A 52,358-nucleotide genomic window follows, 5' to 3' on the forward strand; every position below is an offset into this window, starting at 1 on the left:
AGTATCCCAGTCAAAAAATCAGTATTCTGGGGCGCCTGGGTGGCTCAGTTGGTTAAGCGACTGCCTTCGGCTCAGGTCATGATCCTGGAGTCCCTGGATCGAGTCCCGCATCGGGCTCCCTGCTAGGCAGGGAGTCTGCTTCTCCCTCTGACCCTCCCCCCTCTCATGTGCTCTCTCTCATTCTCTCTCTCTCAAATAAATAAATAAAATCTTTAAAAAAAAAATCCGTATTCTGAATCTAATCACAAAGAAACAATCAGAAAAATGCAAACTGAGAAATATCCTACTCATCCACCAGCCCATACTCTTTTAAAAAAAGGTCAGTGTCATGAATGATAAAGAAAAGGCTGAAAACCTGTTGTGGATTTAAGGAATTAAGGAGACATGTCACTAAATGCAACATGTAATCCTGGATTGGGAGAAAAGTGCTATAAAGGAATGTTTTCAGGACAATTGTTGAAATTTGAATATGGATTGTATATTAGATGAATATTTTATTTTTATTTACATGTTAAGCCTCTTGAATTTCATAATTGTGGTTATGAAAAAGCACAGCCGTATTAAGAGATACACACTGAAGTATTTAAGGATGAAAGTTTTTGATATATGTAATTTACTCTCAAATGGCTTAGAAAAGATAGATAATGTGGCAAAATGTTTAACTGCTAAAACTAGATAAAGGGTATATGGTAGATATTTCATTGTTCTTGCAACCTGTTTTAATTTTTTTAACGAAAATTAATGTGTATATGTATACGTTTTATTAATTTAATACTTTTTGTGTAAGATCAGCTTGTTCTTGGGCCCTCCACCTGCTCACTGTGCTTCTGTCCTGCCCTTTCCCCAAGCAATACCTTATTCTGCTGTGAATTATGTTGTCTGCAAAAGTGAGGAGGGTGAGACCAGTGAGATTTCTGGATTGATGAGAGTAGTATGAGGGTTTTTCTAACTAGCCGGAAGCCCACATATATACCCTAACTCAAAAAGAGTTCCCATATACATTTTGCCAGTTAGGTTAATGTGTTTTAAGTGCTCTGGGGGTGGAAATTTGGGAATTTGATGAAAGGCTGCTTACTCAAGAACCAGAAAATGCAAATAGAGACCCAACTGAAGCCAACAACTCCTCTTTAGAGTACATCTTTTGAACAGAAATTAAGACTCTTTTCTATCTGATTTTTTAATCAGATAACCAGGCCAACTACCTCCTTGCACAGTCTGGGATTAAGACTTCATTTGGGGCTGGAAAGAGGAGAAAGTGATGGTAGGGAGTACCAACAGGTTTTTGGTAAACAGAGATCAGTGTGAGGATGCTGAGTGTCTGGAGGTCAGAGAAAGAGAAGCCGAGATAGGGGAGAAGTAGGAGGAGTTGTGCCAAAAACAAATCTTGCCCCCTTGGAAATGCAGCAGGTGCACCACTGAAAATTACCAGGAGCTGTAAATAGAAGCTGGAGAAATGTATGCGGACTAAATATTGCAAGCTTGGACACTCTGATGCAGCTCGATTCCCTCAGTCCAAGAGATCAACTTTTCCCTCTGCAATTTTAACCCTGTGTATCTCTTATGTGCTTTTGTTCCAATTAAATGATAACCATATACATTATAGCAATTATTATCCAACTCTCATTTTCCTCCCCTCCTTCTCTCTCCCACTTTCCCCTCTTCTTGCCTCTTTTTTTTCCCTAGACACATAAACACACATACCATAACCACCACCACACATCAGGAAAAATAATATAAAAGGGAGAAAGAGAAGATCAGAGAAGCTTCATACAATTCTCATCTTCTTCATCTCTAGTTTTAGTATCAATGAGGTCGAGTACTCTGGATACCAGATTTCCTATTTGCTTGACTTTAAAATGCAATATGCCCAGCTAATGCTGTGAGTCCACTGTATTTGCCATTGAGGTGATTAAAAAGTGTTAAGATAACATGTCAAAAGCCAAAAGAGTGTATGTATATAAAGAATTAAAAGAGATGGTGAGAAGCTGAGATAAGAATTAATTCTATGACATACTGAACTTAGAATAAAAATGTGGAATGAGGAGAGGAGTTAGCAAAGAGTTAATTAAAGAGTGATTTGAAATGAGAAGGGAGAAAACCTTCATGGATCACAGTGCTATACATATTTTGCTGAAGCTGATAGCCCATGAACCTGAAAAACAAGATATGTACCATGTTTCCTTGACTGTGAACAACATCTGCATTTTTACTGTTTTATCCTTTTAGGACTGAATAAAAGTCAACATACCAGTAGGCTCAGACTGAATTTAGATTTAGTTCAAAACTGAAAACTGGTGGAATCTTTATTGGATGACTTAGCTTAGAAAAAAGAGGTTACAAAGCTACAATGAATACTTTGCTTTTTATATTACACAAGACAGAAAGTACATGAGAAAATCCAAATCACTGACCTATGCCAATTACAAGAGCTTCTCATGGGTATAAAACACAGGTATTCCTGAAATATGCATCAATCTGTCAGGTTAATGAACACGTGGGTACCACTATGTTTAAGAAACTACTATGGAAATAAAGCTAGAGGATTGATTATTTAAGCAAAACTTTCTTTGGCTCTTTTAAAGGATGTGTAGCCAGGTCTTAGGTTTCAATTTTTCAAGTTCAGTTTTAGCTACAATGGATCTCCTCTATGTGAAGAACATGTGATTCTCTCTAAACTTTGAAATTAATTTCAAAGATTTTTGTATCTCCTCCCAGATGACAGATTTGCTTAGGATCCTGATTTGAAAGGGATCTCAGAGAGTATCATAGGAGTCCATCTTCCCATCTGATACAGAAATCTCTAGACACTTGACAGATGGCATCAAGCCGTGGTTTCCTGCTTCATGCTTCATGCTTCATTACACGTCTCACATGTAATCTATGTGAAACAGTTCATTTCAGTAGAAAATACACCCCATATTGGCTTCAAAGCTGCTTCTTTCTGACTTCTGTCCCGTTTCAGTTCTTTTCTCTGCTGTAAGACATTACAGACACACAACTATTATCATGTTTTTTTTCTATTGTCCAGGCAAAACATTCCCAAATTCACTATCTAGGTAATTATGTTTCTAGCTCTCTACCTTTTCTTCTTGTGCCTCTCTGGACTCTGGCTTGTCAAAACTCTTCAAATATTTTTCCCCAAACTGAACCACAGTAGCCCAGGTGTAGTCTAAGCAGTGTGGAATACTGGCCCATCTCTCCTTTGATCCAGACACTCTACTCATACTAATTCAGCCAAAGATTGTGCTAGTTTTCTTTTTAGAAGCTACAGCCCAGATTAAGATTAAGATTAAGGCCAACTAAAACCTCTGGGTCTTTTATTTTATTTTATTTTATTTTTTTTTAAAGATTTTATTTATTTATTTGAGAGAGAGAGAATGAGAGAGAGCACATGAGAGGGGGGAGGGTCAGAGGGAGAAGCAGACCCCCCGCCGAGCAGGGAGCCCGATGCGGGACTCGATCCCGGGACTCCAGGATCATGACCTGAGCCGAAGGCAGTCACTTAACCAACTGAGCCACCCAGGCATCCCTCTGGGTCTTTTAAAATAACAATTATTCTTAACATTTTCCTGGGCTATTGGTTTTTTAAAAATACAAATGGAAATTCTGATAGTTAAAATGTCATCTTATTGATTTTGCCCATTGTTTCAGATAATAGAATCATTTTGATGCTTCACTCTGCCATCTACCATATTACCTAATCTTTGTTCGAGGAGCCATTGGCCAGTTCTACCAGCATGCCTTTTATATCTTTATTGTGGTAATTAGTCTTTGTATCACCATTCCTAGTACAAATGTGTGGATCACAGTGGGTTCATGACTGGTATGGTAAACTGGTAAACAGGGCAAAACCTGGGCCAGAGTTTTAGGGCTTGTCACTTGACATCTTCCAGTTTGACTTCCAACAATTTATTGGTCAACATCCATTGGATTTGGTTTTTCATACAACCATGAATTCCAGGAAGATTCTTTTTTCTTTTTTTTTTTAAGATTTATATTTATTTTAGAGACCGAAAGAAAGAGAGAGTGCGAGCAGAGTTGGGGCGGGGAGGGGGGAGAGAATCTCAAGCAGACTGCCCGCTGAGTGCGGAACCTGATGCGAGGCTGGGTCCCACGACCCTGAGATCATGACCTGAGCCCAAATCAATAGTCGGACACTCAACTGCCTGAGCCATCCAGATGCCCCCAGGAAAATTCTATGTCTGTGCTGCTGGGATAAGATTCTAAAGAGGGTCCTCAACATTCTAATACCAATGTTTCAAAGTATAAGCTACTCGATTCTCAGTTACTTTCCATTTATTCCATTATTTTCTATTATTGGAGTATTTTACTATTCTTCTCTAACCCCACTAGGGTGTGAACTTCTTTGAAGGTAAGGAATTCCACAAATGCAGTTTACTTTGACATTTATTGCATTCATGTGCTAGGCACCATAGTAGACACTGGGGATGCAAACATGAATAAGGCACAGTCCCTGCCCTTGGGAATTTTATGCTTTAGAGTGGGAGCTCTAAAATCTGAGTGCTTGAGTATGAATTGTGGCTCTACTACTTACTAGCCGTTGACCTTGGGAAAGTTGCTTAACCTTTCTCTGCCTCAGTGTGTCATCTGTTAAATAGTGCTAAAAGCAGGGCTACTTCAGAAGATTATTGTGAGGAGAGTAGACCCATAAACACCATTAACGTGGTGAAAACCAAGAGAAGAGGTTTGCACGGAGAGCTCAAAGGAGAGGCGTTTAGCTCAGTTTCAGTTTTGCTGGAAAGGCTTCCAAGAGATGAAACTTGAGCAGAGTTGTAAAGGTTAGTAAGACTTGGCCAGGTGGGAAAAGTTTAGATGAGCATCTGAAGAAGAAATATCATGAGCAATGGTCCTGAAGGTATGAAGAGGCATGATGTGCTCAGATAACTGCCATCAATTGTGAACTTTGAGCCTTAGTGATGAGAGTGTCCATGGACAAAATGGAAAGACAGGAGACCAGGTCATGAAGGGCTCTCTCTTCTTCTTCCACGTTAATGACCTAGTTTTATCAGATCTCTTTGGATTGTTTAAGTGTTTGTTGAACTTAAGTTTCTTATGTTTCTTATGTTAACCACAAAAATTTTTAAATTTGCATATATTTTAAGTTTCCAAGACTGAGGAATAAATTTATTTGCTTAGATCACTAGTCTAAAGATGAAATACAAAAACAAGCCAAAAAAAAAAAATCTATCCCTTCCCCCAAGCCCATGCCTTCCAAATAAAAGAATGAAGGAAAAGACAGAATCTTATTTGTTCAGCACTCACAGGAGGGGGAAAAAAAAGAGAAGCATCCCCTCCCTGACAAGGAGAGGCCAGAGAAATAAAATGAGAATGGATAGAAAGTGGAAAAATACCTTTAGAATCTAGAGAAAAAAGAGCTTAAAGGAGAAGAATTTCAAAAAGGAGGTGATACTTTTTTTTTTTTTAAGATTTTATTTATTTGACAGAAAGAGCACAAGCAGAGGGAGAGAGAGGGAGAAGCAGACTCCCTGCTGAGCAAGGAGCCCAATGTGGGACTCGATCCCAGGACCCTGGGATCATGACCTGGGCCGAAGGCAGCCGCTTAATCGACTGAGCCACCCAGGCGTCCTGAGGTGATACTTTCAATCACTAAAAAGATGTCAAGCAAGATAAAGATGGAAAGAATTAATCGAATTGAGTCATGAAGAAATAACTGATGATTTTTGCACAGGATTTCAGTACTGAGGGCAGAAGCCAAGCTTGAGTGGGAAGTGGTGAAGAAAAGTGAATAGACCATTTCTTTTAAAAAAAACTTGTATGTGAAGGAATGAAAGTAGATGAGGACATAAAATCAAGAGAAGTTGCTTTTTGTTTTTGTTCTTTAATTGGTAGAGACTTGAGAATTTTTGGAAAGAGTCAGAAGAGAGAGAGATTGAAGTAAAGGTGATGAGAGATCATCGATAAAGGGCAAAGAAATCCAGAACACAAGGGACTCTTCAGTGAGGAGGTAGGAGGCCTCTTTTACTCAGGTGTGGGTGGGGAAGGAAGCAAGGGCCCTTTGTCTGCAGGTAAGTGGGTAGTTTGCAGTGCAGGAACTTTGCCCTTGGCATCCGTTTCCTCTGTGAAGTAGGAAGCAGATCATCCACAGAGTGTGAGAGTAGAGGAATGAAAGCTTGAGATGAGTTGTGGAGGTGTGAAAAACCTGCTAAGAATGAGGGAGGAAGTTGGTTAGGACACATAGCAAACTTGCTGGACAATAGGAAGCTCCAAGAAGGTCCAAAGTGAGGTGGGAAAACCATGAATTGGTAGGAATACCAATCCACATGGTTATGGGACTTTTCCGACAATGTTTGGTAGCCTGGATGTCAGATTGATACAGGGCTGGAGATTGCTGGATGTCAAAGGGGCAAGGGAGTTGAGGATTAGGCAAGAAAATTACTGATTACAAGTACCATGCAGTCTGGAGAGAATACAGGAGGATAAGAAGGGGTGGGAGACTGGTGGGAAAGTGAAGGGCTCAAGAGTTTGTTTGTTTGTTTGCTTGTATTTTAAAGATTTTTTTAAATTTATTTGCCAGAGAGAGAGCGAGAGAGAGCCAGCGAGCGCACAAGCAGGGGGAGCTGCAGGCAGAGGGAGAAGCAGGCTCCCTGCTGAGCAAGTAGACCAAGTAGCCCCATGTAGGACTCAATCCCAGGACCCTGGGATCATGACCTGAGCTGAAGGCAGACACTTAACCAATTGAGTCACCCAGGTGTTCCTGGAGGGCTCAAGAGTTTGTGGAGCATAAATGAGAGTGAAGGCATGAAAGATCTTGAGGAGTCATGTCTCTGCTAGTATATTTGAGTTAGATATTATTTTAGGTGATGATAAGATCCAGGGAAGATCCTCAAGAATGAGAGATTAAAGCGAAGAGGAATGGTCTGCCTCTTTCCCCACTGTATTCCCAGTTACTTACCACAATACCTGGAACATAATAAGGCTCTGATATTTATTTGCTCAAAAAAAAAAATGAACACAAATGCTTTCTTTCCTGCTTCCCAGTATGTTATACCAATTTCCCTCTTCCCCACCGATTTCACTGGTTAATTGCAATTACAGTAAATGCTCCAAAAGAAAAGTACTGCCTGCTATGGGATTGCATACCATGAGGTCCTGGTCTACTCTGGGAGTGTAGGGGTCAAGAAGTTTCCCTAAGGAAGTGGCATTTAAGGTAAGATCTGAAAAATCAGTAGGAGTTAGCCAGGGGATGAGATGTAGGGAGAGCTTTACCAATGAAAGTGAAAAGATTTGTATCTTGAGGTGGGAAGAAGCTGAAAGTGTCACAACTGAAGAGTTACAAAGGAAATTAGAGAGATAGGCTGACTGTGTATGTTAGGACTGTATTACATGAAATCCTATGTATCCTAAATCATGAAGTAGATTTTGACCCATTAGACTTGAAATGATACAAATGGACTTACAACAATTGTTAGCTTATAAGCATTAATCGGAATTATTATATGGCTGTGTGATTCTACACAGTGAAGTTTGAAAGCTAAAAAAAAAAAAAATAAATCACATTTGCCTATAATGTCTCCTCCAGCAGCCTGCTACTTCCCTTCTGTAAAGCCTTATTCCTTTGGATTAAACAAAGCAAATGCAAAAGCATTCTGAAAACCACTATTAAAATGCACTTTGCTCACCTGAAGAGAAAGTCTCTAGGCCTTCCTCTCTGCTATTTGAAATTTTTTCCATTAACTTCATGATTGGGTTAATTAGGTATTTGCATAGGGAAGCAACAATTAATGGATGTGAAGAAGGCAAGGAATAGCACAGAGACCTTTGTCTGATCATGGGGATGAGAAGTTCAGGTAAGTAAGCATTGTAACAGGGATTTTGAATCTTGGGCGGTCCTAGTGCAGCTAACGTCCCAAAGGATACTTGTTTCATAATTTGTCTAGTACAAACCTATGTAAAGCTCCAAATTAGTCAAGATAGAAATTACTATGGGATGGATGCTGACCCCAAGATCAATCTTGGAGGAACTGTAGAGGAAAATCATCATGAAACTAGGAAATGATGGGGGAAAAAAACCAGAAAAAGTCCCCAGGCACAGGGAAGCATGGTGTGTGTGTGTGTGTGTGTATGCACTTGCATGTGTGTGCACTAGTATGTGTGTATCTGTATGTACAGCTGAAGCCTGGGGCAGGACCCTTCTAACGGAGGATAGTCTGAAGAAAGGCAGGCAGGGGCAAGGGGTCTCTGTCCTAAGAGGAAACTACCCTTAAAAGGATAAAGACCCCAGCCTGTTATTCTAATCCATCCTGAAAGGAGCCCTCCACCCTTTCCCACGTGAACAACTACCTGATAGGTAGATTAGTGTGTAGACAAAAACCTGATTGGGTGACAGGCGCATGGAGGGATAATCAAATTAAAATAGCTCTCCAACAATCTCATAAAATGCCCTAGACTTAGAAACTCCAATGGCAACCCTCGGGTCCCCTCCCTCTTCGGGTGCTTTGTACTATTGCCCAGTAAACTTTGCTATTGCTGCCCAATAAACTTTGCCTGGTCTACCTCTTCATTCTTGGAAGCAGCGTGACCAAGAGCCTCGGGCACTAAAGGAAAAGAAATCCTGAAACACTTCTGTGGAATTAGCAACAGAGGCTCAGACTGCTGGTGTAAGTGGCCTCGGAACCAGAAGTCAGAGTGTGGAAAAGTGGTGGGGGTTGACTGTCCTTGAGCATTTACTGAACAATCTACCACAACTCCCTCTAGCCCCTAGGGCTGGTGAATTATAATCTAAGAGTACCTCCTCTTTTTTTTTTTAAAGATTTTATTCATTTATTTGACAGAGAGAGAGAGAACAAGTAGGCAGAGAGGCAGGCAGAGGGAGAGGGAGAAGCGGGCTCTCTGCTGAGAAAGGAGCCCGATGTAGGGCTCAATCCCAGGACCCTGGGATCATGACCTGAGCCGAAGGCAGCGGCTTAACCGACTGAGCCACCCAGGCGCTCCTAAGAGTACCTCCTCTTAAGACTGCTTCTCCTTGAGGGGTGAGGGTGGAGTGGGCCTGAAGGTAGGACCCTGACCTCAAGAGTTGCCTGATGGCTAGTCAGAGCAATTAATTATGGTACTCTGGTGTTTGGAGCTCTCCACCTTAGGGCCATCTCTTCTCCCCTCCTTAATCTCACTGGATGTTGACACAGACTGGGATTTGCCCTTTGGTCTTTTCCCACACCAAATGCTCAGGCAGAATAGCTGATACCATCAGAGAAATATATGCTCACAGGCCAAAGTAATGACACATTAGGAGCACAACTTCAAAAGAAAACAACAGCCTGCATTAAAGATGCCACTAGAAGCAAATACATCAAATCCAATGTTTAACAAATATAAAATAAACATAATAAATAATTGGTAAGAAAATCATTGAAGTCAAGAGGAAATACCAGGCATGAAAAATATGTAATAGCAGAAATTACAGTTGAGATAGAATAGACATGGCTGAAAAACAAATTAGTGAGCTGGAGGATCAGATTAAGGAGCTCTTCTAGGAGGAAGCAGGGAAGAAGAAAAAGAATATATAAAACAAAAGTCAAGAGATAAAGAAGACTGAATTGCAATGCAAACTTCAACTTACAGATAAGAGGAGTGTTGTAGGATGCAGGGGTACAAGAGTACCCGGCTCTAGGGGTCCCAAACAGACCAGGTTTGGTCATTCTCCACTGACAAAAATCCAAAGGTGGTGAAATAAGAAAGGAATTTATTTCAGTGAGGCCAACACCAGGAAGACAGTGGACTGACGTCTCAAAGACGGTTTCTGAAGTGCTGAAAATACTTCTAGGTTTACCTAAGGAAAACGTGGGACAAAAGTTGGTGGGTTTATACAGGTGGGCAGCAAAAGTCAAGTGGATCATTGTCTTGGGGTCAGCCATGGGCAGGGTCCTGCTGGCTCGGGGCAGTCCTTGTTGCTTGAGGGAGCAGTTCCAGTTTCCATCAGGGGGTGCTCTGCCTGCAGGGTCTTTTGCCTAAGTCAAGAGATAAGCTGGAAAGAAGAACTTACTGAATTAGAAAGTTTGAGGTCCAAATGGTGGTAGCTGAAGTCCTCTTTCAAGGAGAGAAAAATAAAAGTGGAGAAGAAATATTTGAAGAAATGAAAACAAATTTCCCAGAATTAAAGTTGCAGGACCTCATATTTATGCAGTACCAAACAAGAGTGATAAGGAGAAACTAACCTTAGGAATATTATAATAAAATAAAAGTTTTTACAGGCAAAGATAAAATTCTAAAAGTTTCTAGAGAGAGAGAGAGCAGATCAACTATAAAGGAATAAGAATCATCAGGATCTCAGACTTTACAAGAGCGACAAGAAGACAATGGTAATATTTTTATTTTTTATTTTTTTTAAAGATTTTATTTATTTGGGGTGGGGGAGGGCGGAGGGAGAAGCAGACTCCCTGCTGAGCAGGCAGCCTGATAGCCAAGACAGAAATTACTGTGGGATGGATGCTGACCCCAAGATCAATCTTGGAGGAACTGTAGAGGAAAATTATGAAACTAGGAAATGATGGGGAAAAAAAACCTGACATGGGGCTTGATCCCAGGACCCCACGATTGACTGAGCCACCCAGGTGCCCCAACAATGGCAATATTTTTTAAGTACTGAAAAAAAATAAAAGAGCTTTGAGGCTAAATTTATATCCAGTCAAATTGTCATTTAAATGTTTTGGCATAATAAAAATATTTTCAGGCATATAAAGCCGCAAAAGTTTTGTTACACAAAGACCCGTATTTTGGGGCGCCTGGGTGGCTCAGTTGGTTAAGCGACTGCCTTCGGCTCAGGTCATGATCCTGGAGTCCCTGGATTGAGTCCCTGGATCGAGTCCCGCATCGGGCTCCCTGCTCGGCAGGGAGCCTGCTTCTGCCTCTGACCCTCCCCCCTCTCATGTGCTCTCTCTCTCTCATTCTCTCTGTCTCAAATAAATAAATAAAATCTTAAAAAAAGACCCATATTGAAAACATTATGGGTAAAAGTGCTCAAGTAAGAAAGCAAATTTAAGAGATGCAGCTAGAGGTGTATGAAGATAATCAAATACCTGAATACAATTTGGTGCTGTCTTTCAAAACTTAGCAAAGACAGAAAAGAGAGCAAGAAAGTTTGTTTATAATAACCTAGACTTAAATTCTACACAATATCAAGAGGTGGTGTCTTTAAGCTAAACACTTTAAAGATAAAATAAGTAAAACAATAAATTTAAAGGAAGTAGATAGGAGATGAGAGAAAAATAGCCAGAATTAATGAAATAGAAAACAAAAATACAATACAGAAGATCAATAGAACCAAAAGTTGGTTTTTTGAAAAAACTAGTAAAATAAGACAAGCCCGTGGCAAGAGTGATCAAAGAAAAAAAGTAATTCAAAAACTAGTATTCCTTTGCCATCTTTTAATCACAACTTTAAAACTTTAAGAGTCTGAAGCATAAATGAAATTGAGGGCAAAGTTGTCCATTTTGTTGTTCATAATATCTCCACACTACATAAACACATTTGAAATAGATGGACAGATTTCTAGAAAACTGTAATTTACCAATTGAATTAAGAAGAAATAGAAGTCCTTAAGAGTGCTACAACTATTAAAGACATTAAGGCAATTTAAAAATCATCTCACAAATAAAACATTGAGACCAGTGGGTTTTTTGGTAAGATTTTATTTATTTATTTGACAGAGAGAGAGAGGGAGAGAGAGAGAGAGAGAGAGAGCTCACAAGCAGGGGGAGCGGCAGGCAGAGAGAGAAGCAGGCTCCCAAAGTGGGACTTGATCCCAGGACCCTGAGATCATGACCTGAGCCAAAGGCAGCTGCTTATCCGACTGAGCCACCCGGGCTCCCAAGACCATTGGTTTTGTAGGCAAATTCTACTAAACTTTCACAAAACATACTAAAAATTATTACAAAGTGTAACAGAGAATAGAAAAAGAGGGATATTCCCTAACTCATTTATGAGGCCGTGTAATCTTTTTTTTTTTTTAAATTCTATTAGCTAACATATAGTACATCATTAGTTTCAGATATAGAGTTCAGTAATTCATCAGTTGCATATGATACCCAGTGCTCATTACATCACGTGAGACCATGTAATCTCGATCCCCAAACAAGACAAGGAGAGTATAAGAAAGGAAAATTACAGATTATTTGCTTGGGACCTCAATGTAGAAATCCTAAATAAATATTTGCAAACTAAGTCCCAACAAAGTATACAAAGTAAGATATGTCATGTACAGTTTTCTGAAGTATGCAAATAGATAAGTATATGTACATGTAATTCATAACATTAAGAGCTTCAAGGACAAAAATAACACAATCATTTAAAAAGATACAGAGAGGGGCACCTGAGTGGCTCAGTCAGTTAAGCATCTGCCTTCGGCTCAGGTCATGATTCCAGGGTCCTGGGATCAAGTCCTGCATCGGGCTCCCTGCTCAGTGGGGAGTCTGCTTCTCCCTCTCTCTGCCCCTCTCCCTGCTCATGATCTTCCTCTTTCTCTCAAATGAATAAATAAATCTTAAAAAAAAAATAAAAGATATGGAGAAATTTTCATAGAAATTGAGTATAAATTCATGATAAAAATTCTTAGCAAGTCAAGAATTTGCTTAACCTGATGAAAGATAATTACATTATGGCAAACATTATACTTAATGGTGAACAATAGCAGCATTCAATTTAAAATCAGGAATGAGACAAGGGTGCCCTGTATCATCACTTCTGTTTGACCCCGTATCAACAGTTTTAGCTGGTGTAGTAAGGCAAGAAAAAGAAGGTAGAGGCATAAGAATTGGAAAGGAGGAAATAGAATAGTCATTATTTGCTGATGGCACGATTGCTTCAGAGAAAATCTAGGACTCCTGGGGCAAGTAGAAATAAGGAGAATTTAGCAGTCAGTTAATTCCTGTATGCCAAAATAACCATAAAATGTAACAAAAGACACCATTTATGACATATTTTAAAAGGTCAGATAAAAGTTTTTAAAAACATGTGTAGGACTTCCATGAAGAAAATGTAAAACTATTGAGATTCCCTAAAGAAAGAAGTTCTAAATAAATGAAGCGAAATCCTAGGATATTTCTTAAACTTATCTTCTTAAACTTTAAGATTGTAAATATTTCAATTCTCATATTGGTTTATAGGCTTACTACAATCCCAACAAAAATTTCAATAGGATTTTAATGGAACTTGGTTGCTTATTCTAAAATTTATGTGGAAGAGTCAAGGGCCAAGAAGTCCAGACATTTCTAAAGAACAAGAGTAGGGAGGAAAGATTTGCTTTACTAGATAACAGGATTTAATTTGAAGCTACAGTATAAACATAGTATGGTATTTTTTCAAAAGTAGAAAAATAAACCTTTGGGCAGATGAAAAGCTCAGAAACAGAGCCATACATTTATGGAACTTTATTATATGATAGATGTAGCATGCAAATCAATAGGGAATAGAGGGACTACCCAATAAATGGATTTGTATAAAAATGATCATCTATATAAAACGGATATTGATCCCTACCTCATATCATATGTGAAAAATGAAGTCCAGATAAATTAAGGACTTGAATATTAAAAGTAAAATTTTACAAATTTATTAGAAAATACAGGTAAATATCTTCTTAGCTTTGGAGTAGAGAAGCATTTATTAAAGACACGCAAAAAAGCCTTTAACTGAACATGATGTAATGAGCCCTGGGTATTATTTAAGACTGATGAATCACTGACCTCTACCTCAGAAACCAATAATATATTATAGGTTAATTGACTTTAAATTTAAAAAAAGAAAAAAGCCTTTAACTGTAGAAGATCAATAAATCTGACTATATTAAAATTAAGATCTGAACATCAAAAGACTCTTACAAAAAGAGAAGGTACCAATTGGAAGAAACTTTTTGCAACCTAATTGGCCAACAAAAGATCAATAGGAAGAATTTTTTAAGGTTTCTTCAATAAGGAAACGACAAGCCTACAGAAAATGGGCAAGAAATATAAACAGGAATTTCAGAGGCGACAACACATATGGTCAATAAAATCATTATGAGATGGTCAACTTTATTGATTGGGGAAGGCAAATTAAAACCACAATGAGATACCAATTTAGACTCACTCATTCAGTACGAGGCAAATTAGGGAGTATGACAATGCCAATTATTACAGCAAATGTGAACTGACAGGGTGTCTTATATAAACTCACAAGAGTGTAAATGGCTATGACCACTTTAGGAAGTTTGTCATTATCTAAACATTGAACATTTCCATATGCTGTAACTTAGCAATTCTACTTCTAAGTATACACCCAAGAAAAACTCTATGTATCATAAGTGATGTTAAAAACATCCCCAGCAGCACTGGGAACATTTAGTAAGACAAATACTTGAAACAACCCAAATATTTATTGATAGGAAATGGATAAATAAATGGCATATTATATATCCAAATAAATTGCTATAAACAAAAATATGAATAATCTGAGCAATGCAATTTTTTTAAAAAAAGGAAGTTCCCAAAGATTTTATAGAATTTAACACCCTTTTAATCATGTTAAAAAACAAAAGAAAATGGAAAAATCTTTAGAAATACAAATGTGTGATAGAGCTGTAATTTCAAAAGTAAGTTATAATAATAATTGCAAGATTCAAGGGGCAGTAGAAGAATAGATTGGGGAGAAGCCCAGAGGTGGGTGTGAAGGATTGTTAATGTTCTAATTCTTATATTGGGTGGCTGGTTCACAAGTACTTATATTAATAATAAACACACAAATAAGTACATAGCACATATAAACAAAAGAGGGCCATGCTTAGGCCAATAATCAGTGTATCATGAATCAAAGATAATCCAAATCCATGCAGTTGAGTGGAAAGGCAAGGATAATACCAACTCCTCCACCCCCATGTTTTGGTTTATTATGTTATAATTAATCCCACAACAATCCTAGTTTTGATTTCTATTATAATCTTCTTTTTACAAATGAACCAAATCTTAGCTAGTTAACATCATTTGCTCCAGGCCACCAGGTGAGCATAGAGTGGAATCCAGATTTTGAAGACTCCTCTCTGTGACTCCAGTGCCTAGCCCTGAGTCACTGACGGGATAAGGCTCCCTGTCACTGAAACCAGTTTACTCGCTACGGAATCAACCAAGAGCAGTTGTTCTGCTGAGGATAACAATCTCTAGATATGTGAGGGTAAAAGGTCACCTAACTCTGAAGTATTTTGCCACACCAAGGGTGCCACGGCAAGCTGAGGAATGTGCACATCTGTGTCATAATGGAAAAACTGCGTTAAAATGAAGTCACCTATCATATCATCGAGTAATACGAATTTGCATGCAGAAGAGCTCAAGTAAGAAAGGTCATGCACTGTTGGGTTCATTCCTCTGGTATGCACATTGTCATATGCCCACGCAAGAACGCGAAGATAAGGAATGTTCACAAAACGTTTTTGGTGGCTGTGAATTTGCTCTATCCTAATTTACTCTTCTTTGTGACCTCATTCTTCTTTCTGGTTTCTTATTTCTTTAAGGGACACCAAATGTGAAGCTCATGCCCCCTCTACTGGTCAGTCATATTTTGTTGTAAATACCTTCCTAAGTAGACATCCATCCAAGACTAAATTTGATAGTTATCAAAAGATTTGATAATTTTTCTAGTGCCCTGGGATTTTTTTTTTTTTTTTTGCTTTTGAGGGCAGAGTTGACAGTGAGAAAGAGAGAGTATATTGTGTGCGTGTGTGTGTGTGTGTGTGTGTGAAGGAGACAGAATGTCACCAAAAACCTCTTTGTGAGCAGCTGTCACATAACCTGTAAAGATACTTTGGGGGAAGAATATCAGAGGTGTGGGGGTCAGCTTGAGAGGCAGCCTCTGCGGCCTTTGCTTTATGGCTAAAAGAATCTATTAGCTTTCTTCAACTCATCATCAAATTTATTAGTTCCTCTCTTAGTGGTCTGTCTTGTTGGGTGTATCTCTACCCCATTTCCCCCTGAAGTTGGTGTTCTCCCCTCTTTCCTGTGTTTACATGGCAAATCTATTCGTCAGAGTAAAATGAAGACCTCTGAGGGCAGAAATCACATTTAATTTTCTGTCAGGCTCAGCCTCCAACTCCCAAATAGTGCATACCACGCGGTAAATAACAATTATGCTACTTAGCTACCTGTCTTAAATTGCCACGTAACAACAGAAAATATCCCATCCAGTAGCCCAAGGAAATCCAAATCAAAAGGATGAAAGAAGAGGCTGCCTACACCCCAGGAGACTAAATACAGTGATTTTACTATTGTCCCCATAATCTCTGTTTGATCAGAAACATTTTAGGTATGTTGTTTCCAAGATGCTGAAGTTCAGCAGTCAAGTTCAGAAAACATCTATTAAAAAGACTTCCTTTCTCTCCACCCCTGAACCTCCAAATCCTTAGACACTTAAGAGGGCAAAACACATGGTTCTTTTATTCTTTTCAACTCATGTAGTATCTTATCACAAAATCCTGCCATAAATATAGAAGCGACTCTGAGAGTCAAGAAGCTGGTCATGAGGCAGCAAGGTTCTGTGGGTAGAGAGCCAGGAGTCCCGGGTTCTGGTATCGCCCCACCAAACTGTAGCTAGGTAATCATTGGAGAGTTACTTCAATGTAGTTTGTGCCTCAGTTTCCTCATTTGTAAAGTAGTAATAATCCTAACTGTTCTACATGCTAACTTCACTGAATAGGTAGGTAACGTATGGGAAAGCACTTTGTAAATAAACTTTTTGTGTGTAGGTCCTCTTCTCACTATGCGTTCTCTCCGGAGCAGAGTAGAGGGGGACATGTCCATGCACTCTTTCTACTCCATGATGCATCCATACACTGGGCATTTCTGACTGACCGCACATTCACAAGCTACGAAGGAGCATTCTGCATTGACATAGCGTGGCCAGAAGCCTACATATCCACTTGGCTAACAACTACTGTTTAGGCAGACATTTGCATGATGGAAGTGCTTAGTTAAGAGGAAAGGCAAGTTAATCAAGTCTTTAAATCTCCTTGAACAAGAATGAAGAGACTTTTCCACATCCAATTATTGTTCTCCGAGAGTGCTGAGCATAGTTTTACTTCTTTCGTGCTCACAAATTTAGGGTGGTTTCACAACTGTTGCACTTGGGGGCTGAGCAATGTTTTGCAATGTTAAATAATTCATATCCCTCTTAAATTGTGTGTATGAAGGTCTAACTATGACATTTATGAAACATGATACCAATTCACTAATTCTTTGCATTGGCAACCACAAGGACAATACACTTTGAATGAGGAATTGTCTTATTTTTATGAGCCATTTAACAACATTAACTTTTCAAAAATTAAATTGAAAAAGTTTAAAGTGTTGACATTGTATTATCTGCTATCTATATTAGCTTTCCTTTTAATTTCAATAGATGCTTTGTGAACATTTTAGAAGAGACGTAAGTTGTCTGACAATATATGAAAAAACATTTTTAAGTTTTACATTTACTTTAGTTTGCATTTTTGATGAAAATATAGTAACATTTTATACAGTTTGAATACACCTAGGTCTTTATTGCTGATAAAATAAAAATTATATGAATATCTTCATATCACAGCTTCATGATTTTGTTAAAATAAAAGCAAATACAGCAGTCTATAAATATTGGTTGAGTAGATAAAATGCAAATTTAAAAAATATTAAACTACCTTTAAAAGTAGGAATTCTACTCCAGAGCAGAAAAATCTATTGTATAAGCAGTTTCTCAACTAGAGCTTCTTAAACGGGGATAGAAGATGTGCCATGATTGGGGTGGGGGGAGGGGAAGGTGGGGGTGGGGGAGGTAGACTTCTCAAAGTCTTTGTTAAACACACTGTATCTTCTGGAATACAAGTTTTCTCTTTTAAGCTTTTGTTTACATATGAAAAACAGAGTAGGTATGAGATTTAAACAAATATTTAAGATAAAAAGACTTCAGAGGAGTGTTTATTTCCTAAAGAGTGTGTTGGGTCACTTTCCCAGGGCTGTGCATTTACACACGAGTGCCTCTGTGTGTGTGTGTGTGTGTAGCTGGCCCTCTTCTCTCCCAGGACTTCACTGGAAGAGTTTAAGAACCACCAAGAGGAATAAGAAACATCTGACTTGGACTGGCTTTGTAGGTGTAGGGAGGGATTGATAGAACCCTTTAAAAGTCCTTCATTTGAAGAGGAGTGAAGCATTATCCAGTGTGGCCAGCTTGGTTATTTTTGTATGTGGTACTAAGGAGACTCAACCATTAATTCTCTTCCTGAGCAGGTTGGCTAATTGAACGCCTTCGTTTTGCTGAGATGGCCCAACCTTGGCCAACCTAGTGTGTCACTGCTTGGCCACTGGCCAAAGTGAAGGAGAGAACATGGGAGGCACAGCACAACCATTGTGCTTTGGAAAAACCATGAAACAAAGGTTTTAGGAGGGTAAGCAGTGCTTTCCTCATGCAGATCTGCACCCCGAGTTCACAGTTCCACTGAGGCACTGCGAACTCCCAAGTGAGTGCCATCCTTCTTTCTGTTCCCCCCTGCTCTATTTTCTCAGTTTTGCAACATGAGAGTGGTGATGGTAGGGAGGCGGGTCAGAAAACAAACAATGTTGGGGGTAGGCGGCTTGGTCCTCGTTCTGCCCAGGGCACTAAGTAGTTATGAAATTTGGATCAAGTTCAATCAACTTTGCTAGGCCCCTTGTTCATTTGCAAATGAGTGTTTTGGTCACCAGATAATCTCTAAAGTTCCTTCTCATTCTAATGTTCTGGATTATTTTTGAACACCTACCTGCAAAGTTCTCCTTCATTTTTGTAACCCCCCGACCCAAAGTGTAAACTTAATGAGATTCAAAAAAGGCCTAATCAGATAGCTTTCACGAACTCTGTTAGGATCAATGGGTTTCCAAGCTTCTCAAAATGTAAGGGTTATACCATAGTTTGGGATTTTGAACTGGAAGTATCATATAAATGTAGATTTAAAAAGTATTTCCTAGCTCTGTCCCCTGAAAAGGCCTAGAAAAGAGACCAAACGAGGAGCAGTGAGCACTCCTAACACCCAGACTAAGGTCTCTAAGTATTAGTTTTCTTTAAAAGTAATCAAGGCACAGAGTGGATACTGTGTATGCCACCCAGATCCTCCTTTCAGGAGAATGTCCTCATTCCACCCCCCCACGCTGAGGACACCAGCAGCTGTTGGCTCTCAGCTGAGTCATTATCTGGGCATTGCCCTAAAACACAATTTCTCAATCTCAGTACTACTGATATTTTGGACTGGATAATTATTTGTTGTAAATAACAACCCCTGCAATAGGATAATCATTTGAGGAGCAAACTGTAATCTTGGCAGGTTCTCACTTTGTTTCTAAAGGCTTCTTGCTGTGTTCTTTGGAGAACTCAATTGTCCTGAAGTAGGAGCTCCCTTGCAAAATAGTTAAAGTAAACATTCTTAATGGTTTTGTGTCTGAGATCTCCTTTCACAATTGGTCACTGTTGAAGCTGGGTGAAAGGTACTTCAGGTCCTTTTTTCACTCATCTAAATTTTGTACATACTCTTAAATTTCTGTAAGAAAAAATTAGGTTATATTGGGGCTACATGCAGTGTCAAAAATACTATTGGTGCTTTCATGTAACAATACAGGGTTTGATCTTGTTTTAACTAGTGTCCATACTTGAAGGCTACTTTGAGGCTGTGTTCAGTTTTAAAGCATTGGCTATTGGAGATGATAAACCACCACAAGGATGGTACTGGAGTTGGCTACATAGAATCAAGGAAAAGTTATCTTCTGTGGTTGTGAAGCTGTGGGTTTTCTGGCCTCACTAGTGATGTTAGGTTCCTTAATTTCAGATAATGAAGGAAGCCAGAATTTCCATATTACTTGCTATATTCAGTGTGCATGTAAAAAATATATATGGTCTTTGACTTATGATGATGGCTCAACTTGTAATTTTTCGACTTTACAATGATGCAAAAGTGAGGTGTACTTTCAATTTTGAATTTGTGATCTTTTCCCAGGCCCCCTATGTTGTACAATCCTCTTTCGTGTTGCTGTGTAGCTCCCAATCAGCCACACAATCATGAGGGTAAATAATCGATGTACTGACAACCACTCTGCATCCATACAACCATTCTCTTTGTCAGTTTCGGTATTCAATTACATGAGACAGTCAACATTTTATTATAAAACTGGCTTTGTGTTAGATGACTCTGCTCAACTGTAGGCGGATGTATATGTTCTGAGCACATCTAAGGTAGGCTAGGCTAAGCTAGGACGTTCGGTAGATTAGGTGTATTAAATGCATTTTCCACTCACAATATTTTCCATTTATGATAAACTTATCGGGATGTAATCCCATCGTAAGTCAAGGAAGATCTGTTGATCCAAAAGCTATGGCAACTGAAAACTATTTGTTTTAATCAGTGTTTGGGAAACAAAAGCTGGTATTTGGCTTCAGGATTGGCTTCTTCAACACTGATATTGGCAGATCCAATTCACAATAAAGTCCTACAACACTTGTGTTGTTTTTAAAAATCCCATATGGACTTACTTTGTAAAACCTCTTGGCACATTAGCACGTTTTAGTTTCCTGGAGGTTCCTTTGGATTTGTTTGGCTTTGGTATCATGATTATTTATTATATTTTCCCTTGAAATACAGAAAGAAAGAATACACTTGCTACATTTTGTCATTAATGTATTACACGAGTATTTATTGATCTGTGTCCAAGCCGTTGTTCTTGGCACTTTGGAAAGATGTAAAAATGATTCTGATAAATATTGTGATCTCAAGGTACTTTCAGCCCAATAATGAAGACAAATGATGGGCCAGGCATTGAACAAGGTGCTGATAAATACAGAGGTTAGAGAAGGCTTTGTGGAGAGAATAATCTGCAAACTGTAGTTATAAAGGACAAATTTGAGCTAGCCAGAAAAAGTAGAGTGGGATAGAAGGTGTGGAACAATGAATACACGAAGAAGTGTTGGGATGACTTGATGTAATAAGCACTGGGTGTTATATGCAACTGATGAATCACTAAATTCTACCCTTAAATTAATAAAAAGAAAAGTGTTGGGATAGAAAAAAACTGGTGTCGTTTATTTGCAGATCTAGAAACCTGATCCTTCAGGTGTCAGAGTGGACTGGAATCAGTCTGGAGATAGAGCCACAGGAATCAAATCATGGTGGTCTTACACATAAACCAGACTAGTATCTTGATAATCTTAAGGAAATAAATATCATGCAGACCAGAATGCCCATGACCTAAATATTTCTCTTCCCATCAACAGATCTGTGTGAGAAGCTTATTTATGCTTATTAAGATTGCTTTGTAATCCTGGCATCAGAACTGGAGGTTATGTTACATGATTCTGTGGTTCTAGTCTATGATTGCGTATGCATGCATCACTGCAGAATGGATGGAACTACCATTAGGAATAGATTGACAATTTTTTTTTTTTTTTTGAGAGAGAGAGAGCGAGCTTGAGTGTATGTTGGGGGTTGGTAGGGGGAGAAGGGGAGAGGGAGAGAGAGAATCTTAAGCAGGGTCCATGCCTAGCATGGAGCCTGATGCAGGGCTTGACCTCACAACCCTGAGATCATGACCTCAGCCAAAATCAAGAGTCAGACGTTTAACCAACTGAGCTACCCAGGCACCCCTAGATTGATGAAACTTGAGGGCCCTATCTCTTTAAGTAGTGCTAGATGTTACACACTGGCCATTTTCACTTCTAATAAAACACAAGTAAATCTTTAATTTTATCTAATGTCCAATCCATGTTAAAATTTTTCCAATTGTCTCAAGGTGTCTTTTCTGGTTGTTTTGTTCATATCAGCAATGGAACAAGGTCCCCACATCTGTGATTTCTTTTAAATTCTACTCCAACCCGAGAGTGGGGTCTACCCTGGAGGCAAGCTGTGGCGAGGACCTGGCTATCGGGCATTTGGGGACCACTCTTGCAGGTAATAGTCCCTCCTATGTTCTCTTTATCATCCACATGAAAAAGGCAGCTCCAGATCCCCCAAACTGCCAGTAGCTTTCCAGCCTACCCAATGTGGTGGAGTCTTCTGAGTCTAGGGAAGAGGGGGTTTGAGCGGAGTGATCTGCCCAACAGGATCATGTGCAGGGCTGCCTATGCCAACTCTTTATTTAAGACTCTTGTTCCTTGTCTTGTCGTGTAGGGCCGGGCGTGAAATGGTGAGAATGCCGTGGCGTAGGTTTAGGTGAAGTTCCTCAGCCTTCATCCTACCTACTGATCTCAGGCTCATAAAATCAGCTTTTAGAGCTTGTAGGAAGAAGACAAATTACCACCAAGCTTCTTTGGCCCCTTTTCTTTTGTGGCTTCTTTAGGGTCAAAGGGAAATGGCTGAAATTCATGAACTGAGAGGAAGAAGGAAGGTACAGGTTATGAAATCCAACTTTCCAACCAGCCGGAGGCTGCCTCTGATAATAAGAACTAACACCTTTACAAGCAAGTGATCAAGTGACTCAAAACCACATCTGGGGCCTCGCAATCCTGCGCCCTCTAGGGGGTCATGTGGCCTCTGGGTGAGCCTCTTGAGGGGATGAAGACCTTATGATTCTCACGGTCAGCAGGTGTCCTCCTGTGTCTCAGTGAAATCCCTCTTCCTCTGTTGGGAGGTTTACTCTGGTACTCTACAGTATATCACAATTTGGGGGATGGGAGATATAAATCTATGATAGCTGGAAAATGCACTTTAATTTTCAGTAGAAACAATCTTGTTGCCCCAGTACAATTAGATGAAAAGTGTGCTGGGCTACCAAGCACGAACGGTGTGCATAGGGGACATAATACGCAAGACCACTCTTTCAAGTTTTGAAGAAGTAACCAGTTTGCCTAATCCATAGAAACAAACAAAGTCAAGCAAGATGGGGAGACAGAGGAATATGCTCCAGAAGAAAGAACAAGAAAAATGTCAGAGAAAGAAGTGAAACAGAGATAAGTAATATACCTGATAAAAAATTTCAAGTAATGATCCTAAAGAGATTCACTGGGCTGGAGAAAAGAGAGGAGAACCCAATGAAAGCTTCAATAAAGAAATAGAAAATATTAAAAAGAATCAGAGTTGAAGAACACAGTAACTTAACTAAAAACTAGCAGAGGGAATCAACACTAGACTAGCAGATGCAGAAGAATGTATCAGTGATCTGGAAAAGAGGGTAATGGTAATGGAAAGCACATGGCTGAACAGCAAGGTTTTTAAAAATGAGGAGAGATTAAGAGATCTCTTGGACAACACCAAGCAAGCAAACATTTGCATCATAGGGGTCTGAGAAGAAGAAAGGTGTAGAAACTCATTTGAAGAAATAAGTAACTGAAAACTTCCCTAACCTAGGGAGGGAAATAGACATCCAAGTCCAAGAAGCACAGAGAGTTCCCAACAAGATAAGCCAAGGAGGTCCACACCCATGGCATAGAATAAAAATGTCAAAGATTAAAGATAAAGAGAGTCTTAAAAGCAGCAAGAGAGAAACAAAAAGTTACCTACAAGGGAAAACCTATAAGGCTATCAGCTGACTTTTGGCAGGGGGGGGGGGGCTGGGGAGGCGGGAGAGGCATGATATAGTCAAAATGCTGAAAGGAAAAAACCTACAACCAAGAACACTCTACTTGGTAAGGTTATCAGATTTTTTTTTTAATAAAGATTTTATTTATTTATTTTTGAAGATTTACTTATTTGAGGAGAGCAAACAGGGAAAGGGGGAGAGGGAGAGAGAGTTTCAAGCAGGCTCTGTGCTCAATGGGGCTCAACCTCATGATCCTGAGATCATGACCTAAGCCGAAACCAAGAGTCGGACACTTAACTGACTGAGCCATCCAGGTGCCCCTATTTATTTTTTCTGAGAGAGAGAGAGAGAGAAAGAGAGAGAAAGGAAGAGTGGGGAGGCGGGGGGAGAATCTCAAGCAGGCTCCACACCTGGCATGGAGCCTGATACGGGGTTCGATCTCACAACCCTAAGATCATGACCTGAGCCAAAATCAAGAGTCAACGCTTAACTGACTGAGCCACCAAGACATCTCTATCATTGAAATTTGAGAGATGAGTTTCCCAGACATACAAAATGATAAAGGAGTTTATCACCACTAAACCAGCTGTATAAGAAATTTTAAAGGGACTTCTTTAAGTGGAAAAGAAAAGGTCATCATTAGATATAAGAAAACTATGACTAAAAGGATATAAAATATGACATCATACACATAAAATGTAGAGAAGGGAATAAAAAGGGAAGAAAAGGGAAAAAAGAAAGGATTTTTTTCTATTTATTTAGGTTGTGCTTTAACTTAAATGACCAAATTAATATGGACTGCTATTTACTTAGGATGTTCTATATGAACCTCATGGTAACCACAAACCCAAACCTTATGATACACAAAAAATAAAGAGAAAGGAAGCTAAATAAACACTATACTCATCAAACAGAAAGAAAGAGAACAAGAAAGGAAGAACTACAAAAACAACCAGAAAACAAATTTTTAAAATGACAATAAGTACCTAATTATCAATAATTACTTTAAATGTAAATGGCCTAGATGCTCCAATCAAAAGACAGAGTGGCAGAATGGATTTAAAAAAAAGCCAGACCCATCTATATGCCCCTACCCAAGACTCACCTCAGACCTAAGAGCATACAGACTGACAGTGATGGGATGGAAAAACATTCACCACACAGATGGAAGCAAACAACAACAACAAAAAGAGCTGATGTAGCAATACTTTTACCAGACAAATTAGACTTTAAAACAAAAACTGTAACAGGAGACATAGAAGGACATTACATGATGATAAAGGGATAAATCCAACAACAGGATATAACAATTACAAATATCTACACAGCTAACACTAGAGCACCTAAACACATAAAGCAAACAGAAACAGACATAAAAGGAGAAATTGATGGTAATACAATAATAGCAGGGGCCTTTCACACTCCACTTACATCAGTGGATAGATCATCCAGACAGACAATCAATAACGAAACAATGCCTTTGAATGACACATTGAACCAAATGGACTTAACATATATATAGAACATTCCATCCAAAAACAACAGAATATGTATTCTTTGTGAGTGCAAATGGAACATTCTCCAGAATAGATCACATATTAGACCATAAAACAAGCCTCAATAAATTTAAGATTGAAATCATACCATACATCTTTTCCAACCACAAGAGTATGAAACTAGAAATCAATCACAGGGAAAAAAAAAACTGGGAAAAACACAAACATGTGGAGACTAAACAACCAACCAATGTGTCAATGAAGTAATAAAAAAATATATGGGGACAGATGACAATGAAAACACAAAGGTCCACAATCTCTGGGACACAGAGAAAGCAGTTCTAAGAGTGAAGTATACAGCAATCAGGCCTACCTCAAGAAACAATAAAAAAAAAAAAAATCTAATCTTATACCTAAAGGAACTCGAAAAAGAAGAACAAACAAAGCCCAAGGTGAGTAGAGGAAAGGAAATAAAGATCAGAGCAGAAATAAGTGAAATAAAGATGAAAAAAGTAATGGGGGGGAAATCAATGAAACCAAGAGCTGGTTCTTTGAAAAGACAAAATTGACACCCTTAACCAGACTCAAGAAAAAAAAAGAGAAAGGACCTAAATAAAATAAAAAATGAAAGGGAAGTAACAACCACTAAAAATAATAAATGAATTCAACCTTGAGATGTTCACAGATGGGAGTTTTATGGATCAAGGACAAGGAAGAGCTAGATGCAATGGTGACCCCTCAGCTATTAGCTGCTGCTGGTTGACTGCCCAAGAGAACAGCTGGGCCGATCAAGCCACCATGTTCGCAGCCCATACAAAGATTCCAAAACCCGCTAACTAAATATCAACCCCAATATTCCTGAAAGGATGGGAGGACCTCAGAAGAGCTAAGGAATGGGGATTTAAACACTGTGCTGCCCCTAAAGCCAACCAGAAATATAATGAATCTTTATCCCAGAATAATTTATGGAAGAAATGATTCCCGTGTTCATCAATGCACCCATTACAGGTGAGATGCTGCTGTTTGGTGGTCCCACAAGAATCCACAGGTTCCCTATACTCTGTTAGCAAGGGGAACGTTGAAAAGAACGCTGCTTGGACCACAAGCTTCTGATGGACCTGAAACTACTACTTAGGGGAGAGCTTGTCTGATGAAATTGGTAAGTACAACAAGCTACTTGGTTACAACCAACTTCCCCTAAAGGCCCTAGATAAAATACAACACAAGAACTCACAAATCGTGATACTGCAGAATGTTGGGTTTCAACCTGGAACTAAGGAATATTTCTGAACGGGTGCAGACATGTTCCATTCCTCCAGCCCTGATCTTCACTGAGAAGTAACTAGAGCAGTTATGAAGTTGAATTTGGGGAAGCATTTCTGAAATATCAGAAGGTTTTATTTTTTTATTTTTTAAAGATTTTATTTATTTATTTGAGACAGAGAGAATGAGAGACAGAGAGCATGAGAGGGAGGAGGGTCAGAGGGAGAAGCAGACTCCCTGCTGAGCAGGGAGCCCGACGCGGGACTCGATCCCAGGACTCCAGGATCATGACCTGAGCCGAAGGCAGTCGCTTAACCAACTGAGCCACCCAGGTGCCCTGAAATATCAGAAGGTTTTAAAGCACAGGCCTAAATAAGATTATAGATTGTTGCAAGACCTAGTTATGTTTTTAGCCAAGGTGGCAATAAGATTCTAAAGGCAAAGGCAGAGGGTTATATAGTTAACAAGACTTAGCTCTTTTAATATTGAGAAGATTCAACTTTAATAGAAAGTTTTTCTAGGCAGATGAAAGATAAAGAAAAACCTTTGTTTACAACTTAGACAAATAATCTAAGAAAACTCATTTCAACAGGGAGAAAAACCAAACTCCAGTCTTATATCTGTGTACTTCTGATATTAAAACTCATGCATTCCAACAAGATGAATTTAAAAAAGCTTATGCAGTCTCTCTTTCCCTTCCTGTTATCTCCCATGTTGATATATGATGTTCTGATCAGAATCTCCATCAGGAATGAAGGGCTCTCAGCTGTAGGAATGCTGCCAACAGTCCTCAACTCTTAGAGGCCATCAGGAATTGCCTTGACTGAAGACAGCTGCCTTGCCAAGGTCATGCCTTCTTTCCAGCTGGTAACATCCAATGACTGTTATAAAAGTCCCGGGCCTCTTGCCCTCATTTAGGATGGTTCTGAAGGGTAATCCTACTGTGGGACTCCTCAGAGAATCACTTAAGGCTTCGGTTGATATTTTATCACTGCCCGAACATCTGCCTGATCTGCTCTCTTATTTACCCTTCTCTTCCCCAAGCGTTGATCACTCCCAAATAAATTTTTTTTTTTTAAGTACATACTAGTCTCCGTAATCTTCATCAGTCCTGACCATGCACAGAATTCCTTTCCAAAGATTCCCTTTTACAGCCTTCTACAACTTTCCTCTTTACATCCGAGTTTGTCCTAAGTGTTCCCTCTTTGAACAACCAGTCTCCCTTTCCTTGCAAAGAGTTGTTTCCCTATTATTTCCAGTAGTCTTAATTACATTTATTAACATTATTTACATTTGTTCATTTGTTCTTAGATTACCCATAAATCTTCATTAGGCAAAGTACTAAGGGTTTTCTCTGAAACAAAAACAAATGGACAAACAAATTAGAAACAAACTCAAATACAAAGAACTGGAAAATACCATATGCTTTTTCTTTTCTGACAAATTTTGCAATAGAGAGAACATGAACCTGCCTGACTTCCAGTAAACACAGGTAGAAAAGAAACTCTACATCTAATGCTGACAACTCTAAAGACAGGTCCATTTTAATAAAACCAACAACCTGAAATTAGCTTTAATATCAAACATTTTCCCAGATCACATAAACTTGAAAAATGTTTGGGTTAGTTACCATTTTTCTGAGTTTTAGAATGCCCAATTATTACAGGTGTTCACCTTTAAGCAAACTAAATGAAATTTAGCAATACCATCCAGAGATAGAGAAAACAGCTCACATTTACAACATACATGGACACACATACAAATACACAAACAAGATGCAAACAAAATCTTAAAGGCCCAATTTCCAAATATCATCTTTTTACAAAACAAATCCATTGCAAGATGAGATTATAATTTATAGATCCATTAATTGGTCATTTTTCTTAGGAGTCTAACAAATATTGTGGCCAAGCAGTGTTGCAAAAAAAAAAAAAAAATTACCCAATTTTAGAGAATACAACCCAAAGGGCTGTATATGGGGATCACATGGTCATTTCCCATATCCCAATTAGAACACGGCTAGTTTTGTTCAAAGATACCAAAAGTTGCAACAACAAACAAACCAAATGAAGTCCCGGGTATCTCTGTGAGCATCGGTTCCTTCCCAAAAGCCAGAGCTTCACCGAATGAACCAAACAGAAGAAATAAGGTCAAGTGCCATTGCACATGAAGGACCCACCAAGAGACGTCCGTCCAAACCAAGCCCCCAAACTAGTTCTTTGGGGCAGGAGTTATATTTGGTGCCGAAGGTTGGCGGTACCCAGGTGGGGTGGGGCCCCTGTGATCGTCCCTGGGACCAAGAGCCTAGGCAGCCGCTTGGACGGTCACCAGACTTCCCTTACTGGCTGGGGGCTGAATGAACCATGAGCAAGGAGCTCCTAGCTGGTTCACCAACTTTGTACCCAAACCCAAGTTTGTGTGTCTGATGCACAGCTAAGATAATCACTGAGACATCGAGTAAGCAGTGAGGAAAGGGCTTATCTGAGAGGCGACCAGATGCAGAGGCCAACGGACAAGCCTCAACTCTACCTTCCCCCAGACGAGAGTCAGAGTCAGGGAAAATTAAAGGCAAATAAAAGGGGCCTGGGTAAAAAGTTGCAGCTGTGCTTATTAGTCCCATTAACCCTTTGGTTACCAGCTTCCGCAACATAAAGTAAGTTGTTGACGCAATTCACCAGCTTCTGTTTGTTACAAGCTTCCTTCTTCCTAGGCCAAAAGAATGCCTTTTAAACTAAAATAACCCACTGACCTCCCCGACTCAGGCAGGGTGTGAATGACGGGTGCTACAAACTTTTAGGCTGATATATATATACTACTCTACATCGATCTGAAGAATGAATTGTTCATGCATTCAACAAATATTGTCTGGTCTGTGCCAGGTGCGGTCTTGGGTGTAGGAGGTCCGATGCTGACAGGGCAGATAGGATCCCCACCCTGTTGGAGGTGCAGCCTCATAGGGGCCCAAGGAGGGCGGCACAGGGGGATTAAAGGAGATGATAGAGCCAGGACATCTGAAGCAAAATGGGAACTTCGATGTTGTGGAGCAACGACCCAATCCTTCAGACCATGGGGTCACTCTTTTTGCTTTAAATGTTGTAAGTCGGGGCACCTGGGTGGCTCAGTTGGTTAAGCGTCAGCCTTCAGCTCAGGTCATGATCTCAGGGTTCTGGGACCCAGCCCCACTCAGCGGGGAGCTGCTTCTCCCTCTCCCTCTGCTGCTCCCCCTGCTTGTACTCTCTGTCTCTGTCAAATAAATAAATAAAATCTTTAAAAAAAAAATGTTGTAAGTCCACAAAATACACTTCCTGGAAGCAGGCGTAAGTGACGAGTTTGTCATCCACCCTGTTCTCTGCCCCAGTGGGGTGGGTAATTGGGCGGTGATTACAATCCACTGCCCGTGGTACTGCTCTGACCCAGACCAGTTAACGCTGTCTAGTTCGGGGCTCCACACGGGAGGCAAAATGACAAACTATGAAGAAATAAGATATATGAGGAAAGCTTAAAATAACAAGACGGAAGGGCTTTGCTGGTGATATTAAATAAGAGCCCTCAGACCTTCAACGTGTAAACAACAGGTGTTAGGCCAAGAAACTTTTCTGTGGATGCGAGTCCAAAAGTATTTGAAATAGTTCCCTACAACAAAAAGGAAGAATCATTACCATTATCAGCAATATTGTGTTGATGCTTCAGTAGAACGAACACTGAAGCAGAATAAAGAGCACTGTCAGGGCTGGGCACACAAATACGCCTGGAGGCCAAGGCTCGGATTTCAGTTCCAGTTCGTAAAGTATTTCCAAGTTGGATATTTCCAAGTTTGGATGTGAGGAGAAAGAAAAAGAGGTCCCCTGAGGCCACATGCAGAGGAAGGGCTGTAGACACAGACAGACTAACATTCTGCTTCCTGCTTTTGATTTGATTTGATTCTTTGAAAAAAACAGATCTAAGAATTGCTGATGCACGGGCCCGCCCGATGCCAGAGGACGTGGGCTTTGCAAAGATTCTGTAATTTGTGTCTCTTTGTAATTATACGTGCTGCTGTACAGAGTAAGAAAAACAGAACCTAGAGGTGGGTTTCCCGAGTCCCACAGCCACAACCTTATCCCTGCCAAGGAAAGCACGGTCCCTTGAAAGTCAGAAATAACCCATCAATTGATATTTATTTTCTACTACATGCCTGACCGCGAGCAAGGTGCTTTCTCATAAGCTTGATCTGGGTGAGAAGCTGGCACAAGGGATATGGCCAAACTTAGGGATCCAACAGGGGCTAATGGAGATCACATGCTCACCCCACGACCCGATCTGAGCATTTTCATAGACATTCTGAGTCTTTTCCTCATAGAAAACAGGAGAAGCTGCCTCCTCTTTTCTTCCCCGTTCCCGTTTGTTCAAGCGTTTCTCATGTGTCCTAATAACCATAGATTTCATTTTCCACCCACCCAGACTCCTTGCTCCTCCCAGTTCGGTCCAGGGAGAACTCATAAATGTCATTGGTCACAAAGCCACTCTCCATGCTCGCCAGAGTCACGAATCCACTTTCGGAGGGGTTCACAGCTATGTTGTCATAGTCACAAGACATGTCATCGGGAGCGACTTCGCCCGAACACACTCGGAATGAAATGTTCTTCAGGTCTGGCCGGGTCTCAGCTAAATCGGCTTCACTTTGTCTTCGGATGATGTTGTAAACCTCTAGGTCTGGGCTGTCCCCGTGGTGAGGAGAGGGCCTGAGGGTGTGCTGCTCCTTTGTGCTGGGGTCTGGCTGCTCCCGTTTCCTAGGAGGAAAGAAGACTGGGGCTGAGTATTTTAGATGGGGGGGGATTGAGAATATGCCCGTGTCTCCCACTCGGGCAGGAGGAAGTCATCCTGGGCAATCACTACACTGCACTTCTCACCTGTGGAAACATCTGGGTCAGGGCTCCGGGGTGAGGCAGGGTACCAAAACAGGAAAGTGACTGCCTACCTACCATTCACTGCTGCCCCAGCATAGAACAGAGGTGGTTGTCCTGGGATCCCCAGAGCTCCCAGAGCATCCATGGATAGAATTGGATGGGGAAAAAATATCACATTTTAAAAAAACTCATCTCCAAGTGAAAGTTAGCCTGTCCTTCCGTTCTAAACGTAGGCAATAAATCAGAGTAGAATTAGTAATATCTTTGACTTGATCACCACCAGAATCACAGATATTTTCATATCACATCACAGTTATCACAGATGCCTTAAAATATTCTACACTCATCTCTACTTCAAAATTATGCTGATTATACCTACCACTAAATAAAGAAGCATTAATAAAGAAACACGTGTATTACTGAATCACATTCATGTTTTGGAAATATTTTGCTAAATTGTTATATCAGTACAATTGCTTCCCTTGCAATCCAATATATTTTTTTTATTCTTATGTTAATCCCCATACATTACATCATTAGTTCTAGATGAAGTCTTCCATGATTCATTGTTTGTGCATAACACCCAGTGCTCCATGCAGAACGTGCCCTCCTCAATACCCACCACCAGGCCAACCCATCCTCCCACCCCCCTCCCCTCTAGAACCCCCAGCCTGTTTTCCAGAGTCCATCGTCTCTCATGGTTCGTCCACCCCTCATTTTATTTTATATATTTAGAGATATTGTTCTGAGAAGGGATCCATAGGCTTTACCCAGCTGCTATAGAGGTCTGTGGCACAAGAAGGTTAAAAACCCTTGAGACAGACTCCAGCTTTAGTCACAATTCACAAATCCTGGTGAGGTGCTAAATAGACTACAAAATGGAAACAAACAAACAAACAAAAACAACAACAAAAAAATGACAGAGTAAGTAGTTGGGAAATACATTACTAATTTTTAAATTGAATTCTATTTTTAGATCAAAATTAATTAACTAATAAAAAGGATCATAGTAAGAGCTAACATTTTTGAGTGCTTACTATATGCCCATTCTGCATGAATTAACTGTTTTAATTCTTCTAATAATCCTATAAGGAAGATATTATTAAATGAAGCAGGTTCTGCTGTTGACCCTTGAACAATGAGGGGATTACAGGTACCAAGCCCCTGTGCAGTTGAAAATCTGCATGTAACTTTGACCCCAAACTGAAGCATTCATAGCCTGCTGCTGACTGGAAGCCGAACACATATTTTGCATGTTATACATATTATATGCTGTATGTATCCTTACAATAAAGTAAGTGAGAGAAAAGAAGAAGTTATTAAGAAAGTCATAAAGAAGAGCAAAGACATTTACAGTCCTGTACTGTATTTATTGAAAAATACCCAAAACATGTATAAGTGGACCCACACAGTTCAAACCCATGTTGTTCCAGGGTCAACTGTGCATTGCAATCTTACTAATTCACCATAAAATGGTCACCAAAGGGAGTCGAATCTTAAACTGAAACTCAGTTTTCCTGTTGTGAAATGGGCAGACCAGCCTTCTTCTACGTATGGCATGATGCTGGGGAATAAAAAGGCAACTGAGAAGAGCTACAGGAACCTCAAAAATGGTGGCACACGATTCATAAATAGAGATGCTCTGGGCCACTTAGTGTAGCTATTTTTTTTTTTTTTTAAGATTTTATTTATTTATTTGAGAGAGAGAATGAGATAGAGAGCATGAGAGGGGGGAGGGTCAGAGAGAGAGGCAGACTCCCTGCTGAGCAGGGAGCCCGACGTGGGACTCGATCCCGGGACTCCAGGATCATGACCTGAGCCGAAGGCAGTCGCTTAACCAACTGAGCCACCCAGGCGCCCAGTGTAGCTATTTTGTAGCAATCTATAATTGTATATTCAATTAAAAGCAAAGTCAACTAAAAGGCTTTAGCGATTTCATTTTGAATAAAGGGATTCTGTTTCAGATGTTTGCCAGAAGGCTTCGGGACAGTCATTTTTCAATGGCTCACTATTTACTCCTTCACCCAACTAACAAACATTTTTGGAGAGAGAGCATACATTCACGAAGGCACTTTGCTGAGCGATGTGTGGCTACCAAGGAGGTGAATACCCGTTTCACCCCTCAAGTCATTTGAAACCTTTCACACACAAAAATTAAAGACTATAAGATCGCTTTCTTAATCACAACTAAGCACAAATGCTTAGTACTTCTGAATGTCCGGAGGCCATCAGAGAATTTACTCTCAAATCTGCAATGGTAATTCTCTTAGAGCGCTGTGGCTTTTCAGGAAGCAAACAGCGCAATGTCCGAGTCTCCAAGAGTCCAGAAGATACACAGGTTTACAAAATGAAGGTTTTACTTGCCTCCTTCTATAGATGCAAACCCAAAACACAACCGTGATGACCACAAGGAGAAGGACGGTGCTGGGGATCAGAATGTAAGCAAGATTCAAGGCAGCTTCTGGAAAAAAACAAAGCAAAACGTGTTATTATCAGCATTAATGATGCTTTTATGAACTTCAGAACAGGCTTCAAAAAGCATAATCAACACAGAGCATTGCAAAGAGCATCTTCCCGGAAGGAGATATGTATAGAGTTAGCCGGTTAGCAAAGCCTTCCAGTTTCAGTGAGTGAGCATTTTCTACCTGTCCTATGGACCCTAAGTAATAGAGGAAAGAAGTTTACATGTTGGAGTTTCTTACAAAATATCAGAAGGGCACTGTTTTAATCACATTTTTTTTCTCCAGAGGAAAGAGATTCTCTTTTCTTGCCTTGCTCTCCCTTAACAGAGGGGCTGCTTGGGCAGTGTTAATATCTTCGGCTCTATGGACAGAAATGGTAGTTCCCAAGGTGGGGTCGGGAAGAGAGAGGGAGGGAGAGGGAAGCAAGTCTCAGTGCTATTATTAGGAAAGAGAAGGTCACATGAAGCACATGAATCAGATTGTAACCTTCCCAACAAATCTGACTAAAACTAATTGGATCCAGTTGGGGCCAAGAGCAGTGACTGTGGAGGGCATTCAGAGGCCTGCTATCCTGACCTTTCCTGTCCTTTAAGACTGAGAACCAAAGAATTTTCTGTCATGGGCCTTTAGGAAGAATCAAGGACTGGCGACTGACCCCTGTCTTACTCCCACTGGTCCAAAGTTCCCAACCTTCTAGAAGCTGTTGCTTTGTTTTCCTGTGAGACTGCAAACCTGACAACCACACACACACACAAAAAGGGCCCAAAACAAAACCCACTTTAAATGCCACCATGATAACAATGAGCAATGAAAACGCCACCCATCTCTACACAGCACTTTGTACTTTTTTCAAAGCATTTTCAACACGTTTTATCTGTTGTATAATAAAAAAAATTTGACTGGCCTTTGTCCTCGGTTCCTGGAAGAGAGACTCTAAATCTTTGGAATTTCTCGGGTAATAGGAGTAACTCTGTTATTCATGAGTCCCTCAGACCGCGTCAGAGTTTATGCCAATGAGATGTCACAGGAGGGGGACGGGTGGGGTCTCAGGATGGTTGAGGGGGGCCCTAGAGATTGAGTTCAATTATATGGCCAATGACCAAATCAATCATGCCTATGTAATAACACCTCCATAAAGTCTCTGCGCACCAAAGTTCAATGGAGCGTTCTGGTTGGTGAACCAGATGTGCCAGGAGGGTGATTATGCATCCTGATACAGGACCTTCCTGGACCTTACCCAATCTATTTCCTCAGCTGGCTGCTCCTGATTTGGATCCTTTACAATAAAACGCAGTCCTAAGTATAGTGTTTTCCTGAATTCTGTGAGCCATTTTGTGAGTTATCAAAACTGAGAGGGTCGTGGGCATCCTCTGGATTTGTAGCCAGTTTATCAGAAGTGGGAGTGGCCTGGGGACCCCTGAACTTGTGACTGATGTCTGCAGGGAGGGCAGACTTGTCGGGGACGGAGCCCTTCACCTGTGGGATCTGCCCTAAGTTGGGGTGGCTGGTGTCAGAACTGAAATGCAGTATTACAATATCCTAGTTCATTTCAGGGGCACGGTGACGCTCTCAGACAGGTGAGAAATGCAGCATTACTTCCGTCACGCAAAAGAGGACACTACAGCACAGAGAAATGGTGTGCTTTTTTGATGGCCAGCGACACAAACCCAGATCTCCCTCTTAATATCCAAGGTGGGAGGCTCGAGGTTGAAATTCCATTAGCACTCCAATTTATCACCCCATTTTCTTTGATCCTTTATGATTTGAACTGTAAAATGTTTTTGCCCATCTCCTTTATTTTTTTCCACAAGTGAATATCAAGCACGGACATCATGCATTCCACATCCTGCCTTCTGCTCCTGCAGGACCGCACTCCCACCCCACGACTGCTGGGTATTGTCCCCCCCCCTCACATCCTCATGCAGGCATTTCACCTCCTGGCCAGTCTACCCTCCCCAGGCGCTTCCCTGACCAACCCCAGCACCGTAGGCACTTTCTGCAAAGTCTCAGATGCCCTGTCTAGTTTGTTTTTTAAGTAGCTGAGAAAAGAACAAAGTAGAAAATATAACCTTGGGTAATTTGTGATCAAGAGAGTCCCATCATCTATTTTCCCCAGGAGAGTTCTGTCCATACCGTCATTTCCTTTAAATGTCTCTCTGGCATCTTCTTTCCCCGTGTCTTCTGGAAGCATGGGTGTTGCTGGCCCTGTTCCTTCATCTGGAAACAGACACATGGACTTGAGAACCGGGGGAAGGCCTCACAATCCATAGTCTCTGAGGTCCCACCAGGTTGTAGGGGGGATGCCAAAAAGCAGTAGCAATTTGACTGAGGCCATTTATAAACATAGAAAAGTAAAGGGTTGAATTTGCTGGCGTACAGGTTTAATTGTCTTCATCTTCCTGGTGAGAGTTTTGCTGCCAAGAATCCTGTACTGAAACAGACAGCAGGTGGCTGGTGTCAAGGCATACAGAATTGCAGAGGTGGTGCCAAAGGGCAGGGCCGATGACTCACTTCTAGGACCATAAATGGGCCGCATGGCTCACTTCTTGTCTCATTAGACTGAATTATTCCCTTCATACTGTCAATAATGACAAGTCACTTCCCAAACTGAATTTGTGGTTGTTGCTTTTCAGCTTTGGGAGAAATGGGCAATACCGGAGAGAGAGATTAATGAACTACTTGACAGGGCTGGGTGTGGCATACACCTCTCTAAATAGTCTGACTTCACACCAGCCCTCTTCCTGTTGGAAAATCTGGTCTAAAGGACACATGGTTCTAAACCCATAAAAGGGGCCTGGGAAACAGCCCAAATTAACCCAAATCTCAAACGATAGGCTTACCTCCAGGCTTTGTAGAAGGAGCTGTTGGTTTCTCTGTGGCAGAAAGAAACAAATATGAAAATAGTAACTAAATTTCCATGCCATGTGGATGAAATTGGCCAGATCATGGCATCCACTTATTTACTCATTCAGTCATCTGATAAACTTTATTTAGTGTTACTAGATGCCAAGATCTGGGATAGTAAGTCAAAGAAATTTTGCAGCAAGACTAGCCTTCCCCCAGCTTTACCTGGGTATTTTTTTAAAAAGTATTTTAAAATTTTAGGGGCGCCTGAGTGGCTCAATTGGTTGATCGGCTGCCTTCAGCTCAGGTCATGATCCCGGAGTCCTGGGATCGAGCCCCACGTCGGGGTCCCTGCTCGGTGGGGATTCTGCTTCTCCCTCTCTCTCTGCCTGCTGCTCTGCCTATTTGTGCTCTCTGTCTCTCTCTGTCAAAGAAATAAATAAAATCTTTAAAAAAAAGTATTTTAAAATTTTAAATGCGGGAATTTCCAAATATACACAAAAATAGAAAGAGTGGTAGAATGAACCCCCGTGTACCATCACTCAGCTTCAACCCTTATCAACATATGGCTAATCTATGGATTATTTTAAAGCAATCAAAGACATTTTAACAATTCCCGCTGGGGATGTTTTAGAGAGCAACAAACACTGATCTCCCAGGAGTGGACGTGATTGTGGTTGGGGGCAGGGAAGCAGACCGTCGCCAGCCCCAAGGCAGACACTGGTGATCTAGAACCCAAGTCCTTTTAAATATCTCAAAGAGCCTCAGGAAAATCAGGCTGCACAAATAATCTACATTGAATGTTTTTACCTTAGGCTGGGAGTGTGTCCCCCTAAGGTGCTGGTAGTAAATCTCTCATGCTCATCAGGTGCTCTGGGATTCATAGGGATGGGGTCCTTAAAGGGCATGATTTTGGAATTCACAGTCCTAAGGCCAGGATGCCAAGGCTATTCTGAAGCTTCTGAAGGAAACTTTTAATCCTCTTCCCATGAGAGAGAGAGAGAGAGAGTGTGTGTGTGTGTGTGTGTGTGTGCATGTGAACGCAAGTACACAAAAGTGATGCAAATCTATTTATTCATTTTTAAAAGCCCCACCTGTACAGTGCCTTCTATATGATAGAAACATCATCATGTTCTAAGTGTTTTATAAAAACAAACACGATTTACCCTGCTAACAGCCTTATGAGGTAGCTGCTATTATTCTGGTGATTTTGTACGCCATGTATCCGAGGTACCAGGAGATTAAATAACTTGTCTAAATCTCACAGCTAGTGAGTAGCTGAGCTGGAATTTGAACCCAATAAATTCAAGTGACAATTAAAATTGCGCGGAGACAAAAACTGTGCTAGGTAGTGGGGGTACGAGAGCAAATGGGAACAGTTCCAGCTCTCTCTGGCTCTTAGACTCTATGGGATGGCCATAACACATGGAAATACAGGATAATATTAACAAGTAGTAAGTTGGTGATATTACATTATATACGTGGTATATTCAATAACATGACATGACCTATTCATTTTCTTGTCCCTCCATGGTTCAATCCACTGTGCAAAAGTGCATTAAACACGGCACATTAATGCAGCATTTCCGTCAGTCCCTGCAAAGCATCTGCGATACGTTGCCTCGGCTGATTTGTCTTTGATTTTCACTGAAGACATCTATGCCTTTAGCAGACCCTAGAAGTAAGCAAGGGTTCAGGTCTGGCTAGCATGCACCTACTCTACGTGGTCATGTTGTCAAGTCCAGTTCTAGACGTCTGGCATAATAGATGGTGGGCCATCCTGTTGGAACTGCACTGGATGACCATCCCCCTCGCCCATCAAGTGCAGGGATTAACTGGTCAAACACGTATGTCTTTAGACCTTACACCAGCCATGTAGTGAAAGGGACAAACTTATAAACAGGCAGTTAAAGTACTGTGTGTGTGAGGTGCTAAAATCCTCCTAGGAGGAAAACCTAACTTGCTTTTGAGGGGCCCCTGGAAGGTTTCCCAAAAGAATTTTTTTAACTTCTTATTTTGAAAAATTCCAGATTTATGAAAATTTGCTAAAAGAGTACGAAGAGTGCCCATATATCCTCACCCAAATGTCACGATTTTATCAGATTTCATTTATTTATTCTGTCTCTCTCTCTCTATATATATATTTATGTCTACGGATCTATATTTTTAATTATATCTATGTATATACCCACATATGTACGAAAAACACATACAGACACATGTGTAACTTTTTTTCTGAGAATAAGTTGCAGACATGGTTACTCTTTACTTCTAATTACTTCAGTATGTTTTTAAAAAGTTGGGGGGGGGGCAGCCTCTTATGTAACCACAGTAGAGTGATCAGAACCAAGAAATCAACATTGATAGTCTATTACAGGTCTATCAGGGTCTAATCTACAGACCTTATTCAAATTCTGCCAATCGTCCTAATACTGCCCTTTATAGAAAACCATCATCATTGTCCAGGTTCAAATCCACAATCACCTGTTGCACTTAGCTGTGTTATGAGAAAAGATGATGTTCAGCATAAACCCCAAAGGTGAGAATGAGTTGTCTGAGAAAGGGTAGGAATGTTCCAAGCACAGGGAACAGCAGTTAAGAGTTCTTGGGCAACTTCACAGAGCGCACAGGGTAAGGATGAAGGAGGGGGTGGGGAAAACACCTTGTAGCAGCAAAAATCACAGCAAAAACATAGTTAAATTCAAACAATTTTAGGACTACTTAGTGTTTAACTAGATATAACTACCAAGTCATTCTATTCTGGCCAGGAAACGGTGCAGGACTTGGACCTATCAGGTGGCTTCGGGGATCTGAGAAACTTCAGGGACAGATCAAAATTCAATTCACTTCAAGTTTAGATCTAAGTCAGTTAGGAGGGAGGAGTTTGGGAACCCCCAGCAGAGTGAGACTGCAGGCCTGTAGCCAATTCAAAACACTTAACAGATCTAGAAGCAAATGCCAGTTGAATTTACAAGGCATAGCTAGAGGGTGGTTTAAGCCTGCTCCTCAAGGTGATGCCAGTGAAATCAGGGTACTCCATCATCTACCTCCACTGGTCGTTATGCTGTCTCCTTAAAGCCCCGGAAGATCATGTCATGTGGCTGTTAGAAGACCCAGGAACAATGGCCATCTCCCTTTCAAATTTCTTCTTTTTTCCAAGTTCCTACAGTCAACCTCACATGTGGAAAGAATAAGAACTTGTGATTGTCCACTTAGAGGGATTTTTGTTCCTCGTGCTTCTCATAATTCTCGCTTTGTCATACATAAATTAGACCCTTTCTTTTCTTCATCCCTTCTCTTGGCATCAGACACTCCCTTCCCTGGCTAGGAGTACTCCTCAGTGAGGAACTGTCACTGCATTCACCAGTGTTTAACATGGCTAGCATTTGCAACAAGCTTTCTCAGAGACCATGTAACAAATTCTGGGAACTAGCAGCTGCTTATGAAGTAAGAGAGGAAGTTGAGAATTCAGCCATGTAACTTGGGAAGGGATTCATTACCATCGGAATATTTGCAAACGAAATTGTTCTTCATGTTGCATCGGTCATCATTCCACCGGAACGTGTAGGGGCCCCCGACGCCAGCAGGTGCGGACGGCTGATGGTACATGACCACGCAGACCTCGCTGCCACACGAAGGCTCATCCACATACCAGTTCCTGTAGGGAAGGGGTCAACAATGGAGACCACTGGAGGAGGAAACCCCAAGACTTCAAAACCTTTGTTTGCCCATCAAGTTCCGTTGAGCCACGAACTTAGGATTCTGCTTCGGAAGACAATACAGAGAGAGGCAGGAATTGGAGTCCTGCCAATAAGTGGAACCATGTGCTTTCTCATGTGGACATCGAGATCAATCATCTGACACTTACCACAACCTCTTTGTAGGGAGGAATATATTACCGTATGATATCTGCAAAGTAATTATGAGAAAAAGCAGCTAGCAGGGCCAGTCTGGATGATCTTATTTCTTCCTTGCTTTTTGCTAACTGGCTTCTGTTTCTCTTTGTTTTAGAAATCAGATGCACTGAGAAGAGGCATGGCTTATCTCAGCCAGAGCTTGCCCTGCTCAAATCTCTCTGTGCTTTTCAACCTTCACAACTGCCTTTCTAGCCCCGGGAAGTAAATGGAAAATGCAAGCATCTGAGCCAGACTTTCCAGAATGTAGAAGCTGTCAAAGCAGGTGAGGGGGTGGGGATAAGAGCAGAAGGCCCACAGTCTTTTTCAGTTTTTAAGTTGCTTCCACTTCATCAGGCAGATGAGCCCCTCCTTCTGCCTCTGTGGCCAAACTTTTTTTCTTTGTCTTCCTTGCTCCTGGATGGGGTGCATTAGTAGCCTGAGCTCCACTATCCAGTGATACTTGGTATTAAATGGTGCTACCACCCAGTTGGATATAATGATGCCAGGGTAAGGCCTTGGAGTCCATAGAGGGTCTAAATGCTGTGAGCACTCACTGCACGCATTGACTTGAGGCTGGGCTTCATAGTCTGCATGGTTACGGTTGCCCACCTTAGCTGCTTCCTTCTGAGACCCAGATCTTGCCCTGATGCTCAGATTATTTAGCTGGGTCCTGCTGCTCTGCCTAGATCTTGTCAGAGCCCCTCCTTAGGAGGCAGCTGAGAGACAGGTCCCCTTGTAGCACCTCAGTATGGCTCTGCTTGGGTGCTGTGTTACCATCCACCAAAGAGAAGATCCTCTGCTGCACCCGCTGGGTTGAACTTGCCTGGACAATAACTGAACTTGCAACACTGCTTGGATGCTGTGCCTGGACAGCTGGGGGCCCTGACTTAGGCTGGGCTCTGACCCATTATTTACCTCCAGGCCATTTTCCAACCTAGGTGGTGGACCTCCTACCTTGACTTGCCTTGATCTCTTCCCCAATGACCTTATGGCTTTATGTTATTTCATTTCACGGATGATAGAATGGATGGAATCTTATGCCTGGCACCTAGTTCGTGGACTCAAGCCAGCTCTCAGGCTTGGAACTCACTGATAGAAGAGGAGGCCAGGTTCTCAGGAGGAAGGACCCTGCAACACCACAGTTGGGCACATGGTAATAATTTTTCCTGTTCTCCCAAAGGGACCTATGGCCACTTAGTAGAGTATCCATGCACTGGGGGAAGGGGAATATCCAAATATAATAAGAACTGTTGGGCACAGGATGCAAGGTGACATTGATATTCGAAGACTTGAAATGTCATCAAGGCTACCCATTAGAGTAGGGGCATATTGAGGCCAGGTAGTAAAGGGAGTTCTGCCCCAGGACCATCTCATGGTGGGACCCATCCAGTGGTCATTTCCCCAGTCCCCAGACACATGGCTTGAACAGCCATATTTGGTAGTTGGTATAGTCCCACATTGGTTCTTTAGCCTATGAGATAAGAGCTACAATAGTGGACTAGGTCAAGTGCAAGTTTCTGAAACTGCACTCTTCCCCACCCTCTCCAAAGTAATAAATAAAAAACCAATATCTTATCCAGGGGAAGATGACAGAAAATACTACCACCCTTGAAGAGCTAGAGAATGCCGGGGGCGGGGTAGTCTCCATCGTGTCTCTAGTTAGTTCACTGGTCTGGCTCCTGCAAAAACCGGGCAGATCGTGAAGGATGATACTAGAGTAGCATAAACACAGCTAAGTAGAAGTTACAGCTGCTGTGCCATGTGAGGTATCTTTGCTAGAGCAGGTTAACAGGCCCTTGGCTACTTAATGTGCAGATCCGGTGAACACAGTATTTTCCATCAGAATGGGAATCAGAAACAGTTTGCATTCATTTGGAATGGACTACAATATACATTTATGGTCTTGCCTCAGGCCTATACTAATTTTCAAACTCTCCGTCATAATGTGGTATGAGGCGACCTGGACTACCTAGACATCTTGCAGAAAATCACACTGGTCTGCTCTATTTCTGACATGCTATTGAACCAGGTAAGCTAAGTAAGACACTCATGCGTCCAGGGGTCAGAGATGTCAGTTTCTAGTGATCTAGGGAACGCCAGAACATCCCTTTCATATTAAAGGACAAATACTGCATCTTGAAGCATCTTACAGTAATGTGAAGAAGGATGCATAGCACCTAGTAGGCCTGTCTGGGTTCTAGAGGCAGCCTATTTCACACTTGGGGATACTGCTCTGGCCCACATAGCAGTTGACATGAAGGACAGCCAGCTTTGAGTGAGGTCCAGAGCTAAAAAGGACCCTGAAGCAGGTTCTAGGCTGTGGTATAAGCAGATTTGCCAGTTGGGCCATATGATCTAGCAGATCCTATTAGTAGAGGTATCAGTGATGGGAAAAATAATGCCATAGAGAATTTGTGGCAAGCCCCAATGACGGAATCGCAATGTAGACCCCTAGGAGTCTACAGCAAGGTCATGTCATCTGTAGCTGAGAAATAATCACCTTTTGCAGAACAACTCCTGGCTTGCTACTAGGCAAGAAGCACCAAGAGACTGTGCGATCCAGCTTGCCCATTGTGAGTACGGTACTATCAGACCCACCTGGTCCCCGGCTGGGCAGGCCCAGAAGCGATCCATTCTAAGATGGAAGAGGTAGATCCAGGACCAAAGAGCACTGGATGAGCAGGCAGAGCAAACCGCCATGGCATCTCCCACTGTCATTCCAAGGCCTCTCCCTCAGTTTACACCTATCCCTGCATAAGGGAATCAATCCCTTATGACTGGCTGACAGAGGCTGCCTGAGTTCGGTTCATGCACAGGTCAGCCAAGGATGGGAGTACAGCTCCACTGGACAGCAACTGCACTCTGACCGCACTCAGAGTTGGCCTTGAAAGATCAAGGGGTAAGAGGACATCTTCCCCGTGGCTGCAGCTTAGGTGGTATGCCTAGTTAACTGCCTCGCATGGAACAAGAAGTTCCCGGAGGTTAGAATACATAAGGACTCCGGGGTAAAGTAAGAGCTTGGCCAGCTGATCAGGAGTCTAAAAGGAGAAAGAGAAGAAGACTGGGGATGGGGAACTCTTGGATAGAGTGATGTGATGTGAATAGACGTATGGGAACAGGCAGAAAGTATGAGGATCTATCCCATGTTAAACCCACCAGAAGGCATCTAGCCTAGAAGAGGCACTGAAGGGCCAGGGAGACAAAATGACTCAGCCAGTGGATGGCAGCCAGCCTGCGGTCGGTCGCCCAGTGCTCACACAACAGATACGTAGTAGGGTAGCCGTGGTGGCAGGGAGGGAGCCCATGCATGAGCTCAACAGTATCCATTTCCACTCACCGAGGCTGATCTAGCTCCGGCCAAACATCTAACCTGCCAGCAACAGAGACCAAAGCTAAATCTCTGAAGGAACACCGACCTTAGGACACCGACCTGGCATTTGGTAGCAAGTTGACTACGTTGGACTCCTGCCATTCTGAAAGGGGCAACGGTTCACCTTGACAGGAGTAGACATAGAGTCTGGGTATGGATTTGCCTTTCCCCTCTCAGGGCCTCAGGCGGCACCACTATCCATTATTGGATCTACTGGCACAGAACCCCAAACAACACCTCATCAGTCCAAGGGACCTACTTTATAGCAGAGGAGGTGTGGAGTAGGCTGGTCGCCAGGGCTTTACTAGTCATGTCACATGTTGCACCATCTGGAAGTTGCTAGCCTGACAGAATGATGGAAAAATTTGTTGACAACATAGCCGAAGAACTAGCTTAGAGGCAATACTTTGCAAGGAGGCAGCATTATCCTCCAAGACTCAGTGCATGCTTTGAATCAATGACCTTTGTATCATCCCGTGTCCCCAAGGGTAAGAATATAGGGGTCCGGGAGCCACTGGGTGGAAACAGGGGTAGCCTGGCTTACCATCAATAGTAGTGACCCACTTGGGGAATTTGTGCTTCTTGTCTCTGCAATGCTGGGCTCTGTAAGTTTTAGATGTCCCATTACCCAAAGGCAAAATACTTGCACCAGAAGATATAGGAGAAGTCTTATTAAACTCCTGAGTGATGGCTGCCACCTGGGCACTCTGGGATCCTTGTGTCCAGAGACCAACAGGCAAGAAGAGCAGTGATTATCTTTGTAGGAGGTAACTGGCCCTAATCACAGGAGGAGGGAGCTATGCTGTCACCCATTTGGGGTAGGAAGAAATATGTTTGGCCTCCAGGTTATCTACTTGGGTTCCTGTGGGTCCTCACATCCCCCATTTCGAAGGTAAATGGAAAAGTGCAATCACTGCAGCCTGCGAAGTGCAAACTGACTGGGGCCTCACATTCCTCAGGGCTGAGGTCTGGGTGCTGCCACAAGGTCTGCCACTGAGGCTCCCTGAGCAGACAGTGAGGGGACTCTAGACTGAATAGTAGAGGAGGGAGGTCAGGGAGTATCAGCTGGGGCCCTGGGACAAGCTAGAGTGATGGGGAGTGAAGTCCATCCTACTAACTTTCCTTTTTTTTTTAAACTAGAGATGGGGGCCCAGAGGGAGAGGGAGAGAGAGAATCCTAAGCAGGCTCCATGCCCAGATAGAGCCCCACACAGGGCTTGATCTCAGAATCCTGAGATCAAGACCTGAGCTGAAATTAAGAGTGGGATGCTTAACTGACTGAGCCACTAGGGCGCCCCACTAACTTTCCTTTCTAAAGTTTCTTCCAGGAAGAGAAGCCCATGAGAACCCTGGAAGGGCCACCCCTGGCACGTAGATGGAAGATGTGGATCCGATTAGCATAATGGGTAGACTCCGACAGATGCTGATCTGCTGTCTTCAAGGTAATGGGTAAAAAACATACATTTTAATCTGCATTCTTCTGATTGATAATGAGTTTAAACTCTTTTTTTTTATGTGAGCATTTACCAGTTAGATTTTCCATTTTTCAGCTGCTCAGGTCTTTTGCCTCTTTATCTTTCTAAGTTTATCGACTTACATGAGCTTTTAGTGTCTTAATGACTTAAACTCTTTATCGTAAAAAGATAATTTCCCCGTAATTTGTTACATTTTCCCAGTCTTATGTCTGCCTTTTAACTTTGATATCTTTTGATATTTGTCCATGTCACTGCATTTCTTAGGGAGGGACAATGGCAATGCCATGGTGCCAGGGTGGGGTGTGAAATGAGTGAGTCCTGATGCTGTGGGTTTAGGAGGGTCCTCCAAAATGCAGGCTTCCTTAAGTCCCCCTTTGGCCCATCCAGGCCCACTCCCTGTCTGAGTCTTAGCTCCACAGACCTTCAATCTCTCATTGGGGTTCTAATCCAAAAGGTTGGATAGCCAGAACCCCCGACTTCAAACATCACGTGCTGCTAAAACAATGCTTCTGGGCCACATCTACCTGGACAGAGCTCTTGGGACATGAGGTGGGCACGGATCCAGGCTGATTGACCACCTTCACCTCCCTGCTTTGGCCATCCTCTCTGCTATCCTCTCTGGGCTCCGCCTGGCTGGGCCTTCTCCTCTTACCCCCTGACCGGGTACTGTGGATTCAGCCTCCCTCCTCTTGGAGTCACGTCAAGTGAGCGAGCTGCGGCGGGTTCTCCACACTTACCTGAATGTTGCGGTGCTGCCATCCATCCACGCATAAAGGTCCTGGCAGGCTGTGCTATTGCTTTGCTTCTCCTCACGCCTCCTGAGCCCAATCCAGAAATCACCATCAGACGCCAAGAGGTTTTCAACGAACTTTTCTATCAGTCTCTGTTCATCCTCAGACTCAATGCTGACGAGCTGGCCCCCATCCCTCCTGCAGGCTGTGTGGGCTTCCTCAAAGTTCAGTCTTCGAGAAGCATCGTGGAAGTAAATGACTTTATAACAAGGCCTCTGTGTCCCTCCCCGGCAGACTGGCTGCCCTGGAGGAAAAAAAAAAAAAAAAAAAGCCAAACTATTTCAGTACTCCCCAAAGTATCCCAGCGCAGGGATGCTCTGTGGCATTGCCATGAAGCTACCCGCAGGCAGGAATCCTGATTACTCATCCGTGGACTGTATGATGTCATTTAGCTTCTCAGAGCATGTGAATACCCCTTCCGGCATTGGAGATGCAGTGATTTAAACTCTGATGCCTGTATTGTGTAGGGACTCCATATTTTGTTTGGGTTCCATTAGAGGTCTTGAAAAGCAGACATTTTTGACTATCCTTTAAAAGAGAGGTAGCTGAAGATTTATGGTTCTGCTTAAAGCCACACACATATAACACTTCCACCTCATCAGGAAGTCTCAGGGAACAGTGTGGCTTATAGGCAGCTTTCTCTGTTTGGTGCTTCCTTCAGGTAAGAGACATGTTCTGAAGTTGGGGGTGGGCTCCTCCATCCTGGAACCCTCTGCCTGGATAGCAGGACTGAGATTTTGCCCAGGCTGTGGTGTAAGCAGAAGCTAAGAGCATCAGGTCTATGGGGTCTTCTGCTGTGATCGATCTTGCCTAAAGACACAGATAAGGTTTACTGAACTCTCACCATGGGGCATGAACTATGCTAAGGGCTTCTACATTTATATCTATATGTTCTCTCCTTGAACTCTCATAGTAATTCCCTGATGTAGCTCTTGCTTATGCCCCATTTTACAGAGGAGAAAACTGAGGCTCAGAGAAATTAAGTAATTTGGCTAAGGTCACATAGCTATCAGTGCTACTTTATAACAAGGCCTCTGTGCCCCTCCCCTGCACGTGGTTCTGATTACAGAGTCAAGCCCCTAACCGTTGAACTATGCTGCCCAGTTCCCACTCCGCCTCAGTTTCAGGCTGCTTTGGGAGCTTACGTAACGTGTCTTATCGGACTGGCACTGGAAGGGCTGAATACCATCTCAGTCAAATGGATGGGATTCTATTGAGGAGGGACAAATTGTTCACTGGTACATACCCCTCCCCCACCCAGCTGGCATCTGGGTGAAACCTCGCTGCGTGCAAACTCCGTTCCATCAACATGTATTGCGTATACACTCTGTGCCCGGCACTGTGCTAGGTGCTGGGAATACAGAAACCACAACGCCAGTTCCTAGCCTGCAGAAGCACAGAGCATATACTTCTGGACCCAAATGTACAAGCGAAAACCAAATTTCAACAACGGAAGTCCCCTGCAAGGCAAGAGCCAGATTGTGGGCTGTGGGTGTGAACTGCTGCCGCAGAGAAAGGGATGAAGGCTGTTGGTTTGGGAACCTCTTCCCAGCCCTCAAGGAATGTTCTCGTTTTCCTAACTTGTTTTGCAGCCGTGCAGGGACCCAGAGAGCATTCATCATTCCCAACACTGACCAGAATCCGGGGCAAAGGCTGCACACAGTTAACTGCATTTTCAGTGCTAAATGGGAACAAAGCGCATGCAGACAATCCAGGAGATTCCTGTGAAGTCTTGTTTCTACTGCTCCCTTTATCACTTTTGTAAGGAAATTCTCGATAAGCAACAAGTTAAAAGAGTTTTGTGTCTTCTCCCTTTCTCTGCTATTCTTCTGCTATTGCTAGAACTCTAACAGGACTGGCCCATCAGCAAATTAGGAGGCCTAAAAACGCAAGACATTTTCACTACAGCCTTGTTCCAGAGAGAAAGAGGGGCGCTGGCCAGGGAGGCTGTCGCTGGCATGCTGCCTGGGGAGAAGCCTGGGCCAGCCCTGCTATTGTGATTCCTTCAAGGGGGATCCAAATGAGGCAGCAGAAGGAAAGTGAGCTCCAGGTACCTTCAGTCTGGCCATGGGCATAACATAAGGTGGAGCTGAATTTACTGGCAGTCCCCTTTCTTCTACTGTTGGTTTATCAAGGGAAAACATGACACCTTAAACGGGTTTCCTGCATGGTCCAGCCTGGCCACACATGGCAAGTCAGCGGGTGAGTGCCAGAGAGCGCCAGAGCTGGAAGGATGCCTGAGGCGCATCTGGTTCCCCTGCCTTCAGGAAGTGTCTTTCTCTTCTTATTTGCAGGAAGGGGAAGGGCGGGGGCTTCTGTTCCCCACGACCTAGGACAAAGCCCATGCAGCCCTAATCTGCGCAGCTTAATTCAGGTGCACCCCCCCCTTCTGCCGCCTCGCAGCCCACCCCCATCCCAAAACACACTTTAGATCCTTTCCATCAGCTCTGAAAGCCGGGATAACGGAGTGGATGTTGTCATTCTCCGCCACCCCCTTGGCCAATCTGTCTGCGCCCCGAAGACCTGAGAAAGAGGCACGGACATCCTTTCCCCGACATGCAGAACAAATAGAAGAGGCGAGAAACAAGAGCACTGTACCTCCTCTGAGGTCCAAGTCCGAGGCTGCAGTGACACGACAGGAGGAAGGAAGCGGAGAGTCATTCCCCTGAGTCAGGCGGGGCTTGTCCCGAGCTAGCTAGGCTTCTTTCTCGATCTCTAAGCGCTCTGGTTCCAGAGCTGGATCCCGCCATCCTCCCCCCAGAAGAGACCGGGAGTAGCAGGCTGCGTTCCCACCGCACAGCCGATCCAGAACCCCCGCTGTACCCGCGGTCTCCGGGAACAGGAGACCTCCCCCGTGGGCTGGAGGAGAGTTGGTGAGCCTGCCCCTGCGCCGGGGTCCAGGCAACTGTTGCGCCGCATTCAGCGGGGCGGGCCGAGGTGGGCGCCTCCTGGGGCGGATTTGCCCACTGCCTCACCTAGCCTACGCCCCCCAACGCCCGGAACTCTGGGGGAGGGGACAGACTTTGAGCGTTCCAGGATCGGCAGCGACCCGCGCTGCCGTTAGCCGCGGGGCGACGGACCCCTACAAGCAGGGGGCGCAGGAGGGCTGGGTCCACTAGCCGAGACGAGGACGCCCCTCGCCTCTGCAGGGGGCCAGAGAAGAGGTGCGGCGGCCTTGACGACGGCCCGCAGCAGCTGGGGTGCGGTGGGTGCATCTGCGGAGCCCGACCGGGAACCAGCCCCCGCCCCAGCGCGCGCACTCACCGCTTAGCAGGCGACCGGTGGCACCCCGGGGCCCCGCCAGCAGCGCGGCCAACAGCATGGCCTGCAGCGCGAGTCCCGGCTGCATGGCCCCGGCTCGGGTGCGCCCTCGGACACCGCGGCGCCACGGCGGTGGAGCGGACCGACCCGTAGCGGCGTGCACAGCAAATGCAAAGGCGGCAGCCGCATCTCCCGAGGACCAACGGACGGGGCACCCGGTGGAGGCGGGGAGGGCGCGGAGCCAGCGCGCCGTCCTCCGCCCCCCTGGGACGTCACGGAGGGGAGGGCAGCCCGCCGCTGGCCCGCCCCCGATGGCCTCCTCCGGCGGCCTCGGCGCCGCAGACCTGGCCCGCCGGAGGGGAGCGAGCAGAGGAGGGGCGCCAGCTCCCTGCCCGCCCCCTCCCGTCCCCGCCTCCTCCGAGCCTCCCGCGGAGATCCTGCGTTTGCCCAGGGCGCGGGGCCCAGTAATATCCCAGTCGGCTTCTCTGAAATCTGATGAAGAGAGCACTGTGGCTCAAAACAGGGCCACATCTCCACCGCACTCCTCGCAGCCATGGCCAAATTCACCCAGAGCCCTAGGCTCTGCCGTGTGGGCCAGTGGGAGAGGCGAGGCGCTGAGACCTCCCTGGGGCTCGGGAGGCAGCAGTCCGGGCGCTCGGCGCCACCCGTGAGAAAGGAATGGCGGATACAGAGAAAAGATGCTCACGCGGGCAGTGTGCCCCTGGCCGGCAAGTTATGGGGCAGCGTGGATAGTGTCCAGAGGAGGTGGCTGAGTTGGAGTTCTGGCTGAGAAGAGAGTAGCTCCACCCGAAGCCAAAGGGTGTCTCTGAACTCAGCAAGGAGATAATCCGTGCCGTATGCGGGGCACCTGTTGGGAGGTGGGGGTGACTGTTCAGCCTTGGGCTGGTGGTAGAAGGGAGAGGAACCTCCCTAGGAAAGAATGGTCCCTCTCTGTGGAAAAGCCTTCCTCACCAGCTCAGCCCTCAGTGTGGGCTCCCTCTTCGAAACTGCCACAATACTCCTGTTTCCATCAGCTTCTTGTGGTAAACACAATGTTTTCAAAGATGCTCAAGTAATAAAGTGAGCCTTCTGTCCCAAAACTGAAGTACTGAGTGGCAGAAGGTGGGTCTGATTTCCCTGCCTTTCCCCCCATACCAGGTTGCTGTGAATGGCTGCAGAAGCCCCGTCTGGACCACTGACTTCCTGGGTTTTGGTCTTAGCTGGAGCCACTGCAATTCTAGAGGAAGAGGAGTGAGTGAATATAGCCCCGGGCAGGGGAATCTATTTCAGTATCAGCTGATGCTGTAGGGAAGAACTGCTACCGAAGAAAAAAGCATCAGCGGGGTGAGGACTGACCTTTATGTCACGCTGATTTACAACCCATCTTTATGTTTCAAATTAGAATATCTCATACCCAACATGCATTCTTTCTAGAAACTCCTGGTTCTCAAGACAAAGAGGGAAGCACCTGAGTTGGCATCTGATGTTCTGCTTTTCTTCACTTAAAGTCTAGGTGGAACTTTGGCAATTCCTTCGTCTAAGTTTCAGTTAACTCTTGGTGTTACCTTAAGAGTTTTGTGAAGGTTTGATGGGGCAAATAGACATGGGAGGGTGCAGATGGCTGGTTACTTAATGTCAATTGAAAAGGATGTATTTCCAGTATTACAACACCTATTTCAACTTAGGGAAGCTGTTACTTCGGCCCAAATAATTAAATTGTGCCCTGAGTTCTCCCTTTGATGCTCTGGCCCTTGGTCCACATTGCCTTTGTTAAGGTATGTGGTCAACCTCATGTACTAGATTACAGCTGCAACTCCAGTCCTGCGCAGGTCCTGTATCCACACCCTTTACCGTGTGACTTTGCAATTCTTCTTACTAAAAGGACTAAGTATATCTCCCACCCCTTGTCTCTGTATTTGACTATGTGACTTGTTTAGCCAACGGAGTGAGTCAGAGGCTTCTGAGCCTACACTGGAAAAGGCCTCACTTGTCCTTGTTTGTTCTTTTGCTTCTTGGCTGCTGTCTGAGAGGAACATAGCTCAGCTATCCCACTGGACCATGTACATCCCAAAGAAGATGACACACGGAGCAGAGTGGCCTCAGTCAATCAACAGACATATAGTGAGAAGCAGACTTGCCCTAGGTGCTGTCGCTTGAAGCAGAGCTGCCTGGCCAAGCCTAGATCAGCCAACCCAACCCCCCAGCTAACCTGCAGATGTGTGAGCAATAATAAATGTTTTAGATCACTTTGTTAGATTGTTGCAGCAATACCAACCATTATATATGGTAATGCAGAGAGGTGTCCACTGGGGAAGGTTGGGTGGCTTACACAGTCGAATTTTTCTTGGTAAAATTATGTTGGTCTAGGGTCCCATCCTTAGTTTGACAAGCCCAAACCCAATCTAAGAGACTAATATATTTATACATTGAGAAATATTATTGTCAAGCAAACCGATGTTTGCATTAGTCTGTTGAGCACATTCTCTACCTCTGGGCAAGAGATTTCCAAGTGAGCATGGAATCAGAACAAAGGGAGTTAGTTATATGATTTGAAAGTTTAGGCTTTGATAACCTGCTCTATCCGTCTTTACAATAGAGATATATATGTCTGGCAGACAAATATATCACCCTGATAGGGTGCCTTTTATTCTTCATAAAGAATAAATTCATAGAATTATTACATGAATAATCATAGACTCATAGAATAATAAAGAATAAATTCATTTATTCAAACTATGAATAAAGAATTCATAGTGCTAACATGAGATTGCCAATTTATAATTTTGTAAATTTCCCTTTTCTAGGCCTGATTACCTTCTTCTGTTCATTTGAAAACATTTTTCTCCAAATAGTGTGTGGCCGAAACTACTAGTCGTCCACTGATATCCATTGTCCACTTCTTTCAGTGAGAGTCCTGACGTTAACTAGGCAGACGATCTTCCATTTAAAGACTATTTCCCATAAGTCAAACAGAGAAAGACAGGTATCATATGATCTCACTGATATGAGGAATTCTTAATCGCAGGAAACAAACTGAGTGTTGTTGGAGTGGGGGGTGGGGTGGGAGGGATGGGGTGACTGGGTGATAGACACTGGGGAGGGTATGTGCTCTGG

At 42.9% G+C, this 52,358-nt stretch overlaps 1 protein-coding gene across 2 annotated transcripts; it reads right to left on the minus strand.

Moving 5' to 3' along the window:
• Window positions 1-26,737: 26,737 nt before the first annotated feature.
• LAYN (layilin) lies at window positions 26,738-49,467 on the minus strand. Of its 2 annotated transcripts, XM_006739200.3 has the most exons (8): window positions 49,248-49,467; window positions 48,582-48,605; window positions 45,930-46,227; window positions 39,953-40,110; window positions 36,449-36,481; window positions 35,742-35,825; window positions 33,511-33,607; window positions 26,738-31,029 (listed from the first exon to the last, which is right to left on the minus strand). In XM_006739200.3, the coding sequence occupies exons 1-8, from the start codon at window positions 49,330-49,332 to the stop codon at window positions 30,666-30,668; spliced, it is 1,143 nt and encodes a 380-aa protein (XP_006739263.2). In that variant the 5' UTR covers window positions 49,333-49,467; the 3' UTR covers window positions 26,738-30,665. The 2 variants fall into 2 exon arrangements, with proteins under 2 accessions (XP_006739263.2, XP_030890270.2); XM_031034410.2 differs by lacking the exon at window positions 48,582-48,605.
• Window positions 49,468-52,358: the final 2,891 nt, after the last annotated feature.

The sequence above is a fragment of the Leptonychotes weddellii genome, chromosome 11 (assembly GCF_054177405.1).
Source record: "Leptonychotes weddellii isolate Sample4059 chromosome 11, ASM5417740v2, whole genome shotgun sequence".
NCBI classification, from domain to species: Eukaryota; Metazoa; Chordata; class Mammalia; order Carnivora; family Phocidae; genus Leptonychotes; species Leptonychotes weddellii.

Coding starts and splice junctions, on each gene's coding strand:
- LAYN (XM_006739200.3), bottom strand. CDS start 49,332: ATGCAGCCGGGACTCGCGCTGCAGGCCATGCTGTTGGCCGCGCTGCTG. Junction 48,606..49,247: donor CACCGGTCGCCTGCTAAGCG/GTGAGTGCGCGC, acceptor GTGTCACTGCAG/CCTCGGACTTGGACCTCAGA. Junction 46,228..48,581: donor GGACTTGGACCTCAGAGGAG/GTACAGTGCTCT, acceptor TTTTTCCTCCAG/GGCAGCCAGTCTGCCGGGGA.